At 35.9% G+C, this 72,089-nt stretch overlaps 1 protein-coding gene across 1 annotated transcript; it reads left to right on the forward strand.

The window, feature by feature from the left end:
- Positions 1-23,326: 23,326 nt before the first annotated feature.
- Positions 23,327-59,446, forward strand: LOC144447974 (sodium- and chloride-dependent taurine transporter-like). The gene is made up of 15 exons (XM_078138099.1): positions 23,327-23,378; positions 27,064-27,342; positions 44,608-44,739; positions 44,996-45,233; positions 45,557-45,689; positions 46,200-46,334; positions 46,534-46,637; positions 47,201-47,325; positions 47,480-47,592; positions 49,261-49,401; positions 49,799-49,901; positions 50,241-50,341; positions 50,722-50,901; positions 51,332-51,558; positions 54,360-59,446. Exons 2-15 carry the CDS (start codon positions 27,129-27,131, stop codon positions 54,406-54,408), a joined length of 1,995 nt encoding a protein of 664 aa, XP_077994225.1. The 5' UTR covers positions 23,327-23,378; positions 27,064-27,128; the 3' UTR covers positions 54,409-59,446.
- The last annotated feature ends 12,643 nt before the right edge of the window (positions 59,447-72,089 follow it).

Raw genomic sequence — 72,089 nt, forward strand, 5'->3', positions numbered from 1 at the left:
ACAACAAAGAACACATTTGTCCCACGTGTCACTTTTATTTCCTCGTTTATAACAATTTTAAAACACGCACCTTAGACATCTTGTACATGTTGTAAAAATCCTTTCAATTTGTTGATGATCGATCAATCAAACTATTTTTATAATATCAAATGTCTGACCACATGACACCACGTGGCCAGGGTTAAACAAAAGGTGATAATAATTGACCTATTTTAAAACACACACACAAAGGTTTAGCATATATAAATCCCAAATGGCGTTGAATTTCTTTAATGTATATACGTTTATGAGTATCTAAGAGGATATAGATGCCTTATCAAGTCCAAGTTTTATTAACTTTAAACACTGCAAATTAATTTTGTGTTCAGACATTTGTAGATTCTATATAATACTTTGGTGATTACTTCCATATTGCTTTGTACATCATATTTGACAATCATTAGAGGTAAAACGACATGTTGGAGTAAACAGAGCTCAAGACATCGATTGCCTAGTATGTAGAGTGGTATAGATAAAACAATACGAAGTAAGACATTAATGAGTCATAACACTGTGTTTCATAAGAACATCACATCATATCAGACGACCTGAAGTATGATTCTCTCTCTCCCTTTCATTCCCTCTCCTTATACAACCCAACTCTAAAACAGTCTGTCTGTCTGTCTGTCTGTCTGCCTGTTTGTCTCTCGCACTCGCTCTCTCTCTTTCTCTCTTTCTTTCTCTCTCCCCCCCCCCTCTCTCTCTCTCTCTCTCTCTCTCTCTCTCTCTCTCTCTCTCTCTCTCTCTCTCTCTCTCTCTCTCTCTCTCTCTCTCTATCTCATCACTACCCTAAGAAAGTGAAGGTCATACGTTGTTTTACATGATTTATTTAGAATGGTCGTGTATTTTTGATATTATAATAAAAAAAACGTACATGGGAATTGGAAACGATGGTGTGTTTTATTTCGAATCTATACTTGTTATTAAATCAATACTTTATACTCTGCTTTGGCCTACTGTAGGTAAATCAAACAACATCCAGATGCCTACAATGTGGGTAATTTAAAAATACAATATCATCGCATATCGCCATATTTCACTGTCTCTCACGTATGGTAAACACACGTGACCTGGTCAACTACTCATATTATCATTTACTTGACGGGGGGTGACCACCATATATGTTTGCGATGTCACGAAACGAGAAATCGTTATCTTGAAAATATAATTTCGCGTTTTATATGACAATGATAATCCTTACATGAACAATTTCTATGATTAGACGTTTAGAATTGATTTCCGAAATCGAGTCCCATATTTGGACTTTTCAAGGGTGGGGGTCACTTTAATGCATCATTGAAATTCTTATATGATCATTTCCGTTTTTATTAACACAAATCTCTTGTCTAATCGACCGGTTTACCTTTGATTCAATGTCGAAATTACTGACATAATAGGTGAAGTAAATACAGGGTAGTTTAGACTAGGAAATCAAACATACAGATACAGATGTTGGCAGTGATCACATTTCATTGCATTGTCAAATCAGACAATTAACTACTGATGTTTATTCCCACATTAGAGTCAAACGTACAAAGGCAATTTCAAACCAGTGCGAGTTGAATTTCTAAGTTTGGGTCGGGAAAAATATTGTTTCTACATGTTTTAGTCAAACTTGAATACACAGAGGCTTTTTTAAAGCGGTATGATTTGAGGGGGGGGGTACGAGGGGAGGGTGTTATTTTTTATACATATTAGAGTAAAATGTACATAGGCGTTGTTAAAGCGGTACGACCTGAGTTTGCGTATTGGTGTGCGTGTGTGGGGGTGGGGGTTATGTTTGCTACTATAGTAGAGTCACATGTGCAAAGCGTTTCAAATTTGTAAGACTTGACTCGATATGGAGGGGGGTTGCTGCATATCACAGTTTTAAGGCTGTATAAGCTTGTTTTATATATCGGGGCGGATGGGTGCATGTGGGGATTTTTGCTTTACTAAAATAGTACACAGTAAAATCATGTAGTGTTCTACTTACTGAAGAATACATTGAAACATCACTCGTAGAAAATTGTATTCAGGCATAGTAAATATGCAATTCAATGATATTTAGTATACATACATTACGAATTAACTCATACCATTAATACTAACGAATTCGAAGCCTGAAGATAATTTTATTGCCATCAAAGACAACTTGAAGAATTGAGTTTAAATTTATGACAATATAGCTTAATCAAAGTTGAAGTATGTCACCCCGTAAACTGTGTCTGTACCGCTCGCTGTGAACTATACATGCACATATACGTTTCATTAACCTGTTGCCGGTTCCATGATGCATCGCGGATCTGCCCATACAGCACTATGTACTAGTATTCTGTACGCACATGTGGTTTGCACGCGCTACTTAGAAGTTAGAAGGGATGGTTGTCGCTGACCGTACCCTGGGTTTACCCGTAAAATCCTTCTCTGTCATTGATGGCGTTTAGTCTTTGTTCTATAAAATCACTCATAATTAAAGAGATCAACATGTCTTTCCATCATTTCCTGATGAAAATGTTATTTCAAATGTAAAAAAGACAACTTATAAAACAGGCCTGAACGTCTAACAACAAAGTGACGTCATCTCACTCATATCCATCTTGCAACCGAAATCGCCATCGACTAATGCTCTTTTGAAAGCACTGTGTTTGATATTTCATTTTAAATTTCATATATATGCTCGTCCATAACGTATGCTTATTTGCTTTCATCAAATTCTCAGTTGATTTAACGAACTATAATATCACCGTTGACTAGTGATCTGTTCATTTCAAAACGCTTTTCTACAAAATTGTCGTATTAGGACATCTCAAATTTCTTAAATGTGTGTATAGAACGGTGATACGGTACCAGGTTTCTAAGTCATATAGCGATTACAAACAAAATACAACGAACTACTCAATAACGAGGTATTAGATTACTGTAATCACCAGCTGTTAACCATCCACAATTCTCAAAAAAGAGAGAGATTACTCTCGTATTTAGGGCGCCAAATGTATATTCAGGTCGTCGTTTGTTTGTTTGCTGCATTCTTGTCTCCCTTTTTAAAGTACTCCGGCGTTACATGATCAGCCTGCAACGTTGTCTATTTACTGACATATATAAAGTGAAATAAACACACATCACTCTCCCTATTCACAATATATATAGTGATCAGCATCTGGTTTACACATTCCATTCTCACAGTCTATCGACTTTTCAAATGTTTCAAATTTATTTACCAATACATTGGTCTGCGTTTTTTCAAACATTTTAATAGCGTGTGTAGTTGCTAAAACTGATAATACAGTGATGTTTAGTGATTGCTTTGCATCTAGATGACGTCACTGAATTAGATCCTAATATAAATCGTTAATATATTTAATTTCATGCTTCATTTACATATTGCTACGTACTTTAGTTCTTGTATATTTGTAAGTTGAGAGCCCGAGTATCGTTACCCGAAATAGTATTTTACCACCGAGGCGCGTTATGAAAATAGCAATCATTCGATTTTTTGGTCGATAGTATAACTTCTAGATCTGTGTCAGGGGCTCAGTACACATGCACTACTATTACTATGGGTGTGTGCGTGACAATAAATCACCCTTCTTGTTCTATTTTGACCCTCTAGCATGAGGTACAAAACTATTGTAGATAGTATTACTGAGAATTTAGACATATTTTGTTCAATAGTGTTAAACATTCTTTCAAGTTCGATACTTTCGCAACACAATAAAAAAATTGTGTTTGTGTTTGTGTTTGTGTTTGTGTTTGTTTTTGTGTTTGTGTTTGTGTTTGTGTTTGTGTTTGTGTTTGTGTTTGTGTTTGTGTTTGTTTTGGGTATGAATGTTTTGTTTGTTTGTTTGTTTGTTTGTTTGTTTGTTTGTTTGTTTGTTTGTTTGTTTGCTTGTTTGTGTGTATACAAACCTTGTGTACAAACCTTTTGTTTGTTTGTGTTTGTGTTTGTGTTTGTGTTTGTGTTCGTGTTTGTCTTTGTTTGTTTGTTTGTTTGTTTGTTTGTTTGTGTGTGTGTGTGTGTGTGTGTGTGTTTGTGAGTATGTGTGTTTTTGTTTGTGTATCAATGTTGTTTTGTCATTTGTCAAAATACACAATTGATACAGTCATGTTCTTCAAAAGTATTTTCGATGAAGTGAACTCCTTTAAAACATATACAATGTCCTATCAGCAACATATCAAATAACAAATTCACGGTGTCGTAAAGTCGCCTTTCAGATCGTCAACGGGCTGAGGGTGTATTTACATGTACATGTACGGGCTGAGGGTGTATTTACATGTACATGTACGGGCTGAGGGTGTATTTACATGTACATGTATACGGGCTGAGGGTGTATTTACATGTACATGTACGGGCTGAGGGTGTATAGACAGACAGACAGACAGACAGACAGACAGACAGACAGACAGACATATAGGGAGACAGAAAGAGAGTAGGTAGATGTTATGAAATACATGGTAATCCTATTATAACATATCTGATAGGGTTATTCTTTCTAAAGTACCATTCCTTAAATATATCAATACTGACTACGACTTGGTCTGATGGCTTAGAATTGATACAAAGTATAATAATTGTAAGTATGAGATACTGACCGCCGGATTCCTCAGTTTTGTGACCATGATGCACAACCATATGTCACATTAGATTATTTATACAATAATAGCTAAACAATAAATACACACATTACATTGGTTATATAAGGAAGTACTTTGGGGCTTGTTAGACATAGCTGTTACGTCACAATTCAACATAGATTCTCTCATGAGGATACGCGGTCAATAACGCTATTGCATTTCTTTCGCTCAGTAACACGATCTCTAACGTTGTGTACATTCAACTGGAAAAATTGACCAAATGTGGGTTTGTTTTGTTTTATAATATATTGTAACATCTGGAGAAAACGCATTTCTTTAACACGTCAGTATAGTACATTTGTAACACTAGTAAGTACACACTACTAGTCACTATTTGTACCTGGCTATAATTGATAGACTAGTTAATAATAATGTTATAGTCGCACTCAGGTGCAAATGTAGTAGGCATTTCATCAGACAATATTGTGAATAAAATGTTTATCTGAAATCCAAGTTCGTCTTGATTCTGGTGCTGTGTATAATCCGTGACAAATCGTGACGGATTGTATATAAACTTAGTCAAAATATTGTCGTCAGCTTACATTGTCGTCAGCTTACATTGTCGTCAGCTTATTACATTTTGTTCATGTACTTAAAGAGATAACACATTCGATAGATACAGTACCCGTCTTTGGTTCATATTGCTAGTATTAACAGCATCGCATCGGGCAAGGCCAGGCTATCAACTTTATTAACTTTGTCTTTAGACATACATCTCTTAGTTAAACCCTTTCTAATTATTTTTCTTTGACTATTTTAGGGATGCTCAACTCCCAAGTGTTCTTCAGTCTTGCCACAAGAGACCAATAGATCATTGGGCACACATAACGTTGCACATAAAACGAGCGACTTTATGACTGTTGTACGTTTCGGTCATTGAACTTTTCACAAAGTCCCCTCCCCCTCCCCCTCCCCCACCCTCCCACCCCCACCCCACCCCTCCTCCTCCTCCCAATAACAACAGATGTACTGGAAGGAAAAATGGTTCTATAAAGATGAAAACCTAGATGTCGCATCATATTACAAATATCTAGGAATTTTTTTTTTGTCAGTTGAAATGGCCAAGTACAACGAAGCTATTGGCACAACAGGGTAGAAAAGCACTTTTTAGTAACATCAAGAATGTATGGAAAATTAACCCACTATCGTTTTAATACTTGTTTAAAAATCTTTGCATGAAATACTGGACTAAGTTAATCACCATGTCAAACTATAGATACACCATCAATGTTACGATATGTTGTTTAAAATAGAAGAGTTGGCTGTAAGAACAAGACACACATGGGCCTCTGACATAAAAATCTATTGTACATTTGTGACTTATAAGATGTCTGGAAAACACAAGAAATTGGTGACACAAATGTCTTTCTTGATTTATTTGTGGAGCGTTTTAAAAGTTATTTATCAAATAATTGATTACCAGAGGTTTCAACATTTGATAAACTTGATACCAATAGATCATTATTGGTCACACTTTATGATGATGACGACATGACACGTAATGACTAATGTTTATGTTGTACGTTTCGGTCATTGAACTTTTCACAAAGCCCCCCCCCCCCCTCATCCTCCCAATAACAACAGATGTAATGTAAGGTTTTGAGTCATGTTTGCCTCATTATCAAACTCGGTTTTGTTGTATTGTGTAAAAACAAAGAAAGCGAAAGAATATAGCAATAAAAAGTTGTAACATTTGGAGAAAATTGGAAACATCAAATGTGCACCTGTCTATTTTATAACAGTCTGTAAATTCATTACGGAATCACTATCATCAATATACATGTAGGTAGTTCTCTTCTGTCATTTCAGATTATGCATACTACCCTTCATCGAATCCCAAGACCCCTCTTTAAGTTAACGATGATTCTATACCATATGTACGTTGGCATCCACACTAGAAATAGATATTCCCAATAAAATACCTGGTCTTTCATCAAAGTTATTTTTGTAATTTTTTCTAGTTTTTGCTTGATCTCAAACCTTAACTGACATCTTGAAATATCCAAATTTGGTCGTAAAATAGCAAGTGTACTTCATGATATGCTTTTTTAATATAAAAGAATGAAACCAAGAATCTATGAGGACATTCTTTACTTTTGCGGTGTTCTGTATAGTTGTACACATAGGATTCGAAATAGTCGGACCTTCGTTTTTAGTGTTCAGTCCAGGACATGTAATTAGATTCTTTTAGTACAGTAGATTAAGTTAGGAGGACATATGTCTTTTCTCCGAATGTCACAAGACTTTTATTACCAAACTCTGTCCCTTTCTTTGTTTTTACGAGTCGACAACAACAAAGCCACTCTGTTTAATGAAGTGTGGTTTGGCGTAACGTGTTTGTTTAATTAAACGACTCTTTCACCTTTTGTCTTTCAGGATTAATTAATGACCAGATTAACTAGTTGGTCTCATTAAACTCGTTCAACAGCCACGTTATTAATTCCCAAAGTGCTTTACTAGACAAAATACTTCAGTGCGTGTCTTTACATGCGAGTGTCTTGTTCCGTAAATGAAATTTGATCAGGACAAAGTTACTAAATATATGTACAAATATAATTGCTCAACAAAAAACACACAGAAATGAAGGACTTCTAAAAAATTCTAGGAGAAAAACCACACATAGTTTTACACATCGACACATTTAAAACAAAACTATTCAAAGTTAAAGACGTCGTAAACTTACCTCAGGTTTTATTGCAATGGCTATTATTTGTTGTTTGTAAATGGAAGGATTAAACTAATTAATTATGTTACAAATTCCCAGGGTGAGCACGAGTTACTAGTTTCACAGGGACGCTGAAGTTACACGTAGAATAGAGTTTATAAACCCACATCAGAGAATCTATGCATTACGTTTCTATACAATTTTCTTTTGCTAGTCTATACGACATTCGTGACTTTGCTAGTCTATACGACATTCGTGGCTTGCTAGTCTATACGACATTCGTGGCTTGCTAGTGTATACGACATTCGTGACTTTGCTAGTCTATACGACATTCGTGGCTTGCTAGTCTATACGACATTCGTGACTTTGCTAGTCTATGCGACATTCGTGACTTTGCTAGTCTATAGGACATTCGTGGCTTGCTAGTGTATACGACATTCGTGACTTTGCTAGTCTATACGACATTCGTGACTTGCTAGTCTATGCGACATTCGTGACTTGCTATCAGTTATCACTCGTGTCTATACTACTACTCCATGGATATGTGGTTGCGAGATTTAGGCGAGATTTAGGCCCCACTCTGGACTTGTGATTAAAAGTTCCAAGAGAGGTTTAGGAGCCTGATATCTAGTGACTGGAAGCCCCAAATAACATTTAGACTATAAGTGTTTAGTTTGTCCTTTCACTGACTTTATATCTTGTTTTATTCTGACAAAACTTCCCTGAACATGAAAGGGGACATGAGTCCTCCAATCAATGGTAAGGATTTGATCCCACCACATTGATACTATTAAAGGGTTGTGTCCCACTACTATCACCACCACATTAGATTTGTGTGAAGGCACTGTTTTATAAAGTATTCCCATGTTTGGATCGAATTGGCAGAGCTGAAGGCTACTACTTTCAAAGACTAGATGGGCTCACTGCTGACATTCTAGGGACCTTGGTTAACATACCCGCTCCATTACATTATCCCCAATATCTTTAAAGTTTACCACACTGTTCCTCTTGACCCCTATGAGACTAACATTAACAATATATTTACTACATGGTTGTCAGTACGATTTGACTGATATGTTCTGATATTACGCTACAGTGGTGGCAGCTGTGGGATGCCAAAATCACAAAATGATACAAAGAAAGCTAATATACCTAAATGTGTTAAAGTAAAATGTGACCCTACTAAATTCCTTTTTTTCTAAAATATTTCTGATTTGTAAAATATGACACCCCACCCCCACCCCCATCGCCCGGTCCTCCCCTTGTAATTTCTAATGGCGAACTAAGAATAAAATAGCTGAAACAAACTGGCCACCGACGTATCGTATTGAATTATTTGACTGTCTACATTTTCACAAATTTCAACCCCATGCGTTATATTTTGTCATACTTTTATCAAGGTCGTACCGTGGAGACAACTTTCCTAGGGATGTCCATTGTTAACCCAATAACACAAGGTGGTGCTTCCAAAACAGGCAATTAATAAGTACGGTCAAATGCTCGATCAAATTCAAAGTGTTACCTGTCACCAAAACATGTTGCGTGAGTGCTATAAAATTGTACCCCATCAAAAGACGGGTCCCGAATTAGTCAGAAACCTGTACACGTTGTGGCTTGATATGTCAGGCACCGTCACCATTAAATAACCTATTAGACGTGTTGATACATCACTATATACAATTAATTTGTTAGATCCTATCGTTCGATCAACGTTAACATGTAATATGTCAATGCAAGATGTCGAATAGAGGTCAAAGATCAAAATATTCAACAATCAACACATGCTGAACCTCCGTTTAGCCCCTCCATTAATTCAACTTTCGCCCTCCCCCCATTCTCTTATTCCTATCTTTCTGACTATACCTTTGTTTTTCTCTGTCTGTCTCTCCGCTTTTGTGCATTGTCTATATATGTCGCTGGTATCGAATGTCTCTGTTTTCTGTCTAGCTATCATATTTTCTGAACCATGTTCCCATCCTGTTTTCTATGTTTGCCTTCCTTCTGCAAAGGTCTCTGCCTTTGTCATTCACTCTCTATATAGATCGTGGTTCTATATATCCCATGGGTGTCTCGATGTCTAATATCGATATACTTCTCGATCCCTCGAGTTATCTCCCATATGTGTTTGTATTTTTCTCTGTGTATATATCTTTTTCTGTGTGTGTGTATCTTTTTCTGTGTGTGTGTGTGTGTGTGTGTGTGTGTGTGTGTGTGTCTGTCTGTCTGTCTGTCTGTCTGTCTGCCTGCCCGTCCGTCCGTCCGTCCGTCCGTCCGTCCGTCCGTCCGTCTGTCCGTCTGTCTGTCTGTCTGTCTGTCTGTCTGTCTGTCTGTCTGTCTGTCTGTCTGTCTGTCTGTCTGTCTGTCTGTCTGTCTGTCTGTCTGCCTGTCCGCCTGCCTGCCTGTCTATCTGTCTTTATCTCTCGTCTTTCTTTGTCTCCATATTTCTCGCTCCCTCCTCTGCCCGCCCCAAACACTATGCGTTCTATTTGTATAATGACGTAGACATCACTGAAGTCAAAGTATCTGTTGAATGTCTAGAATGTTTTAAAGAAATGAGAGAATTTGAAATCTTAACAACAAAGGTAAAATAATTAATGTACTTTTGTCAATCATGATGGAAAAACAACTTAGATGATTAGAATTGCACGTAGAACAGACTTTATCAGTTAATATCATTGGTTAGGTGACAAATAAAACAAACGACATTTCCTTAGTTATTCTCACACACACCCAGTCAATCGTATTCCTCCTCAAATTTTATTTCAAGCAACAATAATAATATTGAACAGTATGACCGTTGAGTGTATGAAGAACGTATATCGACACGTGTACATGGAACGAGGTAGTCTGCTGATAAAATGAATAGACCGCATAACAGAAAATATATCAGATAATTGGCAAAAGTGACGCCTACTTAATACACATCATAAGTGTCACGGTAATGACTTATCAATGTCCTATATTTATTATCATTTTTGTCACAGATGTGCAGTTATTTGGCGCCTTACTTTTATACTTGTTTCAATGTCATTTTAATATGTTTGCCAACTGTTATTACCGGCTATTAGCAGGTCACGAATGTTTTCAATGGTGTAAGTAAAAACTGACAAACATGTCAATTTATATAGGTATTAGGAAAACCGCTCACGAGTTTGCAAAAGCCAAATCGAGTAGAGTATTATCGTGTGCTCATGCCACGTCTTTGTTCAAGATTATTAAACAGCGCCCTCTGACGATCAATAATGGAATAGTTTCAATTCGAAAACCTGTGATGGGCTATGGTATACTGCATTGACGAAATTAATATGGGGGAGGGGGGGGGTGAAGGACTAAAAACTCACTGGTAGAAGATCAACATATTTCATTTGGTACGCAATAACTGAGAACTGTAACGTGTTCAGCTATATTGATATCACCATATGCTATCCAAGATCCAGTACAACTATAAAGAACTCCGCACGGAATAACGTTTGAACTGTTTTCGTAACCTTTTGTCCATATAAAGAAGTATATACCATACCTTTTTGTTAGCAATAGTCCAATCATTCTAGTTAGCTCTCTACTAGTCGTTGATATCACAGGATATCCTATTAGGTTGAAATGTGTGTGTGGGAACAGTTCGGACAAATGACACGCTGATATTAAATCAGTATGGAATACTGATAGGGATTGATATGATCACTATACAATCACAGTATAACATAACCATAGCCATATCCACAGCCACAGCCACAGCCACAGCCACAGCCACAACCACAGCCACAGCCATAGCCATAGTCATAACCATAGCCATAGCCATAGCCATAGCCATAGCCATAGCCATAGCCATAGCCATAGCCATAGCCATAGCCATAGCCATAGTCATAACCATAGTCATAGTCATAGCCATAGCCATAACCATAGTCATAGCCATAGCCACAGCCACAGCCATAGCCATGTTCATAGCCTAGCCATAACCATAGTCATAGCCATAGCCACAACCACAGCCATAGCCATAGTCATAGCCTAGCCATAACCATAACCATAGTCATAGCCATAGCCACAGCTACAGCCATAGCCATAGTCATAGCCTAGCCATAACCATAGTCATAGCCATAGCCACAACCACAGCCACAGCCATAGCCATAGTCATAGCCATAGCCATAGCCACAGCCACAGCCACAGCCATAACCTAGCCATAGCCATAGCCATAGCCATAGTCATAGCCATAGTCATAGCCATAGCCATAACCATAGCCATAGCCATAGCACATAATTACATATAGCCATGGCTACATCACATAACATAATGTAGCCTGTACACCAACATGATTTAAATTGAAAATAAACAATAAATGAATAAACAAAAATAAAACACATATTTCTGATTATCAAAGTCAAAGGCAACATGGTAGTTTAACGCCATATTTGATTTTTGGTGTAGGTATTACATCTCACTTCTACTCTTCATAAAATGTTCTAAGACAAAATATTTTATGTTGGCCTACAAACAAACAACAGATGATGAGGTGTATCCTCCTCTAAAACCTGCCACTAGGTGGCGGTATTACACATCCACCGCATACACATACACATATATGTTTTGTACTCATCAACGACGAGGGTTCCAGTCGGCTGTATCGCCTAAATTGTACATACATAATGCTACACAACAAAGCTACTTCATGTCGGACTGAATCAACAAATTTGTAATTCGGTAAATTCGGTAATTTGATTTTCTTCAAGTGCCCATACACAAAAATATGACTGAGCGACATATATATTAAAGATGCACTAGCAGCAACAGGAACGTTTAAAAAAAGTGTTTTGTTCGGTGCAATAACTTACTCATAATATCATACACCGTGAACAGTATTGCATCACCTGTGGGTAAATGTATTTTCTGTAGATTTATACATGAGATTAATAAAATCAGATTGATTATTGCGTCACAACCCCATAAATCAGCGCCCTCAACGGCGATGACGATTTCAACCAATTTTCTTTAATGCTTATGATATGGTATGATTTATTGTAACAGCTCTACTGACCAATGAGCATAGATTACAGAAATACACAAATGTTACGTAACTAAACGGAGAAGGTAACAATATCCGATCAATGTCACATCAACAAGTTATAGCTCTTCATTCCTAATTTTAGATACTTTATAGATAAAGATCTAGAGGCCAAGTTGCCTAATAAAGCATCGTTGTCACAGGTAATTCAATAAATGAATTTGAAAAAGGTCGGTTGCCTCCAGTAATGCTGTTGAATGTGTTTATGTCTAATTGCGTATTTTGGACATATACTAAAACAAAATGGAATTCGTCTTTTGTTCCACTACCTTTCTCGGCCCAGCCCATCTGTCTGACTCAATTTCAAGATTATGTGATGATATTCTTAATCTAGTTAGGGCTTGTCTAATAAAGCGTTGTGTTGTGATATTTAGATATGGTTTAAAACAAAAAGTATCAAAGTGCTTGTAAAGTCTAGCTCTGGTTGAATCGCCTAGCCTACTATTCCAATTTTGTACAAAAATATCTGACAAGCACTGCTTGATGAGCGCTAGGTACAATGTACAATGTCTAATTATGGGATTTTGAAAACTACGCCGTATCCTCACCCTCTCCGTAGGAGTAAAAGCTATCTTGTGTGTCTTTAAAGTTTGTGGACAGAGCCTGGTTATATAAGTTCGTAAGCGTAGCTCAAACAAATGAACCGTGGCGACTAAAAATCACACGCGCCCCCTGTGGCGAAAGTAAAAAACGAAAGTAACTAGTACCTCAGAAAATATTTTAACTGTAGACAATACTAGAATAATCCTATATTCCGCTTAAAGTTGTCAGTTGAAGGAGCTGATAATTGGATAAGTGGAGTCATGATAGTCAAATGGTTAGAGTGGCCGGTTTGGAATCTGCATGTTGCAGGTTCGAACCCCGTCACGACTGTTCTGAATGGTCAAAGTCCTTGGGCAACATTTGAGTCAAGGTTGTATCTCAGTCAACCCAGCTGTATAATTGCCATTGGGAACCTGGTAGAATAGAGTTTACAATATATGAATGCTTTATACCCGTGCGCTAATAGAAGCTTCTTTGCATTGTATGCTCACCAGGGAGTTGAGGAAGTATAAAGGGTCGTTTAGACTGACAGATCAGCCGTTGAGGGCGCTGTCTATATCTCCATTAGATCAGACTGATAAGCTGGGACCGATGTTGCCATTACAGTCTAAGGGCCGTTGTGTCATTATAAAAAGTCCGTACCAGGGGTGAAGTGCCTTAGGCACAATGTGAGAAATGAAAAGTATAAAACTAACATTTAGGCCTATAAAAATGTTTGGCTCCGGTTACCCGACCCCACCTAGTTTTTCACTTCTTCCAGTCTGTAATGGGTGCGTACATCTGATGGGGAAACTTGATCAATAACACAGAGACCGTGATATGGAAAACATTTGAAAGCACATGTACAATTACCTGAAAGAGACACTAACTCACACATGAAATGTTTAAACAATCTACCTATTCTAAAATTTAGTGTAATCGATTGGAAACACAATTTTTGGGCACTATTATATTATGGACAGTGAATTTCAAGTTACCTAACCTTTATGTTGAAAATAACGAGTCGCAAGCTTTAGGCAACACATCACATTGACTAAAACGAATAATAGTCATTGAATGAGCCTAAAGCTATAATTATAGATTATGATAAATTGATGACCTCATGAAAACTGACCTCAACTTCAGTGACGTACAATTCACATAACGTATTTTAACCTTTGCTGTGCAGCAGCTGACGTGTTATGGCCAGGTCTTTGTGAATGTCAATCGGTACTAATACTAAACACTCCACTTGTCATTGTCAAACTAGACAATAGAAAGACTATGATTGATAAAAGTCATAAAATATGACATTTTTGTAGACCGACTTGTACTTATTTATCTCGTTTGTCACGTGTAACTTTGTTGAGACTACAGACGCATACACTGTCACACACACATATACACAGACTCATACAGACATAGTTCGAGAAAGACGGACGGATGGATGGATGGATGGATAGATAGATAGATAGATAGATAGATAGATAGATAGATAGATAGATAGATAGATAGATAGATAGATAGATAGATAGATAGATAGATAGATAGATACATACATACATACATACATACATACATACATACATACATACATACATACATACATACATACATACATACATACATACATACATACATACATACATACATACATACATACATACATACATACATATACATACACAAACGTGTGTGTGTGTGCGCGCGCGCGTGTGTGTGTGTGTGTGTGTGTGTGTGTTGGATTGAAACATGTTCTTTAGTCTGGCAATAATATTGATAACTGCTGTCAGTGTATTTTATCTTTAAAAATATTTTAGGCGACTGAAACGGACAAGTTTTCATTCAGCGTTAATGTGTTCCTTTTCAGGCTTGAAGAAGAATGAGAGGGGTTCACCTCAGAATAAGAGGGGTTTACCTCCGAATGAGAGGGGTTTACCTCAGAAGAAGATTAGGGGTTTACCTTGAGTCCTATACAGTTGAACCTCGTTAGTACAAACTCGCTTATAACTAAGATCCGGTTACAATGAACACTAGTCGAAGCTACATTTGTACTTTCTTTCATCAACAATCATGTCCGTAGAGGGCGCTATACCTCTGAACTGATAGTTCATTGCCAAACTGACAGTTTACCCAATATTAAGCTATGTCCTTCCGTGTGTGTGTTTATTGATGCAGAACTAAACTCTTCACGATAATTTAACTATATTTGGATGTATTAAGTTATTCTTTGTAACGCTATCACATTGCACTGACTCCATGCTGTGAATAGAACGACAACCTTTCGATCTTAACACGACAAAAACAACAGCCTGCTCTGAGCCTGTGCATGGTATTATAAATATCCTTGAAATGTTTGAATAAAAATGTCAAGTTTGTTTTTACATGTTAGAAGTTGTAGGATCTAGATTTTTTTACATGGTCGATGTCTTGAACGTGACGTCTGACATGAAACCACCTAACTTCCTCCAAATAACTACTATTCCTTAACCTAGGAATGAAAATATTTTCCATTCACGTGTTACAAATTACCACTATGACAAGTTCATGGAATGAGAAGAAATACGATACAGACATGCACTTCACATTGAAAATCAAGTCAGAAGGCAAGCAATGACATGGCTAGTGTAATGTTGCCCCCCCCCCCATAGGGACGTGTAATATTTCATAAATTGTTGTTTTCCAGGTCTACAGACTAAGGGAGCATTCGTTTTTTACGGGGAGGGGGGGGGGGTCGGTGGAATTCGGGGGGGGGGGTGACTTTTACAAAGCAGTTTTTAGGGGGGGGGTAAAATTTTATATCCAATGGTTGGGGGGGGGGTCAATTTTTACAACAGATTTGTATGGAATCATAGCAAAAAACAACAGAATTGACAAAAAAATGTACAAAACAGAATACAAACAATCTTTATTCTGTCTGATCAGGTGATAACAAGTAAAAAAAGAAAACACAGAATCACAAAAATAAAACTTTCAGGCTGTGGCAATATAATGACATACCTCACTTTTAAAACTCTTTAAAAACTTTTTAAAAACAACAGAACTCATTCAAATTAATTTTTGAGTCTGAGAGTGAAACATGAGAGGGATAAAGAGGAGGAGGAGAGCGATGAAGAGGATGAGATGGACGAAGACAGTGAATCAGAAGATGGACATGTAGTGATACATGAATTGGGTGAATCAGAGGAAAGTGACTCGGAAAGTGACTCTGAAAGTGATAGCAGTGACATTGAAAATGAACTCTTTCACACAACAAGATCAGGCAGACAGTGTACTACTTGGAAGTCACGGAACTACATGGACTAGGTTTCATGGTCCATTATGTGATATGTCGAACAAACACTCATATAAGTCAAGTGTTTCATAAATCTATTATAAATCAAGTGAAAATTTTTTATAGGGGGGGGGGTCACATTTTACAATTGATGGATTTAGGGGGGGGGGTCAAATTTTAGAAAAGTAATTTTTAGGGGGGGTTGCTTTTTACATTTAATTCATACCTCAAATTCCACCGACCCCCCCCCCCCTCCCCGTAAAAAACGAATGCTCCCTAAATAGAACACCTTTTTGACTATATATTCCTATCTGTAAGGAGAAAAGAGATAAATATATCTACGTAGTATAGCGATTGATACATTTGTAGCAGCAAGATTCGTATGATATTTTCCTAATCTCAGCAATAACTGTGCCCCCCCCCCCACACACACACACCTGTGCTATCCGTGGCATTGAATTCTCAACATATTTTTATTTTTAATATGTAAAGAGGTGATTTGAAAGCACGGATAGCAGTAGCCAATGATAGGGGTCATTACTACAAACTGAACGGTATTTGCATAATTGATGGTAATTAGTCTTTAAATTTCGGTCACGTCATTACATCGTTATGCCTACAGGCACGACAGGCGTTTTCTTGTATGTGCATGCTATTTGTGTAACGATGACGTAATCATGACGTAATAATAGCCAGATTCATCCATCCTGCCTGTGGGTCAACGACCTTGAAACGTGCGTAGGTTCATTATGTAATGCTTGCAATCACGCGACTCACTGAAGGGTCGGTAACAGGGCCCTAGACTGTAAGATACGTCACGTGGCGTTTCGCCCTCACCGTCCTCCTCTAAGAACAATCTTTATGAATGATAACAGTGAACTATGAATAACTTGACAACACAGGTACTCGAATCAATCTGTATGATTATTAAAAAAAATATGTATAGTAAAAAAGAAAATAAGTCTTATTTACTATACATATTTTTTTTAAATCATACAGATTGATTCGAGTACATGTGCTTGACAATGATGTGGATGACAGAACTTGGTCAAATCATAGGTACTCGGCATAGCAGTTATGGACTACCACAGTATAGTTCTAAAGGGATATTGATAATAGGGTATACTGGACAGACAGAAAGACGGACGGACGGACGGGCAGACGGACGGGCAGACAGACAGACAGACAGACAGACAGACAGACAGACAGACAGACAGACAGACAGACAGACAGACAGACAGACAGACAGCCGTCGGACGGACGGACATATATATGCAGACAGACAGACAGACAGACAGACAGACAGACAGACAGACAGACAGACAGACAGACAGACAGACAGACAGACAGACAGACAGACAGACAGACAGACAGACAGACAGACAGACAGACTGACTGACTGACTGACTGACTGACTGACTGACTGACTGACTGACGGTCGGACTGACGGACGGACGGACGGACAGACAGACAGACAGACAGATATACAGACAGACATACAGACAGACAGACAGACAGACAGACAGACTGACTGACTGACTGACTGACTGACTGACAGACAGACAGACAGACAGACAGACAGACAGACAGCCTCGGATTGGCTGACTGGCAGGCAAACAGATGAATATATTACATGGTTTATCAGTTAGGACTAGATAAATCTGAGATAAATATAACACTTTTCTACTTGCATAACAGTTCTATCGAGACGACGTAACCATGACGTAACTCTATCTATGTTTCTCAGAAGACGTCATCATTTTATCTAAGACGCTATATTTTTTCTAATAACATTTCCAGGAAACATGTTAAAATCTACCTCAGTGGCGACAATTGAAAAGAATTATAAAAACATTAAACTGTTAATTTAAATTAGAATTCTATAAATATGCCAAATCATTACTTTGCTCTCTCTATTAAATTTGCATGGATATAATTTTTTTATTCATAAGTTTCATGTATTGTCGGTTAACTCGATATTAAATCCATGACATAAGAATGTTTTCAGAGAGCGATTCAGAGTGTTGTGGTTGAACATTTCACGGGGTTCTCTGAAATTAGCAAAGCTTGGACATTGTTCGCATATTGTATTTTAAAATATGACTAAAATATTAAAAATACTATGTCCAGATGTCACATTTATGTTTTATTTTTAAACTAAATATCATTCATATTAATTTTAGGACACTATACCGTGTGTCTAGTATTGGCCCAACAGACGCTCTGATGTTAATTTCCTTTAAAACGTATGATTAATGCACAGATCAATTTACCAATTTTGATGTGATTTGGTGTGTAATATAAATCAGAAACACGTATACACACAGTCATATCATTGTAGCCTATAGTGTTACATCATCGCAAGTCAGATTAGATTTCTTTAGAGTCTGATGACGCGACGAAAAATAAGTATTGTGGTTAGGAAGTGAGACAATCCAATTATAGAGCAGTCAACTGTATGTAAAGGATCTAGGCTCGGGCATAGGGACACGTAGTATTTTTTGCATTGTTGCTCTCAAAATATAATGAAAGTTTTGACTTGAATATATTCCTCTACCAATATCTAAAACATAAGGCCAAATAAAAAAGAAGGTTGCTTGGTTCCCGTTACCCGACCCCACCAAGTTTTCCACGCCGACCCTAAACTTTTCTTTACATATTCAAGAGAAAAAAAAGAAGAAAATCGCGAAAATTGTGAAGTCTCGCAAGAAATAGTTGGAGCCCTCTGACGGTGAGCTGAGGCTGAGACTAACTTAATATATGCTACCAGTACAGTTGATGTTTATAAAACGTGACTCGTACAATTAACATATAACCACTAACGTCTCTACATTACATACCAGCAAGATTCGTGCAATTGTACGATTGGTGGTGTTCTACAAATAAATATCAGTGGCAATAAACCAATTACATTTATGAATATGTCAATTGGTTGTTCGTCTTTAAATCGCTGTGACGTAAACTTGAAGAAAAGGAGGCGACGCAGCTACACCATGTACTACAAGTGAGCGTAAACTCCATCGAAGACACTTACCCACATGTTTACATCACTGTAGCTATAGCTGGCAAACTCTAAATATACAATTTTTGGAATCTCATATTTGACATGGATACATGATAATATAACATATATAGTGCAGCTGATCATTTCAATGGTCCTACTTCAAATGACACACTGATGACAACGTCATACACTCATGTAAAAATATTTAATCAAGTTTAACAAAGCATTAAGTTTACATGTATCTCACAGTAGTGGTATTTAAATATATCTTTAGTTGACTTATGCACATGTACCCAAATAGAATTGTCAATTTTCTATACAGTTGTAATATAAGGCTATATATTATTTATTATCTTCCATATTGTTTATCTCATTCCAACGAAAACTATAGCGTTCTTTTCACAGTTCATTGTCAGCTATTATATTCAATTCAAGGATGGGCCATTCTTGCACACTGGAGCTGTTTAATGTCGTCCGCGACCATGACTGCGAAATAACGATGTCGTCGTTCTGGATGGTGCCGTAAAAGAGACTGTGTGATTTACGACGACGACGACGAGGATGATGATGATGATTCAGAACAATGGCGTTAGTTATTTCCAAAAATAGTATCGTTTTGGGGAGCAGACACCAGTGACGGTATAATCATTTTCCGTAAATATTCGTATTTGATACCTAAATAACGTTAATCATTTTATATATCATGGCCGGCCATCCCTGAATAGATTATTAGCCCACAAGTTACTGTGTTTCTTCTTATTGTTGGTGACCATCTGATCAACAAAATACCAAACATGTTTCCATGTGATACAGGACACCAAACACCATAAAATCGGATGTGATGAGAGCATATACTAAGAAGCAAACGTGATGGTATATCTTTTCTGTACATAACACACAAATGCCAGAAAGGGTGTGCTTCTCTTCAAAAATAATCACAACTACACTACATTTTAAAGTTGCATATAACTAGAACAATAAACAATTCAAGATAAAATAGTAAAAGTGAATGGATTTCTATAGCTTTGTGACTCAAGGTGCTTTGAGGTTACGAGCAAGGGGTAGAGTTCCAGTCATATGGAGTCTTCTACGATGTAGTAGTTGTATGTGTATTTTAATTTTGTTAGTGCTGCTCCTAACAAGCTTAGCGAACCCCTCATACAAAAGGGATGTAATAAATAAATAAATAAATCAATAATAAATAAATAAATAAATAAATAAATAAATAAATAAATAAATAAATAAATAAATACCCTCGTCTTTCAGTTGTTTTTTTTTTTAAATTCGGTGTGAAGTTACTCCAGATGGAATGGCTAATTTTTTTTAATTAAATAGCACAGAAAAAGACGATAAAAATAATGTCTCCATTACTGTGAAACAAATGCTATCACGTGATTAAACGAAGGAAATACAATACACTGTAAATAGCTCAGGTTCTAGATGACGCATGCGCATCGTCGTAAAGCACACTGTCCAAGACACACCATCACTTGACTTTTCGATGAGTCACAAAACTGAGAAAAATAAACTCAGTTGGTTTAATTTGCGAGAATGAGATGAGGACGATACATACATGGATTTAAATATATTAAGCTGGTAAATAAAATGTAGGACTCTGTGACTTAGATATGGGAAGCCGTTCAGGCCAAAGTATTTTTTTTATTTTAGCTATAGTATTTTATATTTTTCGTACTTACAAACTAATTTATATATAATTGAAAGTCAAAATATATTTTTTGTTAAAGTTATTTCATTTTATTTTTTTTTCTCTCAACTTTTTTTTTTTGGCCGAGTCTGCTGACACGAACCACATTTTATTTTTAACCACTGAAGACATTATTTTTAGATATCAACAACAGTGTCTAATATTAGCGTAATCAACGTAATTAACATAATGTCTAACGTTATAATGTGGACGCCTTTATTGGCAAATTTTCATTGGAAAAAAGACTAATATATAAATAAAAAAGTAAATAAATATATAAATAAATAAATAAATAAATAAGTAAATAAATAAATAAATAAATAAATAAATAAATAAATAAATAAAAATGAATGCAATAGTGAACGTCTAGTAAATTAAATATAGATGTGTAGGTTTGTGCGTTCGTCCGTTCTATAGCCGGCCTGTACTCACGGTTTATTGCGAACTGTCGAGATACAGCCGAGTCGTTAGCTTGTCGTACTAATAAATCCCTAGACAACGAAGCAAAAACACAGATCATTATGTAAACAAGCTATCCCTTCTACAGTTTGCCGTTTGCAATTTCGAAAGAATGCGGTCCGACGAGTCTGGGTGTTGGACGTCAATGCATACACGAAATTTGATAACTTAGATAAGCTAACGAAAAAAAATTACAATAAATGAAAACTGAATGTAACTCAAAAGTTCGATGTTTTTCCGATTCTTTATCGTATTATTCCAATAGCCTTTTACAAAATGTTGCCAGTAATAATATATGTGTATTGCATATAAAGGGAAAAAGACATGATCGGACTTGGAATCGAAACACGTACACGCACGCATTGTAACGGTACGGATCCTAACAATAACATCATATATTTTATTCATTAATTACGTATACGATGTAGAAATATTAATAGTAATGAAAATAACACCGCCAAGCATGAGGTGGGAAATTTCCATCAGCATGTCACGTGACAAAACGTTCTGCGAAGTTACTGGTATGTGCAATATCGTTAGTTGTCAGCGATGATCTTTCAATAGAAATCTTCAAGCTGTTTATATGGAACGCAATGTGGTCACGTGATCGACCGATTTAACTATTTTTTCTTCCAAGAAAGATCGCTATCATGTAAGTTTTCCTCGACTACAGTTTAACTTCATGCCGATCTGTTGATTTATTTTCCCCACAAACGTTGCAAACGGCGAGCATGCGTATTTTTCACCTTCACACTTTTTTATTTTTTGCAAAAACGTTATTAAAAAAAAACGAGGAAGGGAACAATATTCAGCTTCAGAAGCAGAAAAATGGACATCGAAAAGAAATAAAGAGTGCAAGAACAAAACAAACCCCCCCCCCCTCCTTCTATGATAACAGTAAGATCAGAACCGTAACAGTTGAAAAGGTCTAGAGAGTTCTACAGTCACATGACGTAATCAGAGTCTAGTCTCCTGCCCGAGTCAACGGTTCACTTACCGGTCATTTGCGGACGATGTGTGTCGTGAGGTGGGGGTCGGGCATATTCCTCATAATTTATCATAATAATTATACAAAGTTAGTGCAATACACAGATGAGTTGACATAAGTAACATAATTTGACGGCAAAACACGTGTTGATATCATTTCACATAATAGCGTAAGCCTAACAAAAAAAATTGTGTGGTTCTGATTACCCTCAATTTTAGAATAGGTGGGGTACGTAGATTTTTTTTATATCTATATTACATATGTTTTTCATATTTGAGTGTCTAGTTCAGGTAGTTATGTTTTCCGTTGTTTTCCATATGGTCTCTGTGTTTTTGGTTTCATCTCATCAGATGTACAGTCATTACAGATTGGTCTTTTTAAGTCGATGTCAGTTTCCGCATCCCCTATTTCTCGTGAGACTTCACAATTTTAGCGATTTTACTATGTTTTCCTGCAATAAGTTGGAAAAGAGTAGGGTCTGCAGTGAAAAACTAGGTGGGGTCGGGTAACCGGAACCAAACAATTTTTTCTAGGCCGACGTGACCGGCGAAACACTGGAGTATGTAAACAAGCAATTGTTGAGATTTTTATGCAGTGGAAAAAAAACTATAGCGTTGGTCATCTTAAGTTCACACTAAATGAGAAATCGTCACGATGATATGATATTACACTATGCTATCACTCGTAAAATATCACCCGTGTCCTGAGTTCGCGCACACGTTCTAGACCTAGTGTTTTCCCGTTGTTTTCCTCTACGCGTTACGTCATGGGAAGTGAAACATTTCAACAACTGCGACCTCCAAACCCAGGGTCGCTGCAGAGGATATCGGCACTGACGAATGAAACTTATCTGCAAACTATGCAGAAGTAGTGATACCAAGAAATGACATGAATCAGAGGAAATGTCAAATCTTGGGGAAGGGATAGGGATGGGGTGGGGTGGGGTACTTGCTAAGATATAAAAGTCATGAACTCGGAAGATCTGAAACAACAAAATGGAGGTATACATTACATGTAATACTGCAAGAAAGCTTGGAAAGACAAACTTTGTTGTAAGTAACAAAAAGGGGTGGGGCAGTAAATTTACATTCACAGCTATATATGAACACTTTGACTGTCGACAGTCGCTCGCGCCTTTTTTCCTACGTTTATCCCGAGATATCAACATGCGATTATAGTAGTGTTGCGCCGGATCGGAGCGCGGCGACGACTTAAGTTTAGATAAAACAGGAAAAAAAAGGCGCGAGCGACTGTCGACAGTCTAATGAACACTGTTCGTTTCATTCTCTCTTATACTGTAATGTTTATCGGAGACGTTGTCAAGTCTGACTTTATGACTGTTTTATTTCACTAACCAAACTATTATGATATTGTTGTTATTAATCTAGAATTAATAAGCTATAAATATATTTTGATAAGGTCAATGTGTTATGACATTTAATAAATCGTTATGGTTTTATTGGATTTTAGTAAATAGCTATATCGTAATTATAAATTTGAGATGCTTAGAATTTCGCTGTCTTATTTCTGATGAATGGGTTTGACTGTCAGTGTGATATGTGACGTCAGAATACTTGCGGGTTGACTGTTAGTGTATGTGTGATATGTGTATTTTTCAGTCGTCTGGGTAATCAAGCCTTTCGTCACAAGGTCATTTAATAGTATTACCAAGCAAATTGCAGTCCCAAGTCGATCTGTAAAACCACACCGGGGTGTCAAGTCATAGTCATTGATTGTCAAACTAAAAATAGAGAATTTCTATATTCATGACAATTTACCTATACAACTGAAATGAGGATGTTTCTTCCAAGATTCAAGAACGATTGACACCGACATCAACAATAATATTCTAATTTTGTATTTCTTCATTGGATTGTATAGTCTGATAATCACTGTTAATTAAATGGGAAATACAGCTCCCCAATAATATCTTACTAAGTATTGCACCAACCTATATATATAAATATATTCAAATGGAAATTCATCTATGTTGATAAACCATAGTATTCAATTTAACTTTTGTTAATTTCAGGTAAAATTTTCAACTTTCAAGTTGTATTGGAACAAAAGTTAAATTGAATAATATATATATATATATATATATATATATATATATATATATATATTATTCAATATTATTATATATATATATATATATATATATATATATATATATATATATATATATATATATATATTATATAAACTTAAACTTCATACGAATGGTATGAGTCGTTACTCGGAATTTCGTGCTTCCTCAGCGATCATCAGGAAGCGTGAAACTTCTGAGTAACGACTTACAACATCCTTATTGTTGGTCTCAGTATACTGCTCTGCTAATATAATAACATTGCATCGAGCACTGTCCTCTCCTGAGACACTTTAATATACAGTATATATATATATATATATATATATATATATATATATATATATATATATATATATATATATATATATATATATATATATATATATATATATATATATATAATCCCATCTTTCAAAAGGTACGTAGGTACTCGATGACACTAGTCTAGTCCCTGTATGGTATCTTTACGATTTATACATCTACTCATGTTGATATCCAAACTACGGTGCCGGTGCGCGGTGACACGTGTACGGTGTACGTGTAGACTTATAATACATGTACAAATATATCTCGTAATACGAGGTAACTAACGAAAGCACAGTACTATCAAATTACATGTATCAATGCTATCATTCATGTGGTGCACCGATTTATCAAGGCGATGTCGTAACCTTGGATACGGATGGACAAGCACCACAAAAACCACACCACAATTCGATAATGAATGAACCGTGTAAACACACAAAATTCAAGACAAACGAATAGTTAGAGATATTTAACTTTTAAAAAATACCGACATTTAATGAGATAAGGGTACATCCGGCTTAGAAGTACAACGTGTGAGACCATATCCATACTGAAAATCGTGAGAACCATTGATGGACAACGGAATACTGCTAAATAACATTGCAATAAATTGTTAATGTTATCGATAGAATTACGAAAAGGCTGGTAAAACTTACAACTTTGGTATAAACTTATGCAGTTATATATATCGTGACTATAATATTATATTTGGTATCATTGTATCAATATAATTGACAAAATATGGGCCATAAAAAGCTAGCGTTCAAACACCTTGTCTATTGTGCTCACCACATTCCATACCACACTCTGAAAGGCCAACCGCGCATTCTTTACAAATCCAAAACAAAGGGCGCTTTACATAAACCAAAACCAAATTGTAAGTTTCCCGCCAAAAGCCTGCATTGACCTATGCAATGTTGACAAATCGCATGTAACGGTATACGCGGTATACACGTATATCAAAAGAAAGTGTCATGGCCACGGCAGGGCACCGCCCATCCATACCTAGTACCCGGCATATAAATCCACGTGTTCGATCGGAGGAGCAACGACCACAAACTTTAGATGACTAAAATCTAGTAAACTTCCTCTGTATAATTCTTATCATACGCGATAAAATGACTGAACAAATATGAACATAAAACCTGACGTCACAGGCTAAATCCTCGGCGCGTTACTAATAAACATATTGGTAATGTATTTAGTGTCATTGATGTGCTAGTCGTGGCAGAATGCCAAGCATGCCTGGTAGCGGGAAATTTCCATCACACGGAGGAAAGTAAGGCGCTCCTAGACTAATACATTATAGAATATGCAAATTAGGACAATTTGTAAGGATTTTCTGGGCATGCACACACGATATAGCTGATAGTGAAAGTGAACGCGCTCAATTAATTGTACGGAATTCGATTTTTACGAAAATAACGAATTAACCGAATTTAGTATATTCTGTAGCAAGAAAAAGAGAACAAATCTAACACGTGACAAAAATATTCCCTTTTCGTTTATCCCCATAATAAGACATTTTATATCTTACAGACAATATGGATTTTTATTTTAAAAATATCTAAAGGCAAATATTCAAATCTGTGTGAAAAATGTGTAGGGTACATTAGAATTATATCAACTTTATGTATTTCTTTTATGTACTACATATTGAGATGTTCAAACTTTTAAAATATACTAATTTTCACGTCAAATTCAAATTGCTGGCAATACAAAAGTTTGTACAGATTACACACTGTATTACACTGTTTTGATTTTGTTTCAACTATACCGTTATGAAAGAAAAAGTAATATTTTACAATTCACAACTATGAAATAAATACAGGATTTGACTATTTAAAGGTTGGTATTAATTCCATGAGTTGGAAAATAACATAATGATTTCAAAAAAAGAAGTTCGATAATTTTATAGCAGTGATGTGTATGTAAACAAAACTTTTTGAACGGAACAACCTTCTGTGAAAAGGCCACTAAATGTTAACATTATTAATCATACAAACCTGGAAATATATTTTCATTCAGAAAGTGGCCTTGTGAGTCCACTTTTACCGATGTACTTTCACTGGACATTCTGCAGGGACCCCAATTTATAAGCTGAAGTTCACACGAGGATTTGAGTCAAATATATCATTGAAATTACAACATTCCGTTAAGTTGACTAAGTTTTATCAAAAATAAGGTAAAATAATAGGGAAATTCTTAAAATACGATGCAAAATATGTCGCTTAATTTACACTCTTTACGACCCTCTTACCTCGCTAAAATGGAATGATCCGAAACCCGCGAAACATAAATTAGCATAATAGTATACACAGTGTCTGTCTTTGTTGTAGTAGCACATGCCTCGTGAACAGGGCGATAGCGACAGTACAGAAACACTCTAGAAGAAAATAAAAACATGGAGACTTCAACGAAACATACCGATGTCTACATTGAAGACAAAATGGACGGCCACACAACTGACGAAGAAAAACAGGAAGATGATGTGCCAAAGGAAGAAGAGCGTGAACAGTGGGTTGGAAAAGCTGACTTCGTTCTCGCTTTGATTGGTTTCTCTGTCGGTTTAGGAAATATTTGGAGATTCCCATATCTATGCTACAAAAACGGTGGAGGTAAGAACACTTCTTCGTAATGTATAGTTTCCAAGCGGAATTTTGTGCATCAGCTGAAGAGAGTCAGTTATTTGGGAATTTTAGATCGATGACTGGAATACATTCGCTTTTCATGTAATCTGGGATCACGTGGGGCGAAAAGCATGCGGCCTGTCGATTTTTTTCGCACTATTTACACGGTTACCAAAATAGCCAAACATTTGTGTACCTGTAGGGTTAATATGCACATGTTCACAGTTAATGATATTTTTCGTTGCAAAAGTTGACCTTTTTGATAAGTGGGATGTAAAAAATACACTCCCCTTTCCGGTATGTACATACTTGGCTAACGCGATTTGCATTTTGCCGGCCGGGGCATCATTTAGCCGGTCTCTACAGCTCTGGTTGATTTACGACACAATGTTTCGGGTTTCGTCTCTTTCGTCTGTATAAATTTTAGTGTCAAACGAAACAACCTGTTTCTTTTTCATGAAACCGGCCTTTTTCGCGCTTTCTCTTTCCCTTATACTGGGACATGGTCAATTTTATTGTGAGAGCGCGACGAGTGTGAAGCTACCATCATATTCATATTCATATTCACTTTCAAAAGTTGACCTCTAGCTCAATGTGAATATGATGATAGCTTCACACGTTCATCATCAGATTCGAAGTCTTCCGAATGGGTACGAACAAGCGTTCGGCAAATCACATAAATCCTTCATTGGCAGGTTGAAATCATGTGATTGTAGTTACTTTTCACTTGATTTGCGTGGATTTGCATGCTTTCTTCTCATTTTTGCCAGAGTATCCAATTTGCACCATGAATTATTGTTGTCATGGACCATAATTTTTACAATCGATTGCGTTGACCCTCCCCGATCAAGGGAACTACATTGTGATAATTGTGGTCTTGACAACACCATTTCACCAGTGTAAGTGTTAAGTAGGGTTTCAAAGATAGCGACACTTCGGGAAATCAAAACACACCCAGCCAAGCCGTATTTTATTACATTACTCACACAGGTTTTTTGTACATTCAAATATTGATATTTCATTTTCAAAGATATGGGAAAGGCATACTAAACATCCAAATTAGTTTTTTATATGACAACAATAATTCATGGTGCAAATTGGATACTCTGGCAAATCCACGCAAATCAAGTGAAAAGTAACTACAATCACATGATTTCAACCTGCCAATGAAGGATTTATGTGATTTGCCGCGGCCCGAACGCTTGTTCGTACCCATTCGGAAGACTTCGAATCTGATGATGAACGTGTGAAGCTATCATCATATTCACATTGAGCTAGAGGTCAACTTTTGAAAGTGAATATGAATATGAATATGATGGTAGCTTCACACTCGTAGAGCGCGTCAAACCCAGATATCTATGGCCGTTGCATTGTTCACTGGCTGACAACGGTCTTTTCAATGTTCCCCGGGTATTTGCATGCCTAATTTCTATTGAAAGTCGCATTGTAGGGCGTAAAACATGTCGTCTCTCAAAGGCTCAGTTTTGTTGAGACTGATTACTCTGTCATTCCATGGAAAAGTTAGCTACACGACATGACTAATAAAGGTGAAGGGTCAAATATGACAAGTGCATAACATAATCATAAACACGAGACTGCGCAGATCTCGCTTTCTAAAACGATCGCTACGGAATTTTCCACGTTCAGTAGGCGTACACTTGTCTGACATATGTAACATGTTTTATGCGAATTTTGTTTTACGACCAGAGCTAGAATTAGTGAAAAGTAGAAATTATGCACTATTCCCCGTTATATTAATGTTTTCAACATGAAAGTTGGCCTCAGGATAGCCAAGTGTTGTTTGTTGTTGTTTATTTTGAACTGTGTTGTGTTCATTGCATATCATGTTTACAAAATTATGTACGTCAATATTTCTTATTTTTGAGAGATTTTTGACTGAAATTTCTCATTTTTAAAGATTTCATATGAAATTGAAAGTAGAACGACACTTTTAACTTCAGCTGCACTGTGGTTTGACATAAACATTGAGAAAATTTATACAAAATATGGACAGAAACTGAAGTTGAAAGGGTCAGTTCAATTTATATTGTAATTTAGTATGTAATAACTATTTATTACAATAATGAATACCATATTTGGATCATTTGGGAAAGCGATTGGTTCATTGCTGGGAAAAATAGATCTGATGAATAAATGTAAGGGCATTTGCAAGTGTCGTGTTTAGACATTGAACTATTGCTATGTGGTTTCTGAGCACCCCTAAGTTGGAAGTTATGAATGGCCTCAATTTGTGAGAATTGTTTGTGACCAAAACTGTTTTCAACAAAGTGACAACAACAAAAAAGGTTTGGAACCAGCCCAAGTTTTTGTTGTGTTATGACCTCCCAGCCAGTCCACCTAGATGTACTAAGTTTGTAAACAACTTGGCAACAGCATGTTGTGACAAAGATACAGAGCTAAAGTCGATCATATATCAAATTTTGTGTTTCCCATTTTCTTTCATCAATATAGTTTAATCATACATCAACATAAAAAGAAAAACTAATTTCCTTTATTGGGTGTCTATTATTTAAAACCTTGGAATTTCACCCTGGATAAAAAATGTTAAAGAGGAAGGAAGGGTTATTGTCTTGTGTTGAAAGTTCTCGGACTTACTGGTTCCATAAACTGTAGTGTCAAGGTGAAGTAGTGTGTGTAGTGTTTACTTGGGTCTTGTTTGTTGGGCAATATTTGTTACTGATAAATGTGAATGGTAGTACATTGCCCTGTGTGTTCCCATCACAAGATGTCAAATATTACAGGCATGTTATCATCTAATATGGTAAAGTTGAAGTGGGAGTGGTCCCTGTAAAATGTAAAATAGTTTTGTCAAGTCATGCGTTGTTTGTTTTTTATATGGTCTTGTGTGATAGATTGGAGCTCAAGAACTTGTTAGCTAGAAACGTGATGTTTTGTGTAAAACTTTTCATCAGTGTTGTATAAGATATTCATGAAAATTCTTGGGTCATAACTGGAGTATGCCATTTGCATTTACAAAGTAAGTTTGTGAAGAAAGTACAGTTTAATGTAAACTTGGTGGTTTATGGTAACTAGTCAAATATTTGGGTCACATGGGGAGAGAGATCACCTTGTATTATAATCATTCTCCAGGTTGTTAAAACTTGTTCATACAGGTCCAGCAAGTAGTACTGCACTAGAAGGACAAAAAACATTTGATTATTACAGGATTTCTTTACAAAGATGGGATTACTTTGTAAACTTTAGGGAGTTTCTTTTACCAAGTGTACGCTTGTCGGAATGGAGAATATTTGGTTTGAATGTATGAGTTGGCTTTCATTCGCTACATTGTACATTACCATGGATCAATCAACGCCGTTAAAAGTTCTTATCCTCACCTGTGTTTGAACTGTGGGATTGCTTGAATATGTCATGTTCTGTGTTCACATTAATTTATGAATGTGTGTGAACCAAACAGATCTTTCTTTGTCAGTAGGAAATTAATTTCATAGTTTGTATTTATGTTGAAACCCGAACACAGATAAATAATTTCAGGGTTTGGGTCTATCACCTCCAATATGCAATGGGTAGATACATGACCTGCCCAGAAGTTGATAAATATGGTCAATGTTTTATTGTTCTTATCGCGTCCCCTTGTCATGAACTGTCTCCTTATTTGAGCCTGTCTGAGTGTACTTGTTCTACAAAGGTGAGAGTGTCTGTGTGTTTCACACTATTTCATCTGTGGCTGTCGAATGCTCAAATTTGTGAAGTGGAAATGGAAAATTCCACGAGAGCTGATGACCACGTGTTTGGTTGTTCGTTGCAAGTTTGTCATTTCCTAATGTTATTATGTTGGAAACATGCCATGTGGTCTTTGTACGCAGGAGTAGATGTAAAACTAAAATATGGACGGTCATATGTTTGTTTTGTTTCCTGGTTTGTATGGTTACTGTATGAGGAGGAATTGAAATGTTTCATTTTTGCATGATTTGCCACTATCAGGTGTAAAATATGAAGTGAAAATAATCCTTAAATGTGACAGAAAAGTCATCTGAAATAAGTTGTAAGTTTGCAGTGAAATAGTACGATAAATCTTGTACAGGAAAATATACAGTTTCTGGGACTATACAGTTCACAGCAAGAGATCTAGCCAAGTGTGTATGATTCAAAGCAATAAAACCAAAGTGTTCAAATGTTTTGTATAATTTTGGCGCCAGAGAAAGAGAAGTATATATGCTTGTGTTGAGATAAGGAATGACAAGAGTTTGTGTTTGTCAACAGTGTCACTGTTATCTTCTGAGTTTGTAAGGATATCATAATTACAGTCAAGTATTTATATAAAGTGTTTGATACCCTAGTACTATGGTCTTATCATTTCGATTGGCTTTATACCAACTTTTCTTATCATCTTAGTTGGATTTGATGTCTCCTTATCTCTAGTTGATAAAACTACATACCATTAGATGTACTACTAGCATGTCTGCATAGGCAGTGTAGGTAGTTTCATTGTTGATTTGGTAACTATGGCGAGGTACGAATTGCTCCTCTTTCTCAGCAGAGGTGGTTTTAGCCGAGTGCCTTCCCTTGTGGATTGATGGCTGTAGTTACAAATGTATTGCCTGCACATGAAAGGGGCCTGACCTGACATGTGATGTGATGTCATACCATACCATATTGTGCATGTTGTAGTTAGGTGTGGGTACTGTAATATGTACACTCACTGGAATGGATGCATGGTTGGTCACACGCCCACGCAAAGACACCAGCCTGTCAAAAATTAACAGCAGTGATACAACAAATACTATACTGTAAGTTTGATATTAAATTGATTGTAAACACAAAAAAAAAACTAGGCTATGGTGTCCTGACACAGTTTAGGGTTAGATAGTACATGTATATCATTTGACCTGGATGTACAGTGTACAATGTAAATAAACAGTAACTTGGGGCTCTGGGTTAAAATGACCAAAATATCTTAAACATACTGTGTACTGAAGCCAGTTTGCCAAAGATTTTTAATGTGATAGTGTATTTTCACTTTGCCCTCATCAACTGATAGAGATTTTGATTTGAGTTGGAATAAAAAAATTGTTTAAATTCCTGTGGTTTCGTTGGAATGTTATCCATGGTAAAAGGGATAGGCGGGAGCAAGGTTCTAGAGATGGGCAAGATATTCACGTTAGCATGGCTGTGGTTGGCCACAATATTTGAGGCCCTTCTAATGATGTTGAACACGAGGGGAAGGCATGATGGGGAAGGCATTATTAATTTCTAGAAGACAGTTCTCCATGTGTGATTCATTGCTTAATGTCCAAGATCTCCCAATGGTGTGAATCACAGAGGTCAATAAAATGACTAATTTAAAGGAAAAGTTAATTCATGAATGAAGAGATGGTCTTCTCTAGGATATCGGAGTCAGTATTAGTAATAACATTGCATTGTATATAACTCATTCGACCCGGGGTCATCAGTTGTAAGTCAGTGTTAATTAAAATAATCTCTCCAATGGTTTATACTCATGTTAAAACATGCCAGATTCTCATAATAATAGAAATTACACATGGCAGTAATGTTATATTAATATCCCCTGTGTACTAATTTACATATGAATAGGTTAATTTGCATAGTCACATGATATCATGCATTCAATAGCCAGTTCTTCCTGTATTAAAAGTAAAAAACGTGATTTACTCCGAATTACTGTAAATCTGTAACCAGCTGCTGTTAGTAAAAATAATCATGTTATTGAAATAAGTTGAAACTAAAACAATACACTGTGTAACAGCTTTGCTAATGAGAAATGTGAGATTTAGAGTGGGGAAAAAATTGAATTTGTAGTTTGATACATTTGTGAAATTTCACTTTGGATACAGTGTATTCACTTTACAAGTTGTAGCAATTCTGACTGTAATTTGCATACTTTGTAGAAAGCATGATACGAAGGCATGGTTGTAAATAGAAGCATGGAAGTAGATTATTTCAATATCTAGATGTAGATAGTCCAAACTGAGTTTAGCTGTGTGGAGGTCAAACCAATGTTATCTGAGTTATGAAGCTGTCCTTGACTTGTCTCAGTCTGTCCTTGAGTTAGAGAGGTTGTCATACATCACTAACTAGAAAGGTACATGTCTCTCTCTAGCAGGTCATGGAATCCCTAAAGTCATCCGAGAGGCTAGAGCAAAGTACCTGTGTGTGTCATCAATTTTGACCAGTGGGGAGATGATAAATAAGTACATTGTTTGTCATGCATTCTATTGAATGTTACTTCTGTTACTCTATCCCATAATTTATTCATTACTTGTGACTTGACATGTACACGTAGATGTCCTTGGCTATGCAGTATAATCACTACTAATCTGGAATATGTGCCCTCCTTACATGGTCACTCATGGAGTGTTTTAATTTTTAAAAAGAGGGGGGGGGGGGAAAAATAAATGCCCAACGTTTGTAGTAAATGTGTTAGATAACCTTGCAGCTATACTCTTTCCTGTGAAGAGAAGACTGTTTCTTGAAATTGGCTTCATTCTCAGTCATGTTATGGACTTCAAATATTGCCCAAGAAGTGAAATTCTTTTCTAAAAGTTCTTGCAGAAGAATTGAACACAATAGTGCATGCAAGGACCTGTATTTTAAGGTTGTGGCTAGAAATGGCAATCTTTAATTGGTAACATAGTCTATAGAAATCAGTTGATGTGTGGTTTTTAAGGTGTGGCAATTTCAATTTCTGCTCACCAGATTTCCACCCCAATGCACACACACATATGACTAGAGTGTTTGTCATTGTCAGATACTTCAGAATCAGACACAGGTGATTCTAAAGTGTGACTGTTTACCTAGTCAATGTGGCGAGGGTCTGAGAGGGGAGGTAATGTATGCAGTGAGACTAAAATGTGGCCTAAATACCTGTCCTGCAGGTCTAGAGCTTGATGACTGTGAACCACAACTGTCTTTTTTTATGTGATCGCATTGATAAATGTATGAATTGTGTAGGCCTGCTATGAATGACTGGTTTTGAATTCCACGAGTGACCTTCTGTAGTGTATTCGGCAAAGAATGACCTCAGGAAGGAACCTGGTGAAAGATGGTCAAATGAATGTAACCAAGGTTTTAGCTTGGGAAGTCTTTCTAGGCGTAATTATCATGAATCCCATTGTTGTGTCCTTAACCATTGATGAAGGCTGAAATTACCACAAAGTGTTACCACAAATTTAAAGCCGGGTTCAAGATTTAGCCCTCCAACCTTAGCATATAGTTGTGTGCAGTATGATGTTCAAGTATATGTACATGACAATGTACAGGAGGAGGTACTGTATTAACCACGCTTTTGTCTAAGGTGTATTTAGAGTCTGGTGACAGAACTTTGAGGTAAAATAAATAAATTTAGCATAAAGTGTTGACATGACAAATTGATTTATGTAATTTAATCAGTTCAGAAGGTGCAATGTAAACATAAAAGTTGATGGCTCACAAAGAAAAAAAATTGAAATAGTATTATTTGTGACATAAGATGTCTGAAGTGGTTCATAGTTCAAGTGTTCTTCAGAATAAACTATATAGGCATTCACTTCATGAGTGTATTTCAGTGGCTGTGTATTTGTGTAAATATGTACTTGCGCACCTGTGCATGCACAATGTAGGTGTGTGTGTGTGTGTGTGTGTGTGTGTGCGTGCATGCGTGGGTGTGTGTCTTTATAAACACTTGTGGCCCAATGATAAAACAATAAAAAAAAAATTTTTGGCCACAATGATGGAAAAACAGGGTATGGTGTCCCCATATACAATGTATGGGCCATAGTAAAGTTTTGTATATTGCAAGTAATTGCTGTTTGTCAGTAGCATGTCAAATTGACTAATTGTACATGTATGCCCATGATGAGTTTGTAAGTTCTCTCCTTCAACCTTGTTAGATTAGGTTTTCAAGAAAATATACTGACAGGGATTCCTACAGTTACAAGTTTAGCTGTGTGCATACATGGCAATCAGTACTGGGTGTTGACGATATTCAGTTCACTTCAGGTAGTTTCTATAAAGGTTAGTCAATGAAACAAATATTTTTGCGTAAATGTGTCTGGTTCGATGAGAAAGAAAGAGCAAAGATAGATTCAAATTGTAAAAGGTACAGACACCTATGAAAACATTCATGTACAGTTATCAATAAGACAGCTGTTGTGTTGGTGTGAATGAAAAAGTGTATAACAAATAGCAAATTCATTGATGTACAGTTTGTATTCAGTGTGTTGAAAGTAAAAAACAAATTGTTTGGAACATGTGCCTGTTTTCCCATGATTACACAAAACCTTTTAGTGTTTGTTTTGAAAGGGTTAGTCTTTTGCTTGACTAGTTATAATAGTGTTATGTAAAAACTGAGGTGTGTTATTGCATTTTAGCACTTTGAATACAGTATATTGGGTAGTGTGTAGGTAGAGCAGAGGCACAAAACTTTGCTCTGTGCAAGAGGTGTGTTAGGGTCAGCAGATTGTGTCTACATGTGTAGTTTGAATAAAACAACTTGTCAATGCCCAATTTGTACATGTACACCTTGGATATTGATATCTGCCAAACATCCATTTCCAGAGTTTTTCGAAGTTATTTGTCTTCGTTTTGTCTCAAAAGTTAGTTATGTTTAGATTCCTCTCTCTTGTAGTTCTAAGCACTACACATTAAGTGGTAGAATTACTGTACATAGAAAGAAAGGAGAGTTCACCTCACACCCCCTCTCCTCTCTTAGTAATGTGGCAAAGTTTGATACATGTAAAGGTTGCAAAGGTCAAAACCAACATGCATGCATGCATGCATGCATGCACGCACGCACACACTGACACTTGCATGTATGTATGATGTACATGCAATACACAAACTTTCATACAACATACACACAACATAAACAAACACATACATACATACATACATACATACATACATACATACATACATACACACATACACACACATACATACATGTATGTATGCATGTATGTCATACACATGTACACACACATGCATGCATACATACATACATACATACATACACACATACATACACACATACATACACACACATACACACACATATACACACATACATACATACATACACACATACATACATACATACACACACACACATATACACACACATACATACACACACACACACACACACACACACACACACATACATACATACAAACTACATATCTTGCATATAAGTTTATCCTAAATGAAATTTACATATCAGTCAGTTCTAAAGTTTGGTATGTGGCATCACATGAAAGTAATAGTGGTTAACGACTATTGATCATTGTTCAATATATTGTGTGGGCTGTAAGTAACAAAAGAAGCCATTAATACATGGCATTGTGTACAAAGAAGTTAGAAAATTCCTCCACTCCAATGTTTGACCATCTCAAGTCAAATATTTCACATTGTCAGACACTTTTCAGAAGCACAAAGTACACTGTAAGAGTGGCTGCCAGCATTGAAGAGAGTAAAGCCATTTTAGTGAATTCAGGATGGTTACGTAACAGATAACACTAGGCTGAGTCATTGATTGAGTTTCAATGTTCAGCATGATGCAGTAAGAAGGGGTTTGGAGAAAGGTCAAATTTTAAAGAGGTCATGCAGATGTAGGATGCTTGACCCAAGTGGGTAGGCATGGCATCAAAATAGACTGATACAGACATTCTTGCCATGCTATCAGCCAGCACTCCTTAATTTAAGATTAATAAGAAGCCTGATAATGGCTAAACAACACATAATGTTACAGTCCATGAATTAACTAGGCAAAGTAGTTGGAAAGATTCAGGAACTAGCCACTGTCCTGAGTCAATTAGCTTTAATGTTAATTATTGTTTATTATTTACACTTACACATTATTATACATTGTTCAGGGTAAAATAAAACAGATTTGGTGCTAATTGCATTTCATCTTGTCTAACAAGCTGAATTAGCGAGTTTTTGCTAAGATGTGGGGGTGGGGGTGGAGGTGGGGGTGGAGATGTCATTGGTGCAGCACCCTTTCCAGGTAAAAACAGGAAACTTTGGCAAATGTTATCTACATCGTGCTCTTTTATCAAAAACAATGAATTTGACACTTCATAACTATGTCTACTCCACGAAATCATTACCAGATTTCTCTTCTTACAAAAGTCTCAATCCCACATTTTATGAATCTTTGTCAATTCTAAAAACCATCTTCAGGTGAAATCCATTTATAAAAGGTAATGGCCATGGCAGGATTAGTTCTATGTAACTTGCTCAATGGACCTAGAATTTTTGAGTTACAAATAAGTCGGGTGTTGTCTAATGCTGACTATGTCAATAGATCTCCACTGACTAGTATTTTGCATAGAGCAAGCACTGGAGCATGACATGGTTACCAGTTCTCAACTTACATGTACATTGAGAGTTTTTGCCTACAGTGTCTTCACAAAGACCTGACCCTGTAGGGACAATAGACCATAGATGAATAGACATGCTATGATCTCTCCTATTGAAATGTACAGTAGTCTACGACGTACCACTTTGTTACAGGGGGTATAGTACAGTATTTTATTGCAATTATATCATACTCTTATTGAAAGTGTACTTTCCACACTGTCTTGTCATTGTATGTAACCAGTACATTTCAAATTTTGTTTGTTGGAAAATGATTAACAATTGTACAACTTCCTTCTCTTCACAATTACACATATTGTATTCACTTTTTGCAAAAAATGTAACAATATGGCGAGTACAGTTCTAAAATGATTATTTATAATGATCAATTACATTGCAAAAAAAAAATATTGAAATTTCCGTAACAGAAACCGTATAGTAGATTCCACTACACCTCTACCCCTAATTAAAAGCACAAATAGAAAGACAAATTTTGCTGTTTATTCATTTTTAAGAGACAAGTTTCCTTTTTCATAATTTTCAATGGACATTTTGTTGTTCAGGTTTCTTCTAATGAGTGCTGGCCTGTGGGAGGCTTGTTAAGAACGTTGTCGTAAAACAGGATGTGGTTTGCGACGATGTGGTGGCCGAGTGTGGCACATCTTGCAGACTAGAAGTAATCTCTGAAATTTGTGTGACTTGGTTTACTCTGAACTGTTGTACAGGTGTGAAAGATTATACATTCCAAATAGTGCTGATTACTTGTACAAAGAATGTCTGAAAGTATACATAAAACATGTGATATTATGCAACATAAGATGAGGTGATGTCTACTCTTAAAATTTAAGGAATATGTCTGGATAGCATTCATGTCTCTTTTCCAGCATGGTTTTTATAGTGTTGACATATTTGTTAACATTTCAGTGTGATACACCTTTTGGTTATCAGATATCTTTTCAGTTCTTTGGTTTTAGAAGATGGTATTTAGTGATGAAATATTGGGGTATAATGGCTGTAAAGTGTGACCTAGAGAATAATAGCCTCGGATTTGTTATTTGTTTATGGTTTACCTGGATACATGTACATTCCCAGTAACAGTATGCATAACAAATGGTACCAGATACACGTAATATAATTACTTGTGTAAGCTGTAGATCGATAGTATGAAAGAAAGAATTTGGAGAGAGGAGAACTGACATATACCAGCATGCACTAGTACATGTGTATGCATACAGTTCTTTGCTAAATATACAAGTATGTGTGTAGTAGTTATAACAAGGTGTGTAACTACATGCTTGTCTTGGTTTTCAATTTGTATGCATCACCATAAGTTGTTGGTTTTTCGCTCAGCTGTTGGATTTAGAAGAAATTATCATGTTTCTTCAGATTATTCCAGATATGTTAACACAGGTGGTTTTAATGTGCTTTGTGTTGTAATATTGTAACATTAAGTTATTTGTGTTGTGTCAACTTCAGTGAACAGTAAATAATTTTAATTAAAAACTAGTGATTTTCAGAGATTTACTAAGCCGTCTTCACTAATTAACACCTGTTGAAAACTAAAGGAGGTACAAGATAGAGAAATTGAAACTGATTATGTGAAGTTTAGGAAAACTAAGGAATCAAGTCAAATGTTTTGTTGTGCTATCAGTAGATAAGAATCTTGGCAAATGGTTGAACAGTCAGTTGAGCCAGATAGTCAAGTTGGGAGGTAAGGGGATGGGATGTGCAATGCCACTGATAATTAATGATTCTTTTAATTTATTGAACTTTTTCATTTCTGAAAAAAACTTGGAAAGGCAAATGACCTCATAGAGATTTACTAGGCTGGGAAGGGGTTGTTTGCTTCAATAAATGCAAAGGTACATTGTGTGGTGTTGTAAACAGGGTGGGTGTGAGAAAAAAAGAAGTTTGTTCTTGATGTTCAGCTGAGGACTTCTTCAAAAGAAAAAGGCAATTATCGCCACTCTCCTGTAAATTAAGAAAAGTAATAACTGTGTTTCTGATATGTTTACTATAAAGCTGAATTCGGACTAAAAGCATGTCTGAAGGGGTTTAGATTTTAAAAGTACTTTCACTTAAAAAGTAAACAAAAGTACCTGCTAGGTTTTTTGCGCAATCAGTGATCCCATACCCAATCTATAGAGAGACTGATTTACATACAATACAATTGGCCTTGGGGTCATGCATCACCTGAGAAGTAAAACTTTGCAATGAGAAGGAATTTCCTTTAGTGGAATAGAGGTTACATCGATCGAGGGAAGCAATATGCAAATTACTTGTTTAGGGGCCGGTGTTTGCTTTGAGGTGGTTAGATCCAGTTTGTACTGGTCATCACTGGTCTGTGAGCCATAAAAGTTCTGAACTGCTCAGTGTTCTTGTAAAGATTTTTTACACAAATAGAGAAAGGAGGAACTCTAGTAAACTTCTCTCATGTTTTGATGTTCTTGAAAAGACTTTTACACAAATAGAGAAAGGAGGAACTCTAGTAAACTTCTCTCATGTTTTGATGTTCTTGAAAAGACTTTTACACAAATAGAGAAAGGAGGAACTCTAGTAAACTTCTCTCATGTTTTGGTGTTCTTGAAAAGGCTTTTACACAAATAAGAGAATGAAAGAATTCTCTCTCCATATAAACATTTAAAGTTGAAAACCTGTCAATGTGTTTTATGCTATGATTTTGGTTGCAAATGTAGAAGTTAAATCTAGACAGGTTATGTATTTGCTACTGTTGGCATATGGGCCTCCATTTTAACAATGAAAGGAGCAAGGGAAGGGGAGTCCTTAGTTAGTATGGCAATCTCTGGTCTCAGATAAATATACAGTTAGATATTGAAATTGATGGAAATGACAGATCCAGGGAAAAATATACACACATTAGAAATTGGAAATCACAAACCCAGAAACAGTATTCACTAGTTAGAAATGAATGTTGATTTTGACAACGGCAGTAGAGAAATGCACAAGTTACAAAAGTTTCATCCATGACCCCAGACTGAACATTGAGAAAAACAAATCAAAGACAAAGAAAAATACCAACAAAAAAAAAGAATGCGATATAAACAAATAAACAGTTGACTTGGCATGTTTAGCGTTTTAAACTTTTATTGAAATGCAAGTATGGTATTTTGTATTGTAGTTTGGTATGTATTGTGTCATATGGTTATATGTTGATCATTGTTTTAAATCAATTGCTTAACCATAACAATAACACATAGTGAATGCAGTTCATTCCATGTATAATTTGTCAAAGAATGATGTGAAAAATAATCATGACAGATGTGGCTGTATTTTCACTGGTTGTTTGTGTACAAGACATGATGGATGTTGTCACACCCATAGACATGTAATGAAACAACTGTAAGGTTGCCTAGTTCCACATTCCTCAATAGTATATAGCACCCTCTATAGTTCAAAAAGTGTAGGAAATTTGTTTCAAATTTTTGTGAAAGGGAAACCCTTAGGAAAATTCACACTGAATATTTTTTGAGTGTGTTGATTCAAAATATCCATGCAAATAGAACGTTTTCCATGGTAGTAGGTTCAATTTTTAACTGCCGGAACTCTTCATTCATGCATGGAATGCAGTGAACTTTCCCTACTCCATTCCTTGAATAACTTGGTGATAGTTAACTCCAAGTGGAGAAGTTTTTCTTAAAAATAGCAATGCTTTATTGCCATCAGATGCATGCTATCAAGTGAAAGGATGGATCATACCATTTGTAATGGGTTGGAATGGACTGTTCCATTTATATTGAGGGACTCGTGTAGTGTACATAAAGGAAAGCAATGTCATGAACAAATAAAATGATTTCTGTTTAGATTTTCATGTACGTCAGTTTAGAACATGATTTAAAACATGGATAGTAAAATGCATAATGTCTGAATATAGTGTTAGGACATTCAAAGATGTTTCTGTGTCCCCATTACTTGTACTAAATTTGGGTGTGTAATGATACATGGACAGTGTTTAGTACATTACTGCTCACACTCTCTGTTTGATCAGTCATGCAGAAATAAAAAAAGAAACTGTTGGTTTCTGCATGATTTGTATCAAACAGAGAGAATGGACAGTAATGTACTAAACATTGTCCGCATTGTACTTCTTCCAAGTCAGGTGTGTAATGTCACGGTAGAACAGGACAACATGGATTGTAGGCAAGAATCCCCCAGGAAGTGGGATAATAGGTATATGATTGGTTGTTAGTTAGTTGTAAAAGAGAACTTGATAGCTGAAGAACACCACCATTGGAGTCTCTCCCCTCACAGAGAAAACATTGAGACTTCAGTGCTCATAAAGTGTACTTTCACACACAATGATGAGACCTCTATACTCCCCAAGTACAAAATCACACAATGCAGCAAGACCTAAGTGTGTCATTGGAAACATGCCAATTCATGTGAATAGGTTTTGTATAATAGGTTAGTAGTTGCACTAAGCAAATAGAAAGGTGCAGTTGAAGTTTTAGCCGTACAAGATACGCAAGAAGTAAAATGAATTGTTACAGATGTAGGCAAAACAAAGTTTGGATGATATCGTGTGAGATATTGCATCATCACTGCTCAGTTGCTGATTCTTATTACAAAGAAAGAAAGATTTATCCTAACAACAATCCAAATATACTTGATATACAGTTTTCTAACAGTTTGATAGTGCTACTTAAATACTTTTGAAATCTAAAATAAAAGGAGACAAGGGTTTTTTTGCATGGTAAAAAGAGCAAATCCTGCAAAGGTTTCAGGAATGAAGGTGTCCAGGTAAGAATACCTGGTGACCAATATTGCCTAGGGCTCTAACAACTACAAACATTGTTCCATTGAGTGTGTTTACTTTGTATTTGCATATCACTCACCTTTCATACACAATGAATAAATATAGTGAATCCACCCACCTATATATTCTATGAATATTCCCATATCAATTTTCAGAGAGCTAGGTGTGCCAATATTCAAGTGAAACCCTTCAACTCTCTATTATTTTCAAAACTTGCAAGATCAAACAAAAATATGAAGAAAAAAAAATTGTGAAAGCTAATGTTGTTACTATGGTAAAATGTGATGGTTCAATGACTTGTCATTGACTGCTGTACTGCCAATCAGGTGACTATGATTGAGAATGATGCATGTGATGTTGCCATGGTAACCAACTATGATTCAGCATGACACAAGGTGTCCATGACTATAAAGTCAATGAATGGAACCTAATGATAGTTGACAAGCATACTAATTACTTTTAAGGTCATCCTGCAACATTCCCAGTGTCATGTTGACTATCAAGTGGCCACAGGTTGTTTTCAAATATGTCTCAAGTGTCAGAAAATGGTCTTCAAGTTATTGTAGTATGATGATGACTTGTTGTTTGTTTGTTTGTACGTAGGTAATTTAGTAACTGAAGAAGCGATGCTTGTCCTAAATTTGCCCCGTCTATCTATTCCAATGTCTGTGCTCCTGTGACCATAATTGTAACGTTGCTTGTGTCCTAAAATGGCCTTGTTATTTATGATCTAAATTTGTACTGACCTTAGCGACATTTCTCAGGCTTGCATGAAAGAGTTGACACTCGTAAATGGTGTGACATGTTGGAATAATTTATATGGCGTCAAGGAGCTTTTGTTGTGTAGTATATAATATATGCAAAGTGTTGTCCTGGTTGTGTGCTTTGTTTGTCTGTTGTGGTGTATAGGTCAATTACTTTGTATGGCCTTGGATATTTGGCATTGCAGTGTCATTGTAAGATGCAAGAAAACAAGAGTATCTCATAAATGCAATTTTACTCTCGAACAGTTTTGTAGTCGACACCCATAGGAAACTAAAGCTGAATATTCAAAAAACATGCAACTTTTGTGTTGAAAATACTACTTTGAATAAATAGTGAAAGTCTATCAATCACCCATAGGTGTGGTGTTTCATTGTAGTTCGGATATTTGCATCGTCTTGGCTAGGTACTTTCTAAGACACCTTTTAGAGAAATCTGACTGTCTTGATTTTCATTTTGAAAAGAAAAGTGTTAAGAAGTGAAATTCAAGAGTCACTCCCATAATTTAAGGAAATTTTCGTATGTTACAGTTACTTGTGGAAGTATGTGTGAAAACGTGCATAGGGTTGATGCTAAAGGAAATTCTTTTGAGCAGAAAACCATGCAAGTTATGTATTCAAATGTACTGGTAGAGAATGCAAGTAAAGTCTGTTAAAAGAAAAACAAGAGGGATAGTAGTTTTGTATAGCTAAGTAAACACTCTACACACACATATTGGCATAACATGAGTTAATTGGAGGTTATTGGAGTGATGGAATGCCAGAACAATTTGTTTTTGAGGAAACTGTTTTGTAGCTTGCAAAGTGCACTGGGCCTTTATTGACCTTTAGTCTCTAGGTTCAGACTCTTGGCGAGCATTTCATACATTTTTAATTCATATGAATTCCTAGCACTGCCCAAGGGATCAGTAACTTGTAAAGTTCAACATAGTTTATTATGAAAGTGGATAAACAGAATTTTATTGAGAGATTGATCTGTTGATGTCATATAAGGATCATATTTCACTAAGGAGGAGGACAAGAAAAAGAGGACAAATATGTTGATCAAATGTCTTAACTGACCTTAAAATGAACAGTGTTGATTTGTACAAAATGTAACAGCTGATCGTACCACCTGCTTCTGTTTTTCAATGTACACAACATAATATTGTATATATTGTTTATTCAGGGTTGAATTGGGATACAATCACTTTCAATGTATGCTGTGTAACTTTTATTTTCACCCATGTAAGCATTAAATGCATACTTTTCTTGGTAAATAAATTTCTACTGATTTACGCAAGTTGAAATTGTTGATACACTTTCTTATACTATATATACATAACATAGTCTTCAGACAGACATTAATCTTTACTTTTCTTTTTCCTTGTCATATTTTAGGTGCCTTCCTTGTTCCATACTTTGTGATGTTGTTGGGTGCTGGAGCCCCTCTCTTGCTTCTTGAAGTTGGGCTTGGTCAGTTCATGAGTCAAGGTGGTATCACTGCATGGAGGCTCTGTCCAATTTTCCAAGGTAAGAAAAGAAAGAAATTATTAACACTGCCATAGAGGGCGCTCTAATGTGATGCTTGGCGTGAGATATTTAACGACAGGATTTCCTGGTAAATTATACTTTCGCATCATCATTACTTTCCATAAATTTTACAATTTCAAAAGAAAAGAAAAATAAGTGCTGTCGAAACATTTTAGACAAACTGTCCTGACCAGAAACATTCTTTTTTTTGGCCTAATATTTTGTATTTTACTAAAACTTCCTAATTATTTTCTAGGTATTGGTGTTGCTAATACCATTATTGTACAATGGTTAAACATCTACTATGTTGTAATCCTGGCTTGGGCATTATATTACATGTTTCTATCGTTCCGATCTGAACTACCATGGAACACATGTGGCCACGAGTGGAACACTGAACGATGTGTAGATGACTATATAGTCAACAAGAATGCTACAAACACCACATATAACTTTACTGGTGAACCAGTACCTTCAATCGTCGAGTTTTGGGAGTAAGTTCTTTTTTTTTTCTTCTTAAGATTTAAGTAGTTTCTTGAGACCCTGGGTATCAATAGTGGTTTCTTTACATTATGTAATTTTGTTAGCAGAAAACCAAATTAAAATTTACTTACATTGAGAGTAGCTGCTCCAAAAGGAATCAGATATGTAAATGATATCTGTAGAAATTATAACATTGGTAGCAGGAAAAAAATAGCAACTTTTTTGTGAGACTTGAGTTGCTCCACAAGCAGTTTGATAGAAGTGTCTTTTTGTAAATAATTCTCTTTTCTGAAAAGAAAATAGAAAACTGATGAGACTGTGTTTTCGTTGTCAGGAGAAAAACTCTAAAACTGTCTGATGGTTTACACGAAATGGGAACCGTAAACTGGGAGATGTGTATAGCCCTTGTTGGCGCTTGGATTCTTGTATACCTGTGTGTATTCAAAGGAGTACGCTCAACAGGCAGGGTAAGAAAAATGATTGAATGTATTTTCATAAATTTGCTATCATGACTACAAAAAACAATCGTCTTTGAAGTCTAGCATCTTGGAATTCTTTAATCTGTAAGATATGAAAAGTGGTGTCCACACTCTCAACTAATCACTTGATATGAAGTAATCAGCTGACATTGTGTCACACCCGGTGTCACACCATGTCATATCTTACAGACTAGGAAATCTTAACCAAGTTGAGATACATTGCAACACTGTTTATTATTTTATCACTTTTCAACTAGAACATTTAAATATAAATAATTTCTGTGAGATTTTGACTATTAAACCCTTTTGACTCTCATTATTTGAATTACCTTCAAGTGAGTTTTACATTAACCACTGCAGAACCAATGCCACTGATGAGTAGTGTTGTGATGAACAGCCAGAAAAATGAAACTCAACTCTGTAGTGTTTGTTTGAATGTGTATAAATTGTCTTGTGCATATTTTAATTTGAGACTGTACTTTTTTTCCTGATTCTTAGGTTGTATACTTCACTGCTACATTCCCATATGTCCTTCTGTTCATCCTCTTTATCCGTGCTGTCACACTGGAAGGAGCAATAGACGGTATTATCTTCTATTTGAAGCCAGACCTTAAAAGATTACAAGACAGTCAAGTAAGTAACGTTTAGATATCACTTCCCAATATTTTTCTTTGTTTAATGAAGGAAAATATGAGTGACATAAGGGGTCTAGTCATTATGAGTCCAAAACATAATTTGAGTCATTTGCTGCATTTCAGTTGATAACTATGGCAACACTTTATACTATATCAAATATTTCTCATTAACTATTGTGAACATTTCCATTGTGTAGGTATGGATCGATGCCGGCACCCAGATCTTCTTCTCCTATTCCATTGGTCTTGGTACGTTGATAGCATTGGGAAGTTACAACAAATTCAAAAATAATTTCTACAGGTAAACAAGACATTACATTGATTCTTGTATTTATGACTAGAAGTGTGGTTGTAACTCCACTATTCCAAACAGGGAAAGTAAACAACTGAATAAGATTAATAACGTGTGACACATTATGTTGGAAGTACAGAGACTTGTATTACATTTCATTATTTCATAAGAAAAGTTGTATAGGGATTGCTGCAATGCAAGGTTGAAAGGGGGGGGGGGGGGTGACTCGTGAGGCAATATATGTTCAGCACTTGGACCTACATTAGAACAATGAATTAGGAATAAATTTGAATTTGTTCACTTTCTTAGCAAGAGCATGTAACATGATGTCAATCATTAACTGGTTCTCCAAAACCCAGCGGCACCTCCAGACAACTTTCTTTTCTGGAATGGCTTTCTCCTTTAAAACAGTCCACGTCTTTACTGGAAACAGTTGAAGGCACTTCAGATTTAGATGTGTCTTACAACTAAACAAATTCCGTTGAGCAGCAAATCAAATAATTTTAACTAGACAATGAATATAAATAAAACCTGTCATTTTTTTTACTGAAATAAATCTTGTCTATTTACAGGGACTGTATAACCTTTGCCTGCTTTAATAGTGGTACCAGTATTTGGGGTGGTTTTGTTATATTTTCTGTGCTGGGTTTCATGGCCAACAAATACGACGTTCCAGTTGGGGATGTCGCAAAATCAGGTATGTAACATTATTGTCAGCAACTTTTATCACTAACGCCAAACTTATATAAGATCTTGATAAGCATTATAGCGGACTGACACAATAGGGTGTAGACCTATACACAGTTCAGACAATCAGAAATGACATCTTTATATTATTGAATCTTATACAGGTCCAGGTCTGGCATTTATCGCATACCCGGCTGCAATCGCAGAGATGCCCGTCGCCCCGCTGTGGTCCATATTGTTCTTCTTTATGGTGATTTTGCTGGGACTCGACAGCGAGGTATTATTCAAACAAATGAAACTATCAATCTGGGAGATTTTTCCTTTCACCCTTCAAACTTTTTGGGCAAACTTGAAAGTTGCATAATTGCGTGATTTTGATGAAAAATGCTCACTAACAATTTTTGTATTTTTTTTTGTCTATTTCAACCACCAAGCTATTCAAATACAATTCAAACTTGATGTAAATTTTGATATGGATGTATTTGCTAAATTCAAACTGCTTGCAGTGCACTCTGACATTTTATTCAACACTTTCAAATGAAAATTACACAGACTATCACCATAGAAATAAAGATGTTAAACTTCTAAGCAGTGACTTCCGTTAAAGTGAGATATATCACATCCGTGGAGTCGTCAGATTTGTTTGGTAATGTGAACAAAAAGATGCTGTTTTCGGATGACAGTTTTCACTGGTTCACTGTGGTGTTTTTATCATGCAAGAATGTATGGCGGGATACACTTGATCCAAATGGATTGTTGATTACATGGAATTACCACCAAGAGATTGGTTACCTAGTATTAAGACAGAAAGACTACTTGTCAAAATAATCAACTCATTAAAATTGCATATACAGTAATTGTTATTGCTACACATGCAGAAATGTACACCAATGCACACGCACTAATATATGGACATGCTTATGCACGCACGCACACGCACGCACGCGCACACACACACACACACACACACACACACACACACACACACACACACACACACACACACACACACACACACACACACACAATATTAGTTACAACATTGAAATGAGTTGGTTGTGGTTCTAAAAAATAAAATACAAGCCTTGCTGATGAACATCTTGATGGCTATTTACCAAGACACTTTAAATAAAATTGGAAGTTCATGCTTCCTGAGAACAATTATTACAAATACAAATGCACGCCTTTCCACAATGGTAATGTTATTTTTTACACAACTTTAGGGTATATTTGCCATGTGAGAAGGTGCAAGTTTTATTTGTGTAGGGACCTTGAAGGCTATGGAACATCTTTAAATCGCTGTACCCCATATAGATTATTGTCATTAGAATTAGAAGATGTAGTCATATTTCTGGTGCAAGTTTTACATTTTGGTGTTATTAGAAGCATGGTAAACCAGGTATAGATCTCAGCTGTACAGAGCACACTCCTTATGTAAAGTAAATTCATTGTCAGATACTGCTAACTAAGACTAAAGTGTCTTAAAAACTACTAACTAGGCTTGTAGAATGCTTGCTATTCTATTTCGAGAACTTTAAAATAAAAATCTGGTGATGGCCTTCAAAAAGTTTATTAATTCATATTATGAATTCAAATTGAGAGATCAAAGTCTTTGGCCACCAAACTTCATATCGTCGCATCAGTGCTGTAAGGTCGTATCTGCCTATACAATTACATAGCAAATACAACCTTACTGTACTGACGCAACAATATTTAGAGTAGTTTGGTTTGGGCAACAGTGTTATAGTAATCTAAGTTAGAAGCTGCTTTCGACATCTTCTTTTTTTTTGAACCAAGGATGTATATCAAGAAGTAGAAGCCTGATTGATTTTAAAAGGACTCATTGAAGTTTTGAAAATCAAAATGAAGAATTTTAGCATCACGTCAAGTGCTGTGTCACCAATTTCTAATTATTTCTTGTTTCTTGTTGTTTCTATCCCTGTAGTTTGTTGGTGTTGAAGGTTTTGTGACGGCAATCTGTGATTTGTTCCCACAATACCTCAGAGTTGGCACATACAGGAAACCGCTGTTCATTCTGGGATGTTGTGTATTTTGGTTCATCATAGGACTTGTTCTCATTATGGAAGTAAGTGATAAATACATGTATTTTGTAATCTTTGGTGGAGAATTTTGAGTTGATACAAGAAAAATAGCATTACTTACCTTTGGTCCAAATAATGACACTCAAATTTTGTATGAGTTACCAGATAATAATGAAGGACTGAGGAACACCAAACATTGATATGTCTCAAGAAATTAATGCGAATTAGACTGACAGTGGGTACATCATATTGGCTTTACTGGGTACACCGCTAATATATTAGATAGGTGTGTATGTATGTTCATGTGTGTGTGTCTTTGTCAGTTTTTCTGTCTGTCTGTCTGTCTGTCTGTCTGTCTGTCTGTATGGCATGGATGTTTCCATGGTAATAGGAGATATTCCATTACGATGTCTAACCCAGCAAATTATTGTTTTGTTGTAGGGTGGTATGTACGTGTTCCAGATCTTTGATTACTATTCTGCTAGTGGTATCGCGTTACTTTGGGTATCATTTTTCCAAGCAACTGCTGTAGGCTGGGTTTATGGTAAGTTCTCCCTTATTTGGTATTAACTGTCACTAGATATTTGATAGGACCTAGTGTATAAAATCATGGTTTGACAACATTTACAGTGGCTTATAAAATTAAAATATGCATAAACCAATAATTATGATAAGTTTAGAATTGTAGTTTGCGGATAGACAGGTTTATGCATCACATTCTTTTAGATGAAAAAAACGTGACTGAGAAGAACATCTGTGTACTTTTGTAGTTAAAAGTTTTCTACTCACGGTGACTTGGTTTTTAGGGTGTCTGTTTCAATACTGTGCGATAACGATTTTGTCAAGGTTGTGGTACATAATGTGCATGTCTATTTCTGTGCAGGTCCTAAACGTATGTACACACATTTTGAACTGATGTTGGGATGGAAACCAGACCCATGGTGTATGATTGGTTGGGTTGTCTTGACTCCAGCACTTTGCGCAGTAAGTATAAATGCGTACTGATTTCATACCAATGGAAATCCCCTTGTTATATCTGACAATTGTGGGAGGTTAATTTTATCAGTAGCTCCAGATTAGGTATTACGATAACTATAAATAATCCTATAGTCCTTTGCATCTGAGCATGCTCAGTATGGATTGCAAGTTCCCTATTCTTTGAATATGTGGCATCAGAGAATACAATACATATGGTTGAAGAGTTGGAACATATGCGAGTTGTATTATTAATTAATTGTAGTGGGTCCAGTGTCCATTGTAATGACAGGTATGTTAATAATCTATTGTGTTCCCTTGTATGTTATCTCTTCATAGTTGTCCATTGAAATCATGGTTTGTTAATGACCTATTTCATTTCCTTATAGGGTATCTTTGTATTCAGTCTGGTTAAATATACTCCTTTAACTTACTCAAGATCATGGGGTGAATATGCGTATCCTGATTGGGCAATTGCTATTGGTTGGATTATGGCCTTATCATCTATCATGTGTATACCAGTTGTTGCTGCTGTCAGGTTGTTTTTGGCAGAGGGTACACTCATTGAGGTAAGTGAAAATTTCTGTTTATGCCTTCATTACTAGGGTCCAATGTACACTGTTGTAGATGCTGTCGTTGCTAAGGTCCAGTGATTATATTGTAGAGACTTGTTGCTTGGGTCCAGTATTCTACATACTCTTGTTGCTAGGACCAGTGAACACATTGTAGATACTCTCCTGATGGGGCTGAACAGGGTTCCAGTGTATGTATGGAAGGGGTAGGGATGAATAGCTCAGTTACTTCACTGTTTACTTACAGTCCAGTGTATGTGTGGAAGGGGTAGGGATGAATAGCTCAGTAAATTCACTGTTTACTACTCCGTCAGTTATCATACTAAAGATTCTTGTATGGAAATATTAAAAGACCAAACCCATTTGTAACTTAGAGTGACATTGGATTTTGAAATTTGATGTATTACCTCTATGCTTGGTTGTACAGAGGTTACGTTACACTACCACACCCAGACTTAAGCCATACCAGCTTGGAAGGAAAAAGGATATCCCACATGTGACTTTGGCAAATGGACAGTTTAATGTAGATCCAACTATGGATGAGAAACCACCACTTTATAACAGCTACAGTACAAGTCAAGAAAAGAGAAATGAAGTAGTTAACATGGAACCCTTGAAGAGGACAAAACACGATGAATTTGTACCAACCACTCAGTAAGTAATACATCGGATAAGTACTGGTGGAGGGATGTGAATGGACGACTGTGAAGTTCATGAACGTCTACAATGTGTTCCTAACATACATTAAAATGAACCTTAACCTTTGAACTCAATAACCTTTGCACTATGACCTATATTGTTCCATTGCATGAATTTCAATGGATCGACAAAAACACTGACAAACTAATTCAACAATTCCTAATCAGTTACCTTGAAAGAATATTTTGAAGTACAAACAGAATTTTTTGGGAATTTGCAAAAATTGATATCTGCCTTACCAGTGTCCAATAACGAGCAGGCTCTTAGACTGTAACATATGTTACACAACAAAGCTTTTCTTTGATTGGTCATTATGTGGTGTCCAATGGAAACAGCTCTGATAATGTGACTCGTATTGCACATCTAAGCCAGTCTTTGATTGGATATTGAGTAGTGTCCAATAGGAACAAGGTTCTGATAGTGTAACTGATGTTGCACATCAAAGCCAGTCTTTGATTGGTCACCAAGCAGTGTCCAATGGGGATGAGGTTCTGATAATGTGACTGATGTTGCACTTGAAAGCCAGTCTTTGATTGGTCATTGTAACCTATCAGTGCTAATACCTTTTATACAATGAGAAAAGACCCCAAAACAGGTTTTTTTTGTACATTTTGAAAATTCAATTCAGAAATTATGCGATGTGTGTGATATTGTAATTCTAATAACTAATACTGTTTGAAAGTATTTACAGTTAAAATACCAAAATTTTTGTAAATTATAACCCGTAGAGTTCTCTAACATACCAAAGATGTAATTAAACAAAATGATTATATCGACACACAATATGCAATCAAGATGTAATGAATTTAGAAAACAGATCAAGCTATTGCAATTCAATTCTACCAAGTAATCCTGAAAATATCTAGATAATTAACAGAAAGTTGAGGGGCCTCGCAAGATTTTTTTATTTTGATGTGCGCAAAAAACACCGAGAGATGAAGTAGCTGGACATAGCAGATGGAGAAAGTATCAAGTTAGCACAGATGGCACACTTGGAGAAAAATAAATCTAAGCGCCAAAATAAGCAAAAGTAGTAATAAATTGAATGCTGAAAATTTTTATTTTATGGGCTGTATATAGCTTTTATACGTGGATTTCTTTGCAAGATTTGATGGAAGATGCTATAAGCTTCAATTTGTCACAGTCAACATTATAATAGGAAAGAAATTAATCGTCTGTAGTTTTGGACATCTTGGGCTGAATTCTGACATGTATTAAGTTTAAACAGTCATTAAAATGTATTATAATTATTTTAACTAGAGTACATATGAAACCCCATTACTTAACCCTTAACATTTATATATACATATATAAATATTTACCATACAAGTAGTAGATTTATATTTTAGTTGAGTGAAAAGTGCTAGTTTAGTTTATCGTGTGAAAAAAATGATATTTACCAGTACTTATTTTAGTTATAGTTACTATTATTTTTATATTTTCATTGCTAGATTACACAGAAGGGCTTAGATATAATTAGTCATATTTCTCAGTCAATGAAACCAGTTTTGGCCACTTTAAACCAGTTTAAACCAGATCCAGTTTTCAAGTGATCAGTGATGTGCAAGGCACCGTAGCTTTGTGCTAGGTAACAGTCAGACCCCCTAGCACAGTTGACAAACTTAGGATTTCTATGCAACACAACACACAATATGTTTAAACAAAAGTACCAAGATGTGCTTCTCCAAGTCACCTAAGCAGTTTTATTTTGGTGGTCTTAAACATACAGCAACTCTAAATTTGAATATATTTGATCTACATAAGAAACTGCCAAATATCCATATGGCTGGAAAAAATCCAATATTGAGTGGGCGTGCTTGCAGTGTGCAGTTTTAGGTATCGTAGTCTTCAAGTAAGGCCTAATGTATGACAATCTATCAACAATGGCAGTCACTCTGATAAACAAAGTCATCATTCATTATTTGATGCCAGTCCAAAAAAAAAATGAAATAAAACAACTTCCAACAACTTCCAATATTTGATCATGTTGGCATTACTTATTTTGATATATTTATGGTTTTGCTGTACTCTCAAACTTTAACTTCTTCCTTGAAACTCTCAATAAAATTTAAAGAATGAAACTCCAAATAAGATTTATAGAGTTCAGTGTTCAGATAAAAAATGATTTCCTTGAAAATTTCTCGATCTGATAGAAAATCTTCAGTTATCTCCATACATCATAAGTTTTCCTTGTTTTACGTGTGTACAGACAGAATGTTGGCAACCGTTTGAAAACATTCCCTACGCTTGCTTGCTTTGCCCCCCTGCACTGTCCAATTACGCTGATGTTGCAAGTCTGCAAAGTGGTCATACTAACTAATAGACACATGGCTGTGTTTCCCAACAAAGGCTACGTTGAAGACACTGCTACAGATGCCAGTTGGATTTGCTTTAACATTCTTTCTAAGTTGCAACTCGGAAAACAAATATTTCTAAGTGCATTTAGTCAATGGAGTTTGAGACAAAAAAGGCCACAAATAGCAGATGCTGCAGTCTTGCTATATATCTTGCTTTGCAGTGCAGAATGTGAAGTTTACTTTGTGTGTTACAGTCTAGTACTGTTAATTGTGAGCTAAACCTAACGTGTATCATTCATGGATACAATACTAACATCTAAAAGTTCATCAACTAACAAATAATTACCCTGCGAATCAAGCATTTTTAATTACTAACCTGCCTTTGCAGAAGTTTCTAAGACTGAACTTCTTCATTTGCAAACTTTCTCATCTTTTTATTCCTCCCTGTTTTCTTTACAGAAGCAATGGTTCAACTTATACCGGGTTACAATTTATAAGCGGAGTTTAGTCATCTCCATAGCTACTATTTCCATAGCAACACTTATGATGCTGCCTGCCCAGTATCCCTGCCTCAGTTTAGTGCATGTTAAAAACATTGCCATGTATTTCTATTGTAAATGGTAATTATTTAAAAGTAAGACTTTGACTTGAGGTCAGATAAGATAAGACGGGTATAAAGGTATAAAATACAGATAGGAACATTTTTCTATCTTTCACCCACCCATATTGCTTCAGAGGTTAATACGTAAAATGCCTCCGATATCTTGTAAATGCCCTCTTGATCTATATCTGGTCATCTCCCCACCCCATGCTGATATCCCCATGTCCTCCATCCCATCATGTCCCATTCATACTAATGGCGTGTGTGTAACAAACAAAACCATGTTGTTATTCACTGGTACAGGTACCTCTTCTTGTTGGCTTTCTTGTCAGAGATGATCATTATCATATGTCAAAGGTCATGTCAGTACATTACCAAACATGCATGTCATTTCATGTACGTGTTTATCAGCATGTCAACAACGGAAAACTTCTTTGGTAATATTGTCAAGTTTAAAGATGGAATAACTTGCGATCTTGTGTATGGTAAACAATAAAACTATATTGACAAATCTGGGGACTGTGATGTCCACTAGCTTTAAAACAGAGTTCGTGTGACCCTCTGACAAGAAAGAAACACCCACAGTGTTGTGTTGTTTCATGTCGTGTACTTCCTCTAACTTGGACTACTTCTTGACTTGATCCTAGGAATGATTACCTGATTGTTCTATTGTTCCCATAGCCTCACATTGCAGGTGTCGGCAGATAATGTGTCGTCATTCAACAAATGTGGGTGATTTGCATGAGTAATTAGCATGCATCCATCTGTCCGTTGATGTCAGTTTCTATGTTTCCATGGCTACTGACTCCTTGCATTCTCTTCATCCTTTCTCCTACACAATACCTGCATTCACTGCACCAATGCTTTGGTACATTCATGCACACATTCGTCGCCATGACGATGTCTGGTTAAGGTTTGCACGTGTGATGCTTGCTTGCTATCGTCTCCACCACACTGATGTGTACCTAACCATCGGCCAAACATTCAAATAAAAAACAATGAAATGCAACAAAATTGAGATATCAATCTTATCTTCTAAAAACTTAACATGATGGGAGGGACAACATTTTATGATTGTTGATTTGAGGTTTTGAGGGCTGGGTGGGAATAGTTGTAATTTTTGATACTGTAAAAGTATGTATATTATTGTGACCTGGCAGAGTTTGAACTCTGACCTTTGACCTAGTAAGATGTTACTTTACCAAGAGATGTTGTATAAAAGAAGCGAGATAATTTCTTTGAGATACAAATCTGAAATAAGACGTTGGCGTCTTGTAAGTAGACTTTCTCTCACTTACATGTCAACTTTGTTACTATGACAACCAGAGATTTTGTCATCTGTACAGATTTACATATGGAATAATTTTCAGGCAAAAACTAAATATCGTCTCTGTGTTGTCTATTCATTCACAAAGTCTATATACTTGTTATGCAACAGAAACAATGCAGGTTTGTTTGTTTGTAGTTTACTTTTCTGAATGACCTCTGACCTCTAGTACTTTACAACCCAAATTATCTAATCAGTCTGGGAATTATTCAATATTTCATATATTTACATCAATGAAATATGAGAATGTGTCTGAACATTTCTGGTGAATCCCTCCTCCCCAGTGGTTAGTAGTAGTTGGTGGGTTTGGTTATAAGGTAGTATGGTGTGGGGGATACCCAGTTTATAATAGAACACTTTCCCTCCTGTGTACTCACTTGGATCTGTTCCCCCTAACGCCAACAAGTTCAAATGTACTTCGGTATGTATAGACATGGGGCATGGTTAGATAATTACTCTTTATGATATCCAGAGTTACAACAAGGTAGAGACTATTTAGAAGACCTAATCAGGTCAGAAACTCTTTCCTTTAGTAAGCCATTCTTTAATTATATCCCCACCCCCCAGATACTTCTTCACAATCAAGCATGTCTTTTGTTAACAAGTTCTGAGGTCTTGATTACATTGATTCATTATCTTTCAATAAAAAAAACAGATCATCAAGAATATACATGCATAGTTCAGGGCTAAAGGTTTGACTGGATTGTACAACTTTTTACTGTCATAAAAAACACATGTATTTAGAACTTTAGTACACTTTGCTATTGACAAGTTGAAAAGTATAGATGAATTTCTAATTTCTCATAACAATTATCTAACAGAAAATATATACTCAGAACTTGATAACAACACTGTTATGTATTATTTGTTGCCTAGACAACATACCCAGATATTTATTTCATCGGCTTTATTACATCATAGAGCTTAAAGCAGTCCACACATTTTGTCATGTACAACTTCCTACAATGAGAAAACTTAAGGCATTATCAAGTACTTTTGAAATTAATTTCTGTTAAAACTTATACAGGAAACTCAGTTTATCTATTTTTATGTGGTTTATCAATGCCATAATGTTGTATATATATGCAAGTTAAGTTTATAAAGATGTTGCCAGTTGTAACTTTTTTCGTCGTGCTAGATCACCAAGTTGTCTTATCATATCTGTGAAGAATCTGATATTGGTTATGTTTCAATTTCTCCTGAAATCAAAGACAACCCTGAGTTACAGTGCAATCCAAGAATCTTTCTGATTTTGCTAGTCTGTTGTGAGTTACACTGGTGTTAACTTTTACTTGTGCAGTTATTAACCTCGTCCAGTTGGATAGGCTGTCATCAGTACTGAGCTAACCCAATGTTAATATAGTGCTGGTGGGGAGGCATTTACCATGTCCAGTAGCCAACACATGCTGCTGATGTATTAATGCCAGTCTAGTGTTAGCACTGAGTTAGCCTTATGTTAACATAGTGCTGGTGGGGAGGCATTTACCATGTCCAGTGGCCAACACAGGCTGCTGATGTATCAATGCCAGTCTAGTGTTAGCACTGAGTTAGCCTTATGTTAATATTGGCCTGGTACAGGTATTAATCCAGTTGCCAATACATCCTAATGAGGTGTTAGTATAAGCCTTGTATTAGCACTGAGCAACCCAATTGCTTGCCAAGTCAGAAAGCTGTTAAGATAAAGGCATCTACCACCAATTACTTGAAAAACACAGTCAGTGATTTCAAATCCTATTTTTTGGAAAGAGAAATCTGAACTTAGCATTATCAATGCCTTCACAGAATAATGTATTTTGTTTGGCTCGGCCTTCCCACTTTGTCATGTGATCATTTTGTTTAAGCCCAAATGGTGACAATCTAATGTTGGAATGGAAAGTTCCAAGCCTGTTTAGACATCACACATTTATTTTAACCTCCGTATTAGAACAGTTCATTAGAGATTTATTTTTAGACTTTGCTTAAATCATGTCTGTCAAGTTTTATTTCATGTAAGACTTCAAAATAAAGAGATTTTTTTTCTGATGGATTTTTTTTTAAATCACTTCCAGTTTTGCCGTATCATTCATCAATTTCTTGCAATTTTTTTTTCAACAAATCTGTGCCCTTTCTACGTCTGTTTGAAAAGTCAATACTGTAAGTCATGTATTGTCATAAAATTTGCATCTGATGTTCCAAAAACAAAAACAGAATATTTGTACGTTTTGCGAGTATATCCAATTATGGGCAATTATGTACGTTTGTATCAGTTCTTTTTGTATTTGAATATAAAAGAAAAATATGTCACACAGAGAATTGAAAGGTTGCTTGATACCTTGGAATGCTTGAGGCAGTGGTACAGTTTTGGAAAGAGATTGTCTGCAAACTTTCCAAACAAGGGCAGTATTGCAGTTCCAGAATCCATCCTGTAGAGTGCTGATAGAGGAGAGACAGTATTGCAGTTTTGAAACATTTCTGAAGACTGCTGATAGAGGGCAGTATTGTGATATCAAGACGGAGAGCGGGTCTTCAGGAAAGTTCTGAAAGACGACATTTGGAAGATGTTGCAATATGAACTTATGAAGTATGACTGATGTCATGTTACGTACCACACTGAAAACAAAAAATTTAAAAACTTGCGTACATTTCAACCTTTGAAAAGAGACATTTTCCCAAAATATTGCTATTTTTCTATGTTGAAGATTTTTGAAGCAAGAGATATTAATGATCTAAATGTGATTATGTTTTGTTTGAAATGACTTTGTACATTTAAAAAGGTGTATAACTAAGTTTGTTCAGCAGTCGTCGATTAATTTGCCAGCAAGTCAGCCATGTTGGATTTTAGTGGTCAAAGGTCAACTTGACATAGACTTCATGTCTGGTTAGTGTTGGTCGCAGATTCTGAAGTCTACCATGCACAAATATACACTAGCGATCAAGTAAAAGCTGTTATCGAACCAGTAGGTTGTTTCTATTTTATCATTAAAAGAAGACAACCGCTCAGATTTACACAGTTCAGTTCCGAGAATAAGTTTGTATAAAACAATGCAAAATAATTTCTATAACAAATCCAGTTGCACTTAGAATTCAATACATCGTAGGTTTAGTTATGTAGTTCAACATTTTGCAATTTTGTGATTTATTTAGAAATTTTCATATGCTATGTACAGAGCTGGCACTGCTGAACTGCGTGTCGTCATTTTGTGTATTGAATGCCGTGAACAGATTTAATTATGTTATTTATATTCGGTGTAAAAAATCAGTAAAAATCAATTGTTTAAAAAAAAAAGTAGCAGATGAGAGTATGGAGAACTTGTCACATGATGATGTACTGACTGGTACAGACTTTGCCATTGGTTGAAATATCTAAGGATATTTAAAACAAAGCTTTTAATTGGCTCTTACTGTATAAGATTAGAAGAATATGAGTACATCTGGTTATTTTGTATGGAAGACTTGTTTTGATCGGTGGAAATTGAGAACACATGGAAATTATTTGTGTATATCTGAGCATCAGCCAGTGAACACTGACTTTGCAGTAGTAATACCAGTAAACCAGTTGTGGACAGTTCATGTGATAAGTTGTTCCATGATATCTCATTCTGTTGCTATGGTGTTGGAATAAAAGTTTAACTCCAATTTTCCGATTGTGTCAAGTTCATCTGTGTATGTGATGGATGGTAGTTGATACAGCATATTGTCAAGTTCATCTGTGTATGTGATGGATTGTATCTGATACAACATTGTATCAAGTTCATCTGTGTATGTAATTGATGGTATCTGATACAGCATTGTGTCAAGTTCATCTGTGTGTGTGATGGATGGTATCTGATACAGCATAGTGTCATGTTCATCTGTGTATGTGATGGATGGTATATAATAAAGCATTGTGTCAAGGTCATCTTTGTATGTAATGGTTGGTATCTGATACAGCATAGTGTCAAGTTCATCTGTGTATGTGATGGATGGTATCTGATACAGCATTGTGTCAAGTTCATCTGTGTATGCGATGGATGGTATCTGGTACAGCATTGTGTCAAGTTCATCTGTGTATGTGATGGATGGTATCTGGTACAGCATTGTGTCAAGTTCATCTGTGTATGTAATTGATGGTATCTGATACAGCATTGTGTCAAGTTCATCTGTGTATGTAATTGATGGTATCTGATACAGCATTGTGTCAAGTTCATCTGTGTATGTAATTGATGGTATCTGGTACAGCATTGTGTCAAGGTCATCTTTGTATGTAATGGTTGGTATCTGATACAGCATAGTGTCAAGTTCATCTGTGTATGTGATGGATGGTATCTGATACAGCATTGTGTCAAGTTCATCTGTGTATGCGATGGATGGTATCTGGTACAGCATTGTGTCAAGTTCATCTGTGTATGTGATGGATGGTATCTGGTACAGCATTGTGTCAAGTTCATCTGTGTATGTAATTGATGGTATCTGATACAGCATTGTGTCAAGTTCATCTGTGTATGTAATTGATGGTATCTGATACAGCATTGTGTCAAGTTCATCTGTGTATGTAATTGATGGTATCTGGTACAGCATTGTGTCAAGGTCATCTTTGTATGTAATGGTTGGTATCTGATACAGCATAGTGTCAAGTTCATCTGTGTATGTGATGGATGGTATCTGATACAGCATTGTGTCAAATTCATCTGTGTATGTGATGGATGGTATCTGGTACAGCATTGTGTCAAGTTCATCTGTGTATGTGATGGATGGTATCTGGTACAGCATTGTGTCAAGTTCATCTGTGTATGTAATTGATGGTATCTGATACAGCATTGTCTCAAGTTCATCTGTGTATGTGATGGATGGTATCTGATACAGCATATAGTGTCAAGTTCATCTGTGTATGTGATGGATGGTATATAATAAAGCATTGTGTCAAGTTCATCTGTGTATGTAATGGATGGTATCTGATACAGCATTGTGTCAAGTTCATCTGTGTATGTGATGGATGGTATCTGATACAGCATAGTGTCAAGTTCATCTGTGCATGTAATGGATGGTATCTGATACAGTATAGTGTCAAGTTCATCTGTGTATGTGATGGATGGTATCTGATACAGCATAGTGTCAAGTTCATCTGTATGTGATGTATGGTATCTGATACAGCATAGTGTGAAGTTCATGTGTGTATGTGATGGATGGTATCTGGTACAGCATTGTGTCAAGTTCATCTGTGTATGTGATGTATGGTATCTGATACAGCATAGTGTCAAGTTCATCTGTATGTGATGTATGGTATCTGATACAGCATTGTGTCAAGTTCATCTGTGTATGTGATGGATGGTATCTGATACAGCATTGTGTCAAGTTCATCTGTGTATGTGATGGATGGTATCTGATACAGCATTGTGTCAAGTTCATCTGTGTATGTGATGGATGGTATCTGATACAGCATTGTGTCAAGTTCATCTGTGTATGCGATGGATGGTATCTGATACAGCATTGTGTCAAGTTCATCTGTGTATGCGATGGATGGTATCTGATACAACATTGTATCAAGTTCATCTGTGTATGTAATTGATGGTATCTGATACAGCATTGTGTCAAGTTCATCTGTGTGTGTGATGGATGGTATCTGATACAGCATAGTGTCATGTTCATCTGTGTATGTGATGGATGGTATATAATAAAGCATTGTGTCAAGGTCATCTTTGTATGTGATGGATGGTATCTGATACAGCATTGTGTCAAGTTCATCTGTGTATGCGATGGATGGTATCTGGTACAGCATTGTGTCAAGTTCATCTGTGTATGTGATGGATGGTATCTGGTACAGCATTGTGTCAAGTTCATCTGTGTATGTAATTGATGGTATCTGATACAGCATTGTGTCAAGTTCATCTGTGTATGTAATTGATGGTATCTGGTACAGCATTGTGTCAAGGTCATCTTTGTATGTAATGGATGGTATCTGGTACAGCATTGTGTCAAGTTCATCTGTGTATGTAATTGATGGTATCTGATACAGCATTGTCTCAAGTTCATCTGTGTATGTGATGGATGGTATCTGATACAGCATAGTGTCAAGTTCATCTGTGTATGTGATGGATGGTATATAATAAAGCATTGTGTCAAGTTCATCTGTGTATGTGATGGATGGTATCTGATACAGCATAGTGTCAAGTTCATCTGTGCATGTAATGGATGGTATCTGATACAGTATAGTGTCAAGTTCATCTGTGTATGTGATGGATGGTATCTGATACAGCATAGTGTCAAGTTCATCTGTATGTGATGTATGGTATCTGATACAGCATAGTGTGAAGTTCATGTGTGTATGTGATGGATGGTATCTGGTACAGCATTGTGTCAAGTTCATCTGTGTATGTGATGTATGGTATCTGATACAGCATAGTGTCAAGTTCATCTGTATGTGATGTATGGTATCTGATACAGCATTGTGTCAAGTTCATCTGTGTATGTGATGGATAGTATATGATACAGCAGTGTCAAGTTCATCTGTGTATGTGATGAGTGGTATCTGATACAGCATAGTGTCAAGTTCATCTGTGTATGTGATGGATGGTATCTGATACAGCATTGTGTCAAGTTCATCTGTGTATGTGATGGATGGTATCTGATACAGCATTGTGTCAAGTTCATCTGTGTATGCGATGGATGGTATCTGATACAGCATTGTGTCAAGTTCATCTGTGTATGTGATGGATGGTATCTGATACAGCAGTGTCAAGTTCATCTGTGTATGCGATGGATGGTATCTGATACAGCATTGTGTCAAGTTCATCTGTGTATGCGATGGATGGTATCTGATACAGCATTGTGTCAAGTTCATCTGTGTATGCGATGGATGGTATCTGATACAACATTGTATCAAGTTCATCTGTGTATGTAATTGATGGTATCTGATACAGCATCGTGTCAAGTTCATCTGTGTGTGTGTGATGGATGGTATCTGATACAGCATAGTGTCATGTTCATCTGTGTATGTGATGGATGGTATATAATAAAGCATTGTGTCAAGGTCATCTTTGTATGTAATGGTTGGTATCTGATACAGCATAGTGTGAAGTTCATGTGTGTATGTGATGGATGGTATCTGGTACAGCATTGTGTCAAGTTCATCTGTGTATGTGATGTATGGTATCTGATACAGCATAGTGTCAAGTTCATCTGTATGTGATGTATGGTATCTGATACAGCATTGTGTCAAGTTCATCTGTGTATGTGATGGATAGTATATGATACAGCAGTGTCAAGTTCATCTGTGTATGTGATGAGTGGTATCTGATACAGCATAGTGTCAAGTTCATCTGTGTATGTGATGGATGGTATCTGATACAGCATTGTGTCAAGTTCATCTGTGTATGTGATGGATGGTATCTGATACAGCATTGTGTCAAGTTCATCTGTGTATGCGATGGATGGTATCTGATACAGCATTGTGTCAAGTTCATCTGTGTATGTGATGGATGGTATCTGATACAGCAGTGTCAAGTTCATCTGTGTATGCGATGGATGGTATCTGATACAACATTGTGTCAAGTTCATCTGTGTATGTGATGGATGGTATCTGATACATCAGTGTCAAGTTCATCTGTGTATGCGATGGATGGTATCTGATACAACATTGTGTCAAGTTCATCTGTGTATGTGATGGATGGTATCTGATACAGCATAGTGTCATGTTCATCTGTGTATGTGATGGATGGTATATAATAAAGCATTGTGTCAAGGTCATCTTTGTATGTAATGGTTGGTATCTGATACAGCATAGTGTGAAGTTCATGTGTGTATGTGATGGATGGTATCTGGTACAGCATTGTGTCAAGTTCATCTGTGTATGTGATGTATGGTATCTGATACAGCATAGTGTCAAGTTCATCTGTATGTGATGTATGGTATCTGATACAGCATTGTGTCAAGTTCATCTGTGTATGTGATGGATAGTATATGATACAGCAGTGTCAAGTTCATCTGTGTATGTGATGAGTGGTATCTGATACAGCATAGTGTCAAGTTCATCTGTGTATGTGATGGATGGTATCTGATACAGCATTGTGTCAAGTTCATCTGTGTATGTGATGGATGGTATCCGATACAGCATTGTGTCAAGTTCATCTGTGTATGCGATGGATGGTATCTGATACAGCATTGTGTCAAGTTCATCTGTGTATGTGATGGATGGTATCTGATACAGCAGTGTCAAGTTCATCTGTGTATGCGATGGATGGTATCTGATACAACATTGTGTCAAGTTCATCTGTGTATGTGATGGATGGTATCTGATACAGCATCGTGTCAAGTTCATCTGTGTATGCGATGGATTGTATCTGATGCAGCATTGTGTCAAGTTCATCTGTGTATGTGATGGATGGTATCTGATACATCATAGTGTGCATGTTGAAAATAAAACTGTAGTAGTAGCAAAATGCTAGATTGATATGATTTCATTATCACATATTTGCTATGATGGGATTGTACTCTTCTAGAAAAAGATAATACATGTACATTTGAAACTGACAAAGATTGAGAAATTATACCACATCAACACCAGTATGATTGTGTTCCTTTTACCTGGATGATTATAATATTTCCTAATACATGTATTATAGGTATAGGTATTCTGTATACTACATTTTAATGATGGCAACATTTTATGAAATTAATCTTTGAGGTGAATAATTTTTTATTTGAACACTAACCAGAAGATCTAGAGTCAGTAGGAGGAATTTACTAAAAACACTAAATATACACTTGTGTACCAACTTGTCCGTCTGTGTTTCCATATTTGAATGTAACATTTTAAACTTTGGTTGCATCAATGACATTGTTTGATTTAGACTCTCACAGTCCTCGGAGCTTCATAAAGCTAAAACTTGGGTTGTTTGTATGTACCGATATCAAGCTAGCCTGGCGCTTCGCGTTAACACAGGGCGTCGCACTGACACGTACGTACACATCAACGAAAGGTTAGCCCAATGTGATCGATGAGGGCGCACAGTTGCAGGGATATTCGAGTAAAATTGTGCAGTAGATATCGGTACATACAAAACAACCCAAGTTTTAGTTTTGCGATGCTCCGAGGACTGAGAAAGTATGTTTGATTCAGCATAGTGTTGATATTGTGTGTATGATATGGTAGACATGGCAACCGAATTTATATTGTCACTATGTATCCAAGGTGTAGAAACTATACGAGACAGTACAACTATTTGCATGATTCCTTAATGGAATGCGGTCTCATGGCCTGCCTTTACTGAATTCTTTTGCTTAGCCCCCCCCCCCAACTTGCACCGAATTTAGTTTTTTAGACAAATATGTGATACTTCAATCATGACTTGGATTTTACTGTATGTGACAGATGCACATATCACTTAATTTTGTTACCTTGAAGCATATACTAGTATATAAAAATGGTGGCCATATTGTTAATAAGGTCTAAATAAAAAAGATTGTGTGTTCCGGTTACCTGACCCTCACCTAGTTTTTTCACTGCCGACCCTAAACTTTTTTTTCTTACATATTCGAGAAAAAAATATTAAAATCGCAAATATTGTGAAGTCTAGCCAGAAATAGTGGATGTGGAAATTGAGACCAACTTAATAACATGGAGACCATTTGGAAAACAAATTGAATATAACTACCTGAAACTAGACACTCGCACATGAAACAAATATATAATAAAAAGCTACCCTCATATTCTAAAATTGAGCTTAATCGGAACCACACAATTTTTTTCATTAGGCCTAACAACCACATTCTGGTTCTTATCTTCAAGTTTGATACATACAAACTCATACACCATTATGTGTAGACCACAACAATGATAAGCTTTCTAATGTGACCTTTGACCCTGGAGAATTCAAGTCGAAATAATTCGATTTTGCTTTCCTATGAAAAGTCAAGAAGCTGAATGCACAGAATACGTATAAGTGTTGGCATTTATATTATCAAAGGTAAGCTTCTTCTTATACCTTTGACTTTGACCTCTATTTTCAAGGTCATGTAGCAAATTGGTTAATACATTATGAAGTTTTGTACGTAGAGAATATTGGACGATTGGTGGTGGTGGGGTGGGGGAATACCCCAGGTGCAGTCAACGGAGCTGTTGTGAGAGGGCAATTTTTTTGTTCCATCGTTAGCGGGACCGAGTAAGGGAGGATTGCAGCAGGGAAGGCCTGATTTTGATACAATGGAACATGGGATGGAGCCCTCAACGACAAGTCTGGGTAACCGAGACTAGTCAGAACGGTAGAGTAAACGTCTAAACGCATGTTTATGTATTGATCTGTATTATACATTGAAAGGTTACATTCCTTACTGCCATCTAATAATTATAAATAATATTTATTTGAAGACAAAAACACGTCGAGAAAAGACAAACGAGATGGAAATATACTCGCAGTAACAGCTGATGCATTCTGGGAGATCGGTGAAAGATTTAAGGTACAAGGCCAAGACTTTCCCTGCGAGATGTGAGCTTTGTCAGAGATTCGAGTTCATCTAATAATTTAATGTTGAGAAGGAAAGACATACATAATTTATGGACATGGCATCGCAAAGCACATGATTGTTTATAATACGCAGCAGGATTGCAGCAGGGAAGGCCTGATTTTGATACAATGGAACATGGGTTGGAGCAAAGTAAAGTGTTTCTGTATCTATATACCACAATCGTTTATAACATCCATGTCAAGTGTAAAAGTATACTGTTTCATTTGCCAATTGACCACATTAAAACGGCTACATGCCAGGCTTGAAAATACTAATAAACCAATTGAAATAGTATACTTTTACACTTATGCATGCTATGAACGAATGTAGCACATATAGAAAGTGCTCTACTTCTGTGTTACCCGTTGTATGTCATTGGACTTTATAATATAGTTGGTTGAACCATTCACGTTATTTTTGGCCTTGTACCATCAGTCCACTCTAATATTTTGGCCATGTTCCATCAGTCCACTCTAATATTTTTGGCCATGTACCATCAGTCCATTCTAATATCGATGGTACAACATGGTACATTATACTACAATAATAACACCACTAGCACTGTAAAAAGATAGAGTTATTTATCCGAGGCAAAGTGCATTTGAGACTACGGGTAGGTTTTATCATATGGACAACTAGTTAGAAGTACAAAGTCGCGAAATTTACGCGAAACAGTTCTTCCAATGAATGTGCTACATGATCTCAAAATCGTTCTCTCCCTGCCTAATTATGCCCCACATAAGCACAGGGAACGCAAGCTCAGTTTGATATAATGCGTGTGCTATGCTGTGATCGCTGTCGCTGAAAGTGTTATAGCGCCCTCTCGTGACTACATCAGACGGCAGCTCATTTGCAAAATGGAATCCGTTGAGTGATGAACGCACTCAGTGTTTCCTAGTTTTATTATCAAATTACAGCCGTCGAGTGACATCCAAATGAAATCAACTTTACACAACATAATCAACTAACATCAAAGAATGTACAGGTAAAGTTTTATAATTATTCTGCACACACAAGTAGTTTTATGGCCAATATGAAATTCTGAGATGGAAATAGCATATGTTGAAGTCCGGACGTCATGACCGGTTTACATCTGTTATTTCAAAAATACTCAAATTATGTCACAAAATATTCTTGGATTTATCCAAAAATGTTTTAGTGTACATCAGTAAATGTAGCGACACCTGTGTAGTGTCATTTCCAGTCATAATTTTTATCAGAAAGTGTGAAAATAAATAAATACTTGATCAGTCTAATGGTAATGGCTGTCGTATCGTAACGACGCGGTAAATACAAATTGTGACGTCACAACTTTCAACATATGAAAAATCCAATATTCCTCTACTTCTGCACCAAAACATTCTCCAAAATGTTTACAAATATCATAAGAAACATCACAAAAAATAGCGACACACATGTAGAGTGTTTTTTATTCACAAAAAATTCTCAAAATATGCAAACTAGAGAATATTTTTGTGCAGAGAATGTTGTTTACAAGATTAAAGTGTTGTTGACATCACATCTCTTTATTATCCTATATTCAATAAAATTCTCTGAGAATTTCACTAAAAATAATAAAATAAATTTTTTTCTTGTAAAATATACACCGTAGTGTAAAGTAGATTTCTTTATTTGGTGTAAACTCTGACATGGTTGTAGCCTTGGTGTGAAACTATAATCTTAGGCTGTCCATACTTACTAACAGCAATGAAACCCCAGTCTACGTAATCTCTAATTCTTTCAACTACTTCTCCATTCTTTGTATATTTCACAATCCACCCCCAACCTGACCCCCTAGTGTACTGAATATTATAAACATTGTCCCATAAATCTACACTTAGCCCATAGGGTCTCCACACATCACTACACATTGTGAACAGATATTGTAATTGTTTACCAAACACTTTGATGCTACCATCATCAACACTTCTGCCCTGGTCAGAGACAATAACATTGTTATCACTATTGACCACAACAAACTTAGGGTCATAGAGTAGACTTGGCTGGACATGACCTCCAACCTCTGCTACACTTTCACCATTCATGTCATACTTGACCACTCTGTGACCTTTCTCATCGGTGACAACAAATCCTTCATCCAGTAAAGCAATTGCTCTTGGTTTAATGTCATCATTTTGACAAAATGTTTTAGTAGTTTTAGAAGATTTGTCAAACATGACGACTTGGTCATTACCAGAATCTGTCATGAAATAATTATTGCTTGTTGTCACGGCAACATCATAAGGTTTGAATTTATTAGGAAAATGACCATCAAATCTAATCTCTGAGTCAAGTTTATAAGTTGATTTCAAGGTAAGTACACTATTGTTGCCTTCATCTGCCATGACCACTTGACCAAGGTGATTTGTGGTCACTCCTTGCACATGTTTAAACTTTACTGGACCACTTTTACCATCCAGTGTCTTGGTCACTTTCCACTGACCTGTAATGTAAACAAAGGTCAAAGGTCAAACATCAGACTACACATTCAATACAATTGGAAAATTAGAATATTTTTCCCTGGAATTGCTATAAATTGCATTTATAATTTTTTTTATGAGGGGAAAATTTAGTTCTGATATGATATGGTGTATGACAATTTTTTTAAAGTCAAATCTTGAATTTCCATGGCAACCATCCACAGAAAATAAACATTTAATATTCATAAAAATTAAGTTTGTAATACTATTACAGGCAATTTTCTGAATTTATGGGATGTTTTGTTTATTTATACAACTATTTAACAAAAACTTCAAAATTGAATTTATATGATGAAGACATGGTAACCATAGCAACAATATATACAAGTTCTGTTCAAAAATTCTTTTTTCTTCATAGTTTTTGTTCTAAGTGTGATAGGGTTTTCAAACTTAAATTTTCTTAACAAGTAGTGATTAAATACAATTCTTGAAAATATATTTTTAAAAATTATTGGTTACCATGGCAACCTTTTTTATTTCTACATTTCTTTCACACCTGACATCCACATGTACATTATGGTGTGGGAAACATTTCCAAAGTATTGCTTTCTTTGGTCATGGTAATAAATGGTGAGTTTGTTAAATGCAGATTTAGGTAAAATTATGTGGTTGCTATGGTAACCAATTGTGTAGAAATCCATTTTTTATCATTTTATTGCCAGTTTAATTGCCTAATAATTGAATGTTACATATATATAATATAATATTACATAAAAATAAATATACACTAAAAAGTAATGTTTTATGTCTGACATTAAATTACAGTGAGAATTTTTTTTTCACACATTTAATATGAATTTGATAATATACGAAATAATCATGCAATATACATAACTATAGTAACCTAAGTTAGTGTGGATATCAAGTCATTTACACAATTAACATCAAAGTGGTGTGGATAGACAAGTTATTTATAGTAAAAACCCTTATCACTGTGTTTAGGTTGAATACTACATGAATGTGATGTCAGTATATGCAGTGTCAATGGTCACATGTAATGTCAAAGGTCACCTCTACTTGTTCATATGAAGATAGGAGATGTGTTTATTTTTCCCCTCAACCTACTAGAAGAACTTTAGGATTATAAAAATAAATTATGATATATTATACATTATATTTTATCTAATGCTGGTGTTCATTTTATTCTTTTTACAGATATTCAGGAGATATTAAAAAAGAAGAATTCCTTCATCCCAGCAATTTATATGTTATGGTTTAGTATAGTGTCAATAACAAAGAAGTCATTCCTTGGTATTCTTCAATCAAGTCCTATTCTACAACTACTGTGCATACCAATGATGATATCATATCCATCAAAGATGACAACAAAGATTGGATAAAAGACAAGAACTGAAGATGAGTCTAGATGACAATACCATGAACTGTATGAGATCATCTAATAATTTACCGTAAGGTAAACAAACCAAACGGCTCTTTTCAGAGCCAAAACATCCTCCAAAAAGAGATACCATTACCATAGCAATACACAACAGCACAAACTAGATCACATTGTTACCTCTTCTCTTCTTAAATGTAAAACATTGCATTACAACAGAAAAACAATTATCCCCTAGCTATGTTGTTAAAACGTATACTTAGGTAACAGTAGAATATATAGACTAAACTTATTTACCATTTTACTATTTGTACCACCAAACTTACATAAGGATACTGGACTTTCTAATTGTATGCTCCATAATAATGATAATAATGTTGGGTTCTTATATAGCGCTTTCCCCACACCATGCTCAAAGCGCTTTACAATTTATTACCCCTGGCTCGGATCAGAACGGCACAACGAACCTTTAGTCTTCCTCAACTCCCCGGGCAGCATACAATCCATTGCAGCCATTTCAGCGCAAAGGATTAAAGCCTTCACATTGCAACCTACATCCTACCAGGTCCCTAATTATACAGCTGGGTTGGCTGAAGCACAGTTGTGGTTCAAATCTTGCCAAAGGACTTTAGCTACTCAGAAACAAACAGCAGGCAGTGACAGGGCTCGAACCTGCAACCTGTAGATTCCAAGCCGGTCACGCTACCCATTCATCCATCATATATCTACAAGTGTATACATTGTATACATCATATATGTACAAGTATACATATTGTGTACATCATATATCTACAAGTGTATACATTGTATACATCATATATCTACAAGCGTACACATTGTATACATCATATATCTACAAGTGTACACATTGTATACATCATATATCTACAAGTGTACACATTGTATACATCATATATCTACAAGTGTACACATTGTATACATCATATATCTACAAGTGTACACATTGTATGCACCATATATCTACAAGTGTACACATTGTATACATCATATATCTACAAGTGTACACATTGTATACATCATATATCTACAAGTGTACACATTGTATACATCATATATGTACAAGTATACATATTGTGTACATCATATATCTACAAGTGTATACATTGTATACATCATATATCTACAAGCGTACACATTGTATACATCATATATCTACAAGTGTACACATTGTATGCACCATATATCTATAAGTGTACACATTGTATACATCATATATCTACAAGTGTACACATTGTATACATCATATATCTACAAGTGTATACATTGTATACATCATATATCTACAAGTGTATACATTGTATACATCATATATGTACAAGTATACATATTGTGTACATCATATATCTACAAGTGTATACATTGTATACATCATATATCTACAAGCGTACACATTGTATACATCATATATCTACAAGTGTACACTTTGTATATATCATATATCTACAAGTGTCCACATTGTATACATCATATATCTACAAGTGTACACATTGTATGCATCATATATCTACAAGTGTACACATTGTATACATCATATATCTACAAGTGTACACATTGTATACATCATATATCTACAAGTGTATACATTGTATGCATCATATATTTACAAGTGTACACATTGTATACATCATATATCTACAAGTGTACACATTGTATACATCATATATCTACAAGTGTATACATTGTATACATCATATATGGTATCTACAAGTGTACACATTGTATACATCATATATCTACAAGTGTACACTTTGTATATATCATATATCTACAAGTGTACACATTGTATACATCATATATCTACATGTTTACACATTGTATACACCATATATCTACAAGTGTACACATTGTATACATCATATATCTACAAGTGTCCACATTGTATACATCATATATCTACAAGTTAACACATTGTATACATCATATATCTACAAGTGTACACATTGTGTACACCATATATATACAAGCT

This window comes from Glandiceps talaboti, chromosome 17 (genome assembly GCF_964340395.1).
Source record: "Glandiceps talaboti chromosome 17, keGlaTala1.1, whole genome shotgun sequence".
Lineage (NCBI taxonomy): Eukaryota > Metazoa > Hemichordata > Enteropneusta > Spengelidae > Glandiceps > Glandiceps talaboti.

Bases quoted from the DNA above. Each gene is read 5' to 3' on its own strand.
- LOC144447974 (XM_078138099.1), top strand. From the start codon at position 27,129: ATGGAGACTTCAACGAAACATACCGATGTCTACATTGAAGACAAAATG. The intron at 47,593-49,260 runs GTATTATTCAAA...CTATCCCTGTAG, and splicing joins TGCTGGGACTCGACAGCGAG to TTTGTTGGTGTTGAAGGTTT. The intron at 50,902-51,331 runs GTAAGTGAAAAT...TTGGTTGTACAG, and splicing joins CAGAGGGTACACTCATTGAG to AGGTTACGTTACACTACCAC.